This window comes from Tyto alba, unplaced genomic scaffold (genome assembly GCF_018691265.1).
Source record: "Tyto alba isolate M040663 unplaced genomic scaffold, T.alba_DEE_v4.0 Super-Scaffold_32, whole genome shotgun sequence".
Lineage (NCBI taxonomy): Eukaryota > Metazoa > Chordata > Aves > Strigiformes > Tytonidae > Tyto > Tyto alba.
Window position 1 is genome coordinate 8,607,600 of NW_024881307.1, and position 60,948 is coordinate 8,668,547.

At 56.7% G+C, this 60,948-nt stretch overlaps 1 long non-coding RNA gene across 2 annotated transcripts; it reads left to right on the top strand.

Moving 5' to 3' along the window:
• Positions 1 to 15,827: 15,827 nt before the first annotated feature.
• On the top strand, positions 15,828 to 55,324 carry LOC116962735. 2 transcript variants are annotated; one of them, XR_004407763.2, is made up of 5 exons: positions 15,828 to 16,283; positions 16,553 to 16,830; positions 20,986 to 23,183; positions 24,492 to 24,665; positions 53,151 to 55,324. It is a non-coding gene; the product is annotated as an uncharacterized LOC116962735 (long non-coding RNA). The 2 variants fall into 2 exon arrangements; XR_004407764.2 differs by lacking the exon at positions 53,151 to 55,324 and adding an exon at positions 29,057 to 30,022.
• Positions 55,325 to 60,948: the final 5,624 nt, after the last annotated feature.

Below are 60,948 nucleotides of genomic sequence, written 5' to 3' on the forward strand. Positions count from 1 at the left end.
AGTCGAGTTGTCACCGAGAAGAGCTCCGTCAGAGCGTGAAGTGGGGAACTGGGGGCAGGAGGAGAGGGGATTTTTCCTGCTTCGAGGACCGGGTTGATGCCTGCCTTGGACTCCTGCTGAAATGAGTTCATTTGCCCTGTGGAATCCTCCCGGGACTGATGCAAGCTGGCAGTCCTTTCCGTTTAAAACTATCTATTCTGAAGTCGCTTAAAAGGAAAAAAAAAATAAAAAAAAAAATTAAAAAGCTAATCGGGACCTTTCTCAGAGTGAAAATAGACATTTGGGGTTGACCTGAAATGGAGCGTTTCCTGCACTGCCGGCAGAAGCCCTGCCTGCTGCCCCTGCTGTGCTGGCTGCTGGGGGGGGCTCTGGGGCACGAGCCCCCCGCTCCCCCGGCGCTGGCTGTGGGGTCCTCGGCTCTTCCCTCCCTTCCTGCGGGCCGCTGCTCCCCAGCCCCGCCGCTGGCAGCGGGGAAATTCACGGGCGACGCTGCCGTCGGCTGCGCCGGCGCTCCTAACAGGTGGTTGGATAATTAAGTGTGCTTTATGCACACAACACTGTTTTGCTCAGTGTAATTGCAGATTCCATATAAATAATTCACATGGAATTATTATACTGAGGACATCACCCGCCTCCTCATAATTTGCTTAACTGAAATAGGCTCTTTCATCACTAGCGGTGATTTGCTTTAAGACCGTGTACACACCATCCCTTACAGGCTGACTCCGGTGAAGATTACTGTAAATTTAATTAAGTTATGCAAATTGTTTGTCCACTCTGCGGTGGAAGGGTGTAAGGCCACCGGACTGTGTAGTCTAAGGGCAGGGAATGGGGGCAGTAAGCCCGATGCCCCTGAAAGAAGCACATTATTATTAATAATGAAATAATCGTAGTGACCGACTTGGGAACTTGAACGCGGCGCCTTCTCCTGAGGGTGCTTGTCGCGCGGGGTGGGCACGCCGCGTCCTGGGCAGCGCTGGTGCTGCCACGTTCCCCAGGGTGGTACCTGGGCTGTGCCGAGGCAGCGAGCCGCGGCGCCCGCTGCTCCTGTACGGAACGGTGCACGGGCAGCGGCGGCACAGGAGAGCGGGAGCAGTACTGCCAGGCTGCTCCAGACCCTGCACCCTTCAGCTGTGTGCCCACGAGCATCCCTCCCTCCTCCGAGCATCCCTCCCTCCTCCGAGCATCCCTCCCTCCAAGCATCCCTCGCTCCAGCCCTTTCCTCCCCGTGCCGCCTGCTGATCAGCCGCAGGTGGGTAAATGGCACGGGAGAGCAATGCTCACTGCCCTGCCGCGCCTCTGAAACTGGGCCTGGGGGTCTTCCCAGTCTGGGGGCAGCACTGGGCAGCCCGTGGTGCATCACCATCCACCGGTGCTGTGGATGCCCCAGAATCAGGCTCTCCTCGCTGCCTGTGGGCAAGCGCCTGGCGTCCCCGAGGAGCCTTGAGGGGGTTTGGCCAGTGCCTGGGGCCAGGGCCATATATTGATAACAGCGGTAATTCCTGCCTTGGAGCGGGTGGAGAAGATGTGCCAGTGGCTGATGCTGGAGGGAGGGACATCTCCACGTAAGCACGAAAGGTGAGGCCGTCACACGGGGGGTTTCTGGTGAGCGCAGCTGGTGCACGGCCTCTGGCTGCCTCGATCGTCTCCCCGGGTGAGGACACGCGATGGCACCGGTGACGCCGGCATCTGCGTCCCCGTCCTTGGGGTGATGGATGGCGTGCCCGCCTCTTCCTGGGGGCTTCCTGCTGATCCGAGGCTGTTATTTATTGCCGCAGCCCTGATCCTTCCTCCCAGCCGCCGCTGCCATCGCCCAGCCGCTGCCTCACCATAAAACACTCTGCTTAGGGGCGGGCCGGGGGCTCTCTGCCCAGCAGAAGAGGTGATTTAGTGACGGTGCTCTCGCCAACGGGCACGTACAGGACGAGCGAGGGCGGGGTGAGGACAGGGGGGTGTGCAGCAAACCCTGCCCCATCCTGGGTCCCATCACGCCCTCGTCCCTTCTCCCAGTGCGTCCCAGGGGATGGTGGCCCATCCTGACGTGCTCCGCCGTGGCTCCGCGTCGGGCGGTCCGGTGCCTCTCAAATGAAACACTGACAGGCACTCGGCCCTGCCGCCCGGGGAGATGACATCACTCTATAAACATTAATTAAGAAGGAGGCTTCATAACACCCCCAGGCAGCAGATCGTCTGATTATCCCCATCTTATGATCCAGAAGCTCCGGCACGGAGAGTATAAGCGACCTCTCCAAGGTCACTCAGCGTGTCAGTGACAGAGATGGATTCAGAGCCCGGGAGGGGGCTTTAAAAGAAATCTCCTTATCTTTATTTTTTATTGCATTTAAAAATAAAACACAGTTATTAAGTATCATAATACCCATAATAGATTTTAAACTTGAACTGCATCCAGAGATGCTAAATGATAAATATAGCTATTATCAGAATAAGCACTCAGTGAAATTGATAGCTAGCATTTGTTTAATGAGTGTGTGTACACACAGGCGCGGCGGCACGCATGTGCGGAGAGCGGGGCGGTTTCGCATGCCAATTTAAGAGAGGGAACTTCTTGTGGACTAGCCGGTCCTCATCTTGCGGGGCTGAGCGTCCCAGGAAGTCATGGAGACAAAGATGTGCTTTGCAGGAGCCCTCGGCCCCCGCACCAGTGGCTCCCATTCCGCTACAGCGCCAGGACTGGGCGCGCTGGTGCCAGGGCTTCCCCGGGAGCGGGGCCGGGCGGGAATCCCACCCGCATCAGGGCTGCGCTGCAGGAGCGGCTCCGCGTGTTTGGAGGGGAAACTTCACACACGTGGGAGCATTTATGGCACGGCACCCCTCCGCGGTGAGGCTGCCCTGGGAGGGCCCCCCTCAGCACCCATGGGTGCACGCTTCGAGCGAGCTCGGAGCCTCAGCAGAGGCAGCATTAAATCCTGTCATGCGAAAGGTCACGGCGAGACCTGATAAATGCCCGGTTCAAAAAGGGGGAGAAGTGTTTTTTTCTCGGTAACCTTTTGAGCAGGTAGTTTAATTGCCTGCTAGCCATCATTCAGCGAGGGATGCCAGGAGCCGCCGGCACGCAAACGCTGGCTGCGAGGGGTTGTTAAATTTGGAGTCCCCGCTTTGCCCCCGCGCTGCCGCTGCGCCCGAGGCCGAAGGCGGTGCTGGCGCAGGGGTGTGCGGCTGGAGGAGGGGCGCAGGCAGGGCCAGGCTGGGGGGACGAGGGAGATTTTCATGGTGAGTGCGGCAGCAGCAGGACTGGTACATCCCGGGCATCACCCCCCGGGGATGGGGCAGGTCGGCCTGGGGGAAGAAGGGGCACCTGGGTCATTTAGGGATGAAAGCACCTGGAGGCGGGGACCAGCTGCCCTGCGTTATGGGGGATATTTGAATGTGCTGCTGCTCAGGGCAGCCTGCTTTCAGCTGGGGGAATGCGAGCGGGGAGCAGCCAGAGCCCTCCTGGCAGGGCTCAGCCAGGCCCCGGGGGGCAGAGAATGTGGGGTGGGGGGCACTCGCTCCCCCCCTGCTCCTCTTAGCCCTGGAGAGAGGAGTCTGCCTGCCAGGCCAAGGGGCTGCTACCAGGTACGTGCACTGGTTTCTCTCTTTTTAGCCTGGTGTGTCTGCAGCAGTCACTGCAGCTTGTTCTGCTGGTGCCACGGCTGTTGCGCATGGAAATGCTGGAGGCCCTGCCAGGGCAGATGCGCAGCTGTGGGTCCCTGTCCCCGAGCACCCCCGTGTCCGCCCGGGTCCTCCCCTGAGTGCTGGCTCGGGAGGGGTCTCTGGGAGGGGGCCTGTCTCATGGAGGGGCTTTCTCCCAGGCTGGCTCCCTAGTGTGCCCTGCCAGAGGTGCCGGGGGAAGGGGCTGGGGTCCTTTTTTGGGTGCAGGAAGGAAGAGAAAGGTTATTTCTTTCAGTTCAGCTTCTTCCCTCTTGGCTCTGTTGGTTTTGCTGAGCTGAGCAAATCACCCAGCTCTGAATGCGCTTTGCAAGTGTTTCTGCTCAGGGGGTGCCCCCTTCTCCAACCTGTAATGATCCCTCTGATGTACTACTTAAACAGGTTGTTTCCTCTCTCTGTGCGCTTTTAATCGCATCTTTTCCAAAACTGCTGTGCCTTTATCTTTCTAGGCTCTAAATATCTATTTGCATCCCCTCCATAATGTCCTGTTTCAGTTGTTGAGCACTTACAATGCAGAAATTAATGTCTCACTTAGGTTTTAATAGCTGCAGGGAAGGCGAGGTGTGAGGTCTGCTGCTGCAGTTCCCTCGGGGCTCCCTGGTGTGAGTTTTGGCCGGAGGCCCCGGGGTGCTGCAGGGCGTGGGAGCTCTGCACCCGCTGCAGAACAAGCCCTTCCCTGCCCAGGAGCGGTTTGCTCTCAGGGGATTTGTGCCCTTCCCTTGCAGGTGGTCGGCCGGGGTGGGGAGGGCTTTTAAAACAGGCATCGCGAGGAAGAGGTGTTGGCAGGAGAGCTTTTGTGTCATGGCAATCAGAAGTGTTGTGGAGGGAGGAGAGCAGGGTCCGGTTCCTGCCTGTTGCTGCAGGACCTGCCTTGGGGTGGTCAAGCGAACAAGAGCAGAGCCTCGGCTCCGTTTTCAAGGGTGCTGAGCACCCTTAGACCTGCGAGGTCGGGGGAGCTCGGGCACTGGATGAAGTGTGGGGTCTGAAGGCTTCCGAGAAGCGCATCATCCGTGGTTGAGGCTGGAGGCGGAGGGACAGGGGGAGCTGGTGGAGTCCTGCACCGCCGGCTCCGTGCTGCAGGATCTGCTGCTGAAGGGGATGCGGCTGCGTCCAGCACCGTTACGGTCCCGCTAAGCGAGCCGGACGCTCAGCGGAGGGCGGGTGGGGTTGCCGGGGACAGCAGCCTCTCCTGGGAAACCGCAGCTCCGGGGAGAGCACCGAGCGCGTTGGGGACCTCGGGCCGAGCTCGTAGGGCTGGAAGGGATGACCTGGGAGCTTCGTTGTCCTCGGGCACGGTGGGTCGTACCGCCGGCTTCCACCTCCCCATGTGGGGCCGCGAAGGCGGTGGCAGCGGGAGCAGCTCAGTGATGCGTCCCCCCGGCCCTGCCCAGCCGCGACCCTGCCCCTGCTCTAGTTATTTATGTTTTGCCAGGAACATAATATAAATAAAGCAGTGCCGTAAAAATGTCAGGAAAAGTTCAAACCTATTCATTATCCATTTCGCTCAGATTAAAATTTCCATCAAGACTGCTTGGTTTTGACTGGAGTTGCTTTCCTTTTAATGAGCGTGATATAGAAGGTAAAAGATGCTAATTCATCCTTACATCTCTATCACCTCCCAGCTTTTGCTATATAAAGCATCAAGGTCGCATTCTGGGGAAATGTCTTTTTACCAAAGGTGCCATAATAATAATGAAGAAGCAATTTGTTTCAGCAAACTGCCTACAGTAATGAAGCTTAATTATAACCGTGTTATTAATACTGCTGCTTAAGGTAATTCACTTCTGAGCAGGGCGCAGAACAGTAAACTATAATTTAAACAAGAATCGAGACCTAATTTAAATCATCAGATCTGCGGTGGAAAAAGGCAAACAGAGCGTCTGCGCTCGCCCGCGGTTGGGAGCGTTCCTTTGGCGGGACCCCGAGCCGGGACCCCCGCTGCAGCCCTCCCGGGGCTGCGCCGGCCGCAGCCTGCTCCCTCTGCCCAGGGCACGGCGGCTCCGGACCTCCGGCACGCCTCTAACATGCCAAAAAAATCCAGGTGCCCTAAAAGAAAGGCAAGAGACGTGCTCGCAGGTACATGCCTGTGCAAACCGTCCCACATGCTTCCCAGAAATCCTCCCCGGCAGGCAGCGCCTCATCTCCCGGTGTCACTGTTAGGACTGGGGTTTATTTTTTTTTTTTTTTTTTTCTCCCCTCTGCTCTGATTTTAGGGCAAGCTCCTGGAGGCTTGAGACCCTTGCAGATTCCCAGTGCTTCCTGTCATGCGTCTTCCCCCCTGCTCCTGCCCGCCCCACTTCTGCTCCTCGACTCCGGGTCTCTCTTTCCTGGGCTGAGCATCTCCACACAGGCCCCTTCCTCCCTCCTCGCCAGGGGCATGCAGCCTGTGGCACAAACTGCTTTGCTCTCAGATGCTCTTTCCTTTCTTTTTCAGGCCTTCGCTTCCCCCTTCCTCCGTAACAAGCTGCCTAAGCTACGCGCAGCCGTAAGCCCTGACACCCTCCTGCCCTGAGTCCCTCATTATTTCTGTTCCTTCTCCGTGCTCCCTCACCTCCCAGCCTCCCTTCCCTTCCCCTCCCACTCCCTCCAGCAGCATCTCTGCCTCAGCACTCCCATGGTGACCCCGGCTCTGGGAAGCCGAACGACAGGAGATGATAGTTCTGCTTTGCCAGTAATAACGTTTCCTTGCAAGCCCCGCTGCAGTGGGGAATGGAGTGAGGAACCGCAGCCTCCCCTCTCCCCCTTCCTCTTCGGGGCTCGCTGTCAAAGCTCTATTTCCAAATCTGAGCATGCAAAATTCATTCATCCGCGAAGGGTTGAGGCAGCTCGGTTTGCTCGGCGATGATGCCCCAGCTCACCCTTGTCACTGCCAGGGGCGGCTCTGCTCAACACCCTGGCAGGGAGGAGGAGGAGGAGGAGGAGGAGGTGTGGAGGAGAAGTAAATAGGTGGAGCGTTTCTTCTCGGGAAGGGGGGAAAAAAAACCTCCATTGCTGTTCCACTTGACTGCAACCTCCCGCAGGCTGTTTCATCTCATATTATCTAAGCTCCAAGGGGGTGTCCAATTTGAGGAACAATAACTATAAAGTCATTTACAGTCCCCCGCTGTGACACAGCACATGATAGCCTGTGTAAGGCAGCAAACAGCCTTGATGGCCCCGGCTGTCGAGCCGGGCTCGGGCAGCGGCGCGGCGCTGCCGGGGAAGCGGCTCCTCGGGGGCCAGACCCTCCGGCGAGGGCTCTGCCGGGGAGCCGGCTGCTCATTTCACGCCGGGCGCCGTGCAAGGGCAAGGCTCGAGCCTGCCGCGCTCGTGGGAAGGTCGTTGGGGCTGCCGCTCAGTCTCAGGCAGGGCTGAGGCACAGTTCCCCCCTGCGAGCCACGGACCACCGCAGCACCAGCCTTTTCCTTCCCGTTTTCCTTCCCGGCGCAGCTCCGTGGAGGTTGCGGCACCCGCCGTGGGCCCGTGCCAGGCGGGTGCTGCCTGCACAGCTGGATTGCAAGCAGGGAATTGGGGAAAAATGGGATTGTTTGGCGTCTCCTGCTTTCAGAAATGTGTTGGAGGGCTCCCCGCTCTGTGCTGGGGAGCGGCGTGGGGGTCCCCAGGGTGGGCTTGCTGGGGGCCTCGGTGCCGGGGGGGCGGCGGCCGTGTGAGCTGGGAGCTGTCTGGGAGCAGGGATGCAGCTCTGCGCCGGCTCCTGAACCGAACCTTCAGTCTGGCTGCAAATATCGGCCCAAGCAACGCTCTTCCTCGCCGCCTCTGCACCGCTCACTGGCTCACCTGGACATTTTCAGCCTTTTTCTCCTTGTGTGCAAGGTTTATTTAAATAACTGTTTGGGAGCGTGGCCAAGCTGAACTAGCCAAGGCTCCTAAGGAGGGGTTGTGTTGGGAGGGCTGCCAGGGCAGCAGCGTCGGCTGGCCTTGGCATTGGAGCCCTCAGCAGAGGCAGAGCAAAGCCCAGCATGAGCCTTCCTCCCCCGGGGACGAGCCCTCTGGACTCGGGTGCGGCCGGCGATGGCCCCGCTCACCTTGCCCGCCGTGGCTGCGGACGGCTCCCTGTCCCCGCGGTTATCGGCGGGGCCCTTTGTGGGAAATAACGCCTGCCTCGCGCCTGAGCCCAGCCCTGCTCCTCCCGGCACTTTCCAAAGTTCCACACGCAGACAGGGCTCGAATTCAGGGGCAGGCACTGGGCAGTTCCCTGATGCCACATGCGGGGCCTGGCAGCCGATCTCCCCCCTGTATCCCCAGGATGTTTCCCCTAGGTCGGAGTACAGCTAGCAAATCGGTTCTCCTGGGATTTTCAGCATAGTTTCCGGAACAAAATGGCTGTTCAAGTGCCCTTTGTGAGGAGGCTTTGTGCGAGCGTCGAGGGCGGGCAGCGATGCGAGCCTGGAGAAATCCGCTTTCTGCTCTCACCCGCTGCTGCGGCGGGAGCGTCTTCACTGCGGCTCCTCTCTCCTGGGAGCGGGGAGACCGGGGGCTTTTGTGTAACCCGGGACCCATCCATGGGCTCCGCTTTGCCTCTCCAGGCTTGTTTGGCTTTTCCTCACCGCTCGCTCGTTTTCAGAGGGGGCTGGGGGAGACCCCCTGCCCCCCCCTTTCAGATGGCGGAGCCCCAGCACCTCGCGCTGGCGTCGCTTGGGGATCGGCCGCGGTGCTCCGGGGGCTCCCGTGGTGCTGGCAGCTTCTGCCAGGTTTGCTCATCCCGGCCACCAGCTCCCACGGCTCACTTCAGAGCCGTGCTCCGGAGCTACAGCCTTAATCCCCGATAAGAGACTTGATCTCAGCGGGGGAGAGTCAACTGGCAAACACCATGAGTGATATAAAGCAGCCCAGCAGGACTGAATACATTACTCACGGATTATTTTCGGAAAAGCAGGGGAAGGGGAAGAACTGGGGAAAACTGGAAGTAGAACCCAGGTACTGAGTTTCCCCGTGAGTCTGCATCGCCTTGTGAGATGCCTGGGACTCCTCGCAGGAACACTTCAAATGAAAACAAAGCCCACCGTGTGCCTGGGAGGCAGCAGGGGCTGAGGGGGACAAGGCAGGGGGCTTTCCTCCCCCTTGCCGGGCGGGCAAGATTGGAGCATCAGCGAGCCCCCTCCCAGCGTGGAGGTGGGCCGAGATGACTATCGGGAGAGCAAATAATAATGGGTACGCCTGTTAAATGGGACTTAGAGAAAAGCTTTCTGTGGAAATACTCTTGCTAAGGCTGCTTAAAGAATAAATGGAGTCAAAACGAGGAACTCCATCACAATGTATATGGATGTTCTACATGATTCAATACTGAGGGAGAAGGATGAACCTATTACAGTAATTAACTTATTGCACATCAAAGCGAATGTGCTAAAGAAGCTTTTCTGTGCAGTGGTTCTATTCAGTCGAGGAAGAAAATGGAAAAAATAGGGGGAACAAAGTGTGCCCTCCCTGCTGTCCCTGCCCTCTAGTTTAAAGAGTCTCTGTAGAGGGCTTTTATGTCCGTGGACCGGCGGCAAAACCCTCTCTGGGTCTGCGGGGCCTCCCCAGAGCCTCCTCCCAGCACCTTTTGCCTCGAACGCCACGAGAGGCCCCTGCGGCTGCACCCAGGGGGGTGGGCAGAGCATCCTCCTCTGTCCGGCGCAGGTCTGGGTAGCCCGGATCTAATTTAAAGCAGAGTTTGAGAATGGAGAAAAAGTAGTCAGCAGGGACTTTGGGAAGAGCAGAAGTTTTAATTGGGTTTTATCTATTAGTTAATCAGGAAGTATTTCGGTGACAATTAGGTCAAAGCCTCTGGCATATCTGTGAAGCAGCCATCCATCATTAGCCCTACCTGGGCTTGCAAAGTGGTATTTATGAGTTTCCAACTGGTGAAAAAACCCGTCTAAGAAATTAAGGTGAGAAGCACACTCCTGACCATGGGGGGAAGGCTGTCAGCTGTGATGGATGGCTGGGAGCGGGGCAGAACAGCTGTTTATTGGGGCCGGCAAGGTTGGGAAACCTTTGGCCGTCAGCAGCAGCTGGTCCCGGCACGAGCTGGGGCGAGGGTTCGTCCCGAGGGGCTGAATTGGCGGCGCCGGGGCCGCCCGGGTGATCTGGGTGAGGGTCCGATGTGGGCACGGCGCTGCACGGCGCCGGGGGCAGCTCCTGGCCCGTGCCGGGCAGAGGGACCGCTGCGGGGGCTGCGGCATCGCCCGCGGCTTTCGCGGGGAGCAAAGCCCCGGGCACGGCCACGGCGCCGGCCATGGCACGCCAGGCTCCATCCCGCGTGCCCAGGAGCCCGTTCCCGGCCAGTGCGGAGCTCACCTCTCTCCAGGCTGCTCGAACCTCATTGCAGAGTGAGAAAATAGTATTTTTCCCCAGCTGCTGTGCAAGCGTGCTGGTTTAAATGAGTATTTTTTGCAGGGCTCTGCCCAAGCATGTTTAAGTCCTCGCAGCTCTGTTAGGTGCCCAGCGCTGTCCTCCTCGCAAAGGGGGGTACGAAGCGAGCAGCATGGGGGATCGCTCCCCTCCCTTTGGAGCTGGGGCTTGGGCAGAGCTTGGCACGGATGAGACAAATGATCCCGGTAGATCCATGTGGGACAGAACAGCAGCCTTTGAAGAAAAGCTGTTCAGGCATCCTTCAGTTAGGTTTGCCTTTGGAGCTAATGCTGGTCCATCCCAACTGAAATGATTTGTTAGAAGGGCATCGATCTAAGTGACACCTGTCTGAATGTCTGAGGAGTTATACTATCAGCTCAAAATTGTATTTTTCAATTTTCCAAGCACTATATGTTCTGGAAAGGAAGTTGATGTATTGGAAAGCAGCTACGAACCATTTTTTAAATTGTGGAGATAAAGTATTTCAGTTGGAATTATCTGGATTTTGGGGACGTTTACTGGCTCCCTTGTTTTGCATCCTTATTCGCTGCTGGTTTTCTGGATCTTGAATTTCTGGTTCTGTTTCAGATGGACTTTGTTATTTTGAATGTTTCAAGTTCTTGGCAGATGAGAGAATTATTTCCCTCCCAGCGTGAAATTTCAGGTGAATCTCCCGACTGCGGAATTCACTTGGATCAAAAAAGTCCTGGGCTGCGTGTCTGCTCCCTCGGGCTGATGCTTGCAGGGGGGGTCGGGATGTTCTCCAGGGGGCCGGGCAGAAAGCCCGTGAAGACGGGTTCGTTATTGGAGACCCTCAGAGAGGGCGAGGCAGAGGCAGGGGCATGGTGACGGGCAGCGTCCCTTCCCCGAGGGATGCTGTTGGGATGCAGGTGCGTGGCGGGGAGCAGCGGCACGGGGGGAGCGAGGTCCGGCCAGGACCCCGCTCCGGGCGGGAAGGCTCCGCAGAGGCAGAGCCAAGGGAGGAGCTGGAGTTGGCTTGCCGAGGAGGTGAGGGAAGAATCGCTCCGAAATCAGAGGTGAGGCCAGGCCAGCTTCGCTTTTGGGCACCTTGTCGGGGAGCCTGGGGACCCGGGTGTGAGTGTCGGCTACGCCGGGTCCTCCCCACCAGCCCCCGTACGGACATTTCCCGGCGAGAGGCTGGGCGGGCGGGAGCCCCGCTCGTTTAATGAGCTGCAGCCCAGGCTGTTCAGCAGTAAATGTATTGAGCTGCCGGGCGCGCTGGGTACATCCCTCCTCTAGGTTAAGCGGTAATTACACCTAATTAGGAGCAAATAAATATTTTATATGCTTTGGACTACCACAAATAACCAGCGGAAACCCAGAAGTGCTGGAGAACATCTCACCGGCTGCAAGTCCTCGCCGCTGCCACCCCGCAGGGTCCCCTCGAGGGGCACCGCAGCCGCTTCGGCTTCTGCTGCTGCCACCCCCTTGTCCCTGCACGGGGGACAGGAGAGGGCCCAGGGGTCCTGGGCAGGCCCGGGGCAGCAGCATCGCGCCGAAGCGGGTGATGTCTCACCCCGAGGTTACTCGGCCGGTGGGCCTGCTCCATTGGGGAGCTGCTGGCACCGCCAGCGTCCTGGCGCGCTGTAGGCGGGAGGATGTGCATAAATAGCTGAAGAGCCCCGAGGGATTTTGCCCAGCCATAAGGACGGCGGAGGCTGAATTGCTGTGCCGGGGTTTCACGCGAGTCGGTGGCGGTGCATCGCAAAGGAGTTCAGCCCCGGCTCCATCCCTCAGGTTTCCACACAACTCCCTTTTGCTCCGTGTATCTCCGGTTTCGGAATCCCAAAGCCCTTGGTCTCCCCTTGTTTTCAGCCCCCCTACAGCAGAAGAGCTCATCCATCCACAGGAGCCTGGGGTGCTGGAACTCCCCGTCGGGCTCCTGGCAGGAAATTTTCCCCCTGGCCCTCTGGCACCTTCTCTTTGCTGGCAAAATGGGGGCAGGAATAGCTGCCCAGCTCGCAGGGACACTGGACGGCCTCCTTGCTAACACCCCTAAATATTGTGCACGTTCCTGGGGTTCCCGCTCCTCCGCTGCCGCCCTTTTCAAGGCGTCCTGGGAGGGAGGAGGAAAAGCAGCCACAGCTTTGCCTTTTATTATGTTTCTGTTCTGTAATAAACAGCAGTGGGTATTCATTATTATTTAAACACCCCGTGCTTCTGAAGCCTTATTTAGGCGGCGTTTTTCGACAGCATATGTTGGAATTTACAGTAAGTGCAGCCGCTCTACAGTCAACATTTGGTTTCTCTCACCCACAGACTGCAGTGCTAATTAGGGGAGGTTTTCCCTTGTTATCCTGGGGAGGTCAGGCACAGCAATTAGCATTTTGCAGAGATCCAAGAATAGCAATGGGAGAGCTCAGCTGGCGGGAATGCGGAGGGATTGCTCTCGGCACGGGACAGAGGGGACTTGGGAGCCCACCAAAGTCACAGTCTCCAGCCACCGGCGCTGGCCTGGCCCTCCGAACGGATGACAAGTGAGGAGGATGGGGGGAAAGGAGCTGGAGTCTTTGTCTTGGCTGGAGAGGTGGTGGGGATCTTGCTCTTGGGCCGTTGTGCGCTGGGTGCAGGGCAGCCGTACCCACTGCTGCCTTCGGTTTCTCAGCCCTCGGCGGCAACGATGAGTGATAGCCGTGCTCCTCCAAAGTGAAACGTCCAGCTTCATGGCAAAACTTTGTAACTGCATTAAATAACAAAGGGCTGGGGTGGGTGCCCTTGGTCGCATGGCCTTGGGCATCAGCCTGCAATAAGCTTTGGGTCTGAGGGATGGGGCACTCTGTGGATGCGGCATTGGCTGGGTGGTTGCACTCAAAGAACTGGGGTCAATGTCTCGATGTCTCAGGAGAGCAGTGACGAGTGGAGTTCCCAAGGGGTCAGGGTTGGGCCTGGCACTGTTTAACATATTTGTTGGCATGTGGACAGTGGGATCGAGGCACCCTCAGCAAGTTCCCTGATGACACCGAGCTGTGTGGTGGGGGACACGCTGGTGGCAGGGATGGCATCCTGAGGGACCTGGGCAGGCTGGAGAGGGGGGACCGGGCAAACTGCAGCAGGGCCAGGGAGGGGATTCTCCCCCTCTGCTCCGCTCTGGGGAGACCCCCCTGCAGTGCTGGGGCCAGCTCGGGGGCCCCCAACGGCAGAAGGACACGGAGCTGCTCGAGCGGGGCCAGAGGAGGCCACGGAGATGCTGGGGGGGCTGGAGCAGCTCCCCTGGGGGGCCGGGCTGAGAGAGTTGGGGGGTTCAGCCTGGAGAAGAGAAGGCTCCGGGGAGCCCTTCGAGCGGCCTCCCAGGGCTTGAAGGGGGGACAGGAAAGATGGGGAGGGACTCTGGATCAGGGGGTGGGGGTAGGACAAGGGGTGATGGTTTTAAACTGCCAGAGGGCAAATTTAGGTGAGCTCTAAGGCAGAAATCCTTCCCTGTGTGGGGGGTGAGGCGCTGGCCCAGGGTGCCCAGAGCAGCTGTGGCTGCCCCCTCCCTGGAAGGGTTCCAGGCCAGGTTGGACGGGGCTGGGAGCCCCCTGGGCTGGGGGAAGGGGGCCCTGCCCGGGGCAGGGGGTGGCACTGGGGGGGCTTTAAGGTCCCTTCCAGCCTAAACCAGTCTAGGAAGCCTCCAAAACATTAAGGCTGGTCAGGGAGCCATGTAAATAAGGTCACCAGAGCCTGTCCCGGTGTGTTTGCACAGTGCACGACACAAAGCTTCCCACTCATGGGCTTTGAGATTGTAGAATCAAATTAAACTACTTCCTCCTCTGAGCTGCCTCCTAGGCGGTGATGCCAGCTCAGTGGGATGAAGAGCACCACAATCCCGGTCACCGCGGCTGCTCCGGCAATTTCGCCTTTATCCACACACACACGTGGCCAAACAAAAGCAGAACGGGTCCCTGTGGGCAGCGAAGAGTGAGGAAAGCTGCTTTAGTGATTCTGCCCGCCGAGCAGAGCCAGCCCTGCTTCCTTGCTCGAGATATTATCTGCAAGCTGCTCTCTGTAACTTTATTTAGATCCTTCTGCATTAATTGCAAGGAGAAGGGCGCAAAAGTTCGGAATGGGAGAGGGCTCTTTGATGTAGGAGGCTGTTGTCTCTGAATAAAGCTTTATATTATTATGTAAAACATAAAGGGCATTAGTTAGAAAACTGTGCTGATTAATTTAAGAACTCTGTCTTCTAGGGCTCTTCCCCCTCCTTTGTTTAGCGAGCGAGGGGGAGGTAGAATTGCTTGAGAAATGAACCTTTTTACTCCCAGGCTGGCAGTGGAGGACTTCTTGTGGAAGGAAGAGGTGACAGCACCGCCCAGCCTGGCCCGAAGGAGCTGGGAGATGTGGCGGGTGGGCAGCTCCGGGCAGCTGGAGGGGGACTGGCACCCCCTGGGACCCCCCATCTGCCCCAGGTAGGAGAGCAGCGGGGCCCCGGGAGGAGGGATGCCCGGCCAGGCTGCCGGTGACCCCTGAGCCCAGCACAGCCCCCCTTGCACCCCAGAGGCTGCCCCTCTGCCAGGGCTTCTAGCCCCAGCCCCACCGGCGCTGCTGCTGAAGGCATAATGAGAAAAGTACACCCTTCCCCCCCCCAAATCAATAGGGAGACCTGGGGGGTCACCTAATTGGATACTGCTCGCCGAGAGGCTGTTACAATAAGAAACCCAACCATACCACTTCAGACTCTCTGCGAGGTTATAAATCATATTCTGAGCCCGGCTCAGCCTGCTGCCGTCTGGATGCTTCATCGATCCGATGCCGTGGTCTGCCCTGCATGAGAGAGCAGGCGGTGGCTGCTGTGCCGAGCCGTGCCGAGCCGTGCCGCCCGGCCTTGGCCGGGGCAGCTGGTGCTCCAGGCTCCCAGGGATGCCCTTTGGTTGTTTTTCTTGGTGAGGAAAATGTTTGTTTGTTTGTTTTGTTTTGTTTTGTTTTTTTTTAATCAAGGAAATTCACTTGTGTTTGCTGCTTTATTTATTTGTTTGGGCACTGGATTTGGAAACACTCCAGGGATGTTGGCTAAATAAAGGCCAACTCACTGGTGGTGCTTGGCTTTGCCCAGCCACTGTCTGTGTGGGCTGGGGTCGGAGCCTCTGCCCCCCATCCCACTGGGGCTGCGGCCACCCTCTGCCACTTGCACCCCCCAACTCACCACGGTTCTTTATCTCCAGGACCTGAGCCCTCCTGCTTGTGCTCAGCCCGGTTTCCAGGATGGACTCAAAGCCCAATTCCCCAGGAAAAAGCTGTTCCCAGTAAAATCCCACATCTGGGTGTGTGGCCATGGTGTGCATCCCTTGCAGGAATTTATCTTAAGCAGCCTCTTCTTATCCTCCTCTAGCTGAGCAGAGCTGGGATCTGTTCCTCTGGCGTCGGGCTGGGTCTTCCCCCCAGGAACATTCCTGGTTTGGAAATGCTGCTGCTGCCTCGTAGGGCCAGACTCTGCTGCGGTCCCCCGCTGGGTCCCGCTCCTATAAATCTGAGCCCGAGTGATTCAGAACCCGCTTCCCCTTCCCTGCTTGCCTAACAGCCTGCAAGCTCTCATCCCCTAAATCACCTGCCCACAGGGAACACTTCCAGCCGCAGCTGGAGGGCGGGAGGGTGGGGAAACACAAAACTATCAGAAAAAACACCTGGGCAGAGAGAAGCTGGGAGGGAGCCTCGGCAGCTGCCCTGGGAAAGCGCGAGGTGGCTGTCCCCTGGGGATGCCTGTCCAGGATGCCCTGCAACCAGCAGCAAACCCTGCACAAAATAGATCGCGGTCCTGCTGGTTCACCTGAAATTAAAAAAAAAACTTAAACTCCTCTGTGGCTCACGCCTCTCCTGTTTCTACAGGGCCATGGGAAGAGGTGCGAGCCAGAGGTGCTTCCAGGCTTGGGGTGACCCGGGAGGAGGCTGCGTCCCCGCTGACATGCAGAGATAAGATGATGGGTCCCGGCGGCGTGTGGGGCTCCGGCCACCCCCGCCGCTGCTAAGGCACGTTCACTGTCGTGTCCTTGGAAAAATGCTCAGAACTTGCTTGAGAGCCCACACGCTCCCTTGGATAAACTCAGAAGGCTCGCTTGGAGAGGAGCAGGAATAATCACCACAGACCCAAGATAAAAAAAAAAAAAAAAAAAAAACAAAAAAAAACAATAATCAAAGACTAATCCTAAAAATTCTCCTTTAATCTTTCTGCTTCCAGACCTAGTCTGTCTTTCATCTAGGACTTTGCTATTCTTTAGTCGTTCTACCGTTACAGAAACCACAAGGCTGGAAGAGGAGAGGAAAAAAGAGAAGATTAAATTAATGAGCAGGTAAGCAGGTTTATTATTGCATCTGATCCTTCCTTCCTTCCTGCTAATGTCTCTGAGCCAATTTGGGAGGTAGAGCCCAACGTTAACTTTGCGACAGACTGTTGTAGGCATCCTCTTCCTTATGCTATTTATCCCCACGGTAGTAAGGTCCAATTTGCGTAGCTGCTTTAAGGGACAGCCCAGCGAGCACGTATCAGCCCAGCCGGGGCGTCTGACAAGAAAAGCATTTCCCTGCATAAAAATAATGAACGGGATACTCTGGGTTTCAGGTAATTATAGATGCGCTGTGCCGTAATTACGGAGTACAGCAAGAGCATCCGCAGCCAGGACAGGCGCAGCGAGCCAGCTCGGGGCTACGGCCGGAGCGGGTGACTGAGAAAAGCAGCTTGGCCTCGGGAGCAGACGCTGCGGAGCGAATCCTCACCCTCCCAAGGGAGCTGCAGAGCGGCGAAGGTCTGCTGCTGTGGATGCGCTACGGCCCTTCCTCCCCGAGCTCCAGGAAAAGCCTGCACTGCCGCTGGGACGAGCGGGTACAGCTACAACCGTGGTGAGACGCGGAGGGGGCCGGGGCAGAGTTCGGAGAGCGCAGTGGGAAGAGGGAGGCAAAATGCCTGCGTGGAAATGGATGAGCATCCTCCAGCCCGTTGCTGAAGGCTGTCTTGAGACTCGCTCGCACATTAAGGTCGGGGTAGTTACCTTGATGCACCGGGCGTGCGAGCGATGTCTCCGCAGGACTTTGAGATGTCCTGGGCAGCGCGTTGCATCCAAGCAAGGGCACAAAATAGTTTAAACTGGAAATGTGGAATGGGGTGGGAGAGGAGTGTCAGAGCGTCCGGGTGCTGAGCCCACTCTGGATCTTCCAATCTTCTTCCAAACACTGTGCTTTCTGAAACTGTCCCGAGTGGCTCTCGCCGTTCCCAGCTCCCCAGCGTGGCGTGCAGGATGCCGCTGGGAGGAGCGCGTTGCCACATCCCGGATCCCACATCTCATTGATCCAGCGGGTGAGTAGCCGAATGCGAGAGGCGATCAATAAGCCCCCGTGGAAGTGTCTTCTGCCTGGGGCTGGGCCGCTGCCGGGCGGGGAGAGGCCACCCCCCACGGGCATGAGTGCGGCGGGGGGAAACCAGTTCTCATAACTTACAGATGTTGCGCGTCCGTTACGGCCTCTGCTAAGGCACCAAAGGGAGAGGTGCTGCTCCCAGAGCCACGTGTGTCCTCCCACACCACGGGCTGGCCTCTCCCTGGCTCCGGTGGGTGCATCACCCCCCTGGGCCCCCACAACCCCTGCAGAGGCTGGGGGAGAAGCCCCAACCCGACAAACCCTTGCTGGGGATACCAGGGTTCTGCTGCAGCATCACCCCCTGCTTCTCTCCTGGGCTCAGGACGGGCCCCTCCTGCTCGCCCAGGCTCCTGTTTCCAATGACGTTTGTTCCAAAGCAGTTCTCCTGCTTCCTCTCTTTCCATCTGCCGCCTCCTTTCAATCCAATTAGTGCCTTGTTGATGGTTCCTTGAATCTCCGCGACGGTGTCGGTGTGAGCCCCGACTTTCAGGTCTGCTTCTCGCACCCCTGGAAGGCGCCAGCTGACATGTCCCTTCGTTGCATTTTCATGTGCCGGAGCTGCCTGCACTTCTCTGAGGTGTTGGTATCGTCTCCAGAGTAGGAAGCTTTTCAATTAAGCAACTTTTTTTCTTTTTAGGGCTCATTAAAAAAGAAAGAAGGAAGAGAGAGGGTTTTTTTCCTTCTTTGTGGGTAATTATTATTAATGGCCTTTCTTTTCAGCACAGGTTTGTTACACTCGTGAAGAAGGGGAATGCTGGCAGGCTCCTGCGCAGGGTTGTAACTGGAAGTGGCGGGGAATGATGTCTTTTACGTTATTTCATTAGCAGCAGAACACATCTGAGGAAATAGGTGCTGGGGATGTGGCCGGGCGTGATTCCTGCTCCCAGCAGCTGCTGTCCTGGCGTACACCGGCGCCACCGGGCCCTGCAAGCGCACCCAGGAAAGGTCCCAGTGCTTGGATTTGAAGCGCAGGCAGACGCAGGCAGCTCCTCCAGCCCGGCATCCCCCCCTCCCCTGTGCATCAAAGCATCTCCAGCCGAACGTGACCCACTTTTGCATCCAGAGCATCCGCTTCTGTCGGAAAGCTCCTAATGCTGCAGTGATCCTGGATGATCAAAGGCTCCCACATCCACCCACAGGTATAACAAAAACAACTGGGAGCCCGGAGCGGGACCGATGGGAGAGGTGCTCTGGGCAGGGACCGGTACAGCGCGTCCCTCGCTGAAGCACCGAAGGCACGCTGGCTCTGCCGCAGCAGAAAGCAGAAAATGGGACACACGTCGCCGGGAAGCGCAGGACTCCGCCCTGGCCTCGCTGGGAAATTCAAGCTGAGCAGGATGACTGCATATGCCAAACGTGGGGAACCCTGTCCCTCGAGAGAAAGAACCAAGCGAAGTGAAAAAAGGGCAGCGGTGGATCTTTGCAGAGCAGGGGAGGCGGGCTCAAGGCTACCTGGAAAGGAAAGATGTGCCATTCGCTCTTACGGTGCTTTCTCATGCTGACGCCGCCGTCTTGTTCCGCTTTGAAGAAATCCATTTCCTGAGCCAAATCTGTAAACTGAGTCGACACTGAAAGCGCTTAAAGTCCCCCCCCCCCGTGGCAATGGCTCTTCTGTAGTAACCTGCCCTTCTCACGTTGAACAGGGACCCATCGAAGCCCCCGCAGATGCCTGACGGGCCCCCCCCGCCCCAGGGCTGCTGCTCTGCTCACCTGGCAGTGCCGCTTCAGGCTCTCTGCAAATGCAGGTGGGACAGCAGCCACCCCGTTTCTGCTGCTCAGCAGGGCCGTGCAGCCAGTGACAGCCGGATAACTGCTTTATTATTTGATTTTTATGATCTTTTTAATGAAAGCTGAGGATCTGGAGAGGGATGGGGAGGCCTTCCAGCGACCCCACCTAAACCCTCGCATTACCCCTCAGGGATGAGCAAACACCCACGCCCATAAACACTTGACTAATGGACAAGTTAATAAACATTGCCTCCCAGTTCGCACTAATTGCCTCCTTGTCTCCGCTCCTTGCAGAGTGACAAATGGTTGGGGTTTAGTGGAGATCGGATTCCCCTGTCTCTCCTCAGTAATCCCTCCAAGCCAGGGGTGACTCATGTAGGCAGGACAGGGTGCCTGGGGGGAACAGCCTCCCAGGGAGACCCCTTTCCCTCTGTACCTGTAGCATCTGGAACAGCCACTCCACAACTATTTTCCCCCCAGGCATATTTTCTCAGCCAAAGCCACTTTGTTTCCTTTAGCAGGAGCAATATTTATCCTTCCCTGTGCTGCACGACCAAGAAAACACTTGATAAAAGGCGACTCAGTTAAAACTGGTGCAAGAGCAGCCGTTAGGTTATCCAGGAAGCCCATGGCTGTGGGGTCATTCTCCAGTAATAACTTGGTAAGGACTGAACGTATGACTCGGAGTTACTTTTGTGAATGGCCTGCTAGACCAGAAGCCGTCTAGACTCCCAGCGTTCAGGGGACGGATGCACGCCCAAACAGTCCCCAAATCTGCAGTGTTGTTCACGGGCTGGATTTCTGCAGGCCCGGCTCCTGAAAGTAGAAGTTAAAATAAAACAGCATCAAATCCTAAGTGGAAGGTAAGAAAAAAAAAAAAACAACCAAACCCCAACTTGTTCTGTTCTATGTGCAGCAAAGACCAGTTCTTCCTGGGTCTAGGAGGGAGCGCAGTGGCAGGATAAAGCCCTCTGTTATCTTGGGCGTTCACACAGCAGTTCAGGAGAGTTTACAGAAAACCTTCATTTACCAGAGGCCACGATACATCTCGCGGCACCTGTTACAAACTTCAGAACTACAGAAAGAGAGAAGCATAACAGATGTGTGGCAGTGAGAGCAGGAGAAAGGAAAGCATTGACCTTAGGCCCTGGGAATAGCGAGGAATTTCTTCAGCTAGAAAGAAAGAACAAAGACAGACTACTATGATTGCTGTTAATGTGATCTGAAAGAAAAATTTCTTCTCGCCCCCCGATCTGTCAATTGAAGCGTAAGCGAAGGAACGGGACGTGGCAGCGTCGCTGCGCCTCGGCTTGCCTCGCGTCCCCCTGAGACCCAGCCCCGGCGCTCGCAGGACGGCGATTAGCAATTAGTGGAGCAGCCCGAAGCCACCAACCGGGAACCCTCCGTGCGGCTCCGCTGCAGAGGCCGGCGGAGGAGCCGCGGAACGGGGCGTCGGCGCGTCCGGCGGGGCAGAATGATTGTCACTTCAGAGACTTCATTCTCCCTTGGAAAACAGAAAAGCAAGGCGATTTACCTGCCAGGTTTGCCAGGAAGGAAATCAAACAAAACCCAAACAAACCCCTCATCAAAAATTATCTTGGTGAGTTAATGATGTAAGAAGACTGCAAGATCCAGCTGGGTGAAAAAAATCTTCCAGCTGAGATTCGCTAACAGCCTCCCAGAGCTGGGAAGTTATTAAAAATCTTGCCCCAGGGAAGGACCCCCTCTCTGCGTTCCAGGCTCCCGTCGCCCAGATGATGATTCTGAGATTTTCTCAGGCGTTTTCATTTCAGTCGAGAAAACAGGTTTTTGGTTTTTTTTTTTTTTTTGGTTTTTTTTTTTTTCTTTTTTTTTTTTTTAAACCCATTTCTAACTTAGCTTCCCTGCATGATTTTCTTATTTTCTATTTTTCAGCTGCAACTGCAATAAAATAGAAGAGCAATTTCCCATGCTGAAGGAGTGCATTTGGTTTTGCGGTGCCCGGCAGACGCGTACCTGCCGGCCCTCGGCGCAGCCTCCAGCTCCTGCAAGGTGCAAAGTGGCATTTGAAGCAGCATTTTGGGCAGAGCGAGGCTGGAGGGGCCGGTCCCGGATGAGCTGTTGGGTCGGGGGGACCGTGGCACCAACCCGGACATCTCAGCTGCTCCCTCCGGCAAGGTTTAAGCCCCAAACGTGGCTGCAGCGCGCTCTTCCGCTGAGGCTGCTGCACGGGCGGAGGGGAGGCAGAGCCCTGGCACCACGTTTCGTGTAGCAGCACTTAAATCAGCAAAGCTGCGCTTAGCAGGAGCGTCCTGCACGTGCGAGGTAATTTTATTGTGCTATTTTAACAGGTGGTGTGGAGAAGATGACCTTGTCCACGCGGCGAGGACAGAGCTGCGTCCCTGGCTGAGCACGCTGGAAAAGACAACTGGTGAGGGAAGGGACCTGCCTTCCAAAACGTTACAGTATTTTAGAAAGAAGAAAATAAAAAGCACAAAAAGATGGCATTTGGCCACCCCAAGGTCACAGGGGTATGAGGAGAAGAAATGAGTTGAACTTGGTGGAAATGAGGTGGGCTGGTCAGCTGCTGGATTGCTCCTGGAGGGATGCTGGAACTGAGCACCAAGGGAGGGCAAAGACCCTCTGCAGCCAAGGGTCTCTCCAGGAGCAGCTAAAGGCCCTTTGCCCAGGGGCTGCCCCAGTGCTGGGGCAGGGGCTTGTGCCCCCCGAGGCCCCACCCAGCCCCCTGGTCCTGCGGGTGGGCACAGGATTCCTCCCTTCCTGCAGCACACCCGCCCCTGGTTTGGATTCAAGCCCCTCTTAAAAGCCATCACGTTACTACGTTATCGCCTTCTGCAAAGCAAACGTCACCGAAATTCGGGTGGGGAACAAACGGCGTGGGAGGGGGAGGATGTGCCCGTGGGACCTGCCCCATCGCTGGCCTCCTCACCCGCTCCCGTCCCAGCAGCACGGCTCCCAGCCCCCCAGGAGCAGACTGGCATCTCAATTACCTCTTTCTTTATCACGCCGCTGGAGTAATCAGGGCCCCAAGCTCCAATCTGCTAAATACCGCTTGAAGTCAGAGAGACAAACGCACGCTAATTACGGAGCGAAGGCAGCGCCGGGATCCGGAGCATCGCTCCTGCGCTGCCAGAGCTCGGCGGGCGCGCAGATCCGGCTCTGCGCTTCCCCGGGGACCCTCTTGGGCTGTTTCGGGGTGGCAGCAGGAGCTCGGCTCGGCTCAGCCCAGCCGGCCGCGGGGGGTGAGGCGCGTCAACCGGCACGGGGGGTTTGGCACCGGGGTTCCTACCCCGCGGTGGGACCCTGGGAAGAGGAGGAGTGGGATCTGGCCCCGGAGAGCGGTCGCTGCAAAAGCCTCGAGCTGCCGGGCTCTGTCCTCTGGGGCCGGGCTCTGCCCACGTGGTACCGGGGTCCGCAGCCGTGGTTTTTCCCCAAAGCCGTGGTTTTCCTCTGCAGCACTGCCCTCCTCGGGAGCTCGCCGGGCTCGGGAGGGCAGCCCCACGGCCCTTGCTCCCTCGCTGGTGGCTGCGGCTGATCCTCCTTAGAGCGTCCCACCGAACCTGTTGGGCTGTGAATCGCTTCCTGCTGAGCACCCACAGCACACAGATTGGAGGTAACTTTACTCTAGAGAGCCAATTAATGCAAATCTAGGTCTGGTAATTACAGCGTGATAAGATCCCAGCTGCTGATATCTCTGGGCAGACAAGGCACCAGGAAGCAATCTCTGAACGCGCTGGCCGTGACTATCACAGCTTCACCTCCGTCCTGCGAAGCCTCGGGAAGCTCAGCGTGGCCGTGCTGGTGCCACAGCCCCGCGGCAGGGACGGAGCCACCAGGAGCCCCGAGCACGGCCGCTGCCCCACGGCATCTCGTCTCTGCCCAGGGCCGGACACCTCCTCCTTGGCTGCCAGGGCCCGCTCTCCATCCTCCCGGTGAGGGCAAACTTCAGCGGGGAAGTGTTTATCTGCCGGGCAGTTTGCACCGTGCCTGCTGGGAACCGAAGCTGCCGGGAGAGGATGGGGATCGATTTCTGCAAGCCCGGGGAGGAGAGGTGCAGCCCAGTGCTGGGAAGACTGGAAGCCCCTTGACGTTGCCTTTCTTTCAGCCGTGGGGTGAGTTGCGAGTGCTCTGGCTTTGGGTGACGCTTCCCTCTGCCAGGCGATAAGGAGTGGAGGGTCCAGAGCAGATGTAAAATTGGGGAAAAATAGGATTTCTGTACAGGAAGGAGTGCCTGGGCAGCACTATCAGCCTTTTCCAGCCTCCCTGCTGTGCTGGATTAACTTACCTGAATGCAAGTGAAAATCGGGTTAGGCACGCGCTTTACAGGTGTTCACTTCTCTGGAGCTGATGCACTTTAGAGAATGATAACGCATCTCCCCATCTGTGAATCTCGGAGTAATTTGCAAACTGTCCCAAATTTCTCCTCTTATTCCAGCCCCCAGCAATAAAATGAGATAATTATTCCCATGTTATGAAACCCGAAACCGAGGCTCGAGCATCTCGTGTACAGATGTGCGAGGGGGCTCCAGCTCTGCTGGTTTCTGTTGGTGCAAAGCAGGATGAATTCAGAAGAAGCCAGCACGGGGATTTCTGTATTAAAAAAAAGAAACTGCACTCAAGGAATGTGTTTTCTGAATTGGATGGATAGAGGACATGGAGCAAAGCAAAGGAAGCACGAATGCCCTCCTGCAGAACGTGGCCGGGGTCCGTCACGTGTCGTGGCGAGGCCGAAGCGAAGGGCGGCGCAACGCTGCAGCCAGGGCTGCTCCGAGACTGGGCACTGGGTACTCAGTATGCCTCCAGTGTGCGGCTTGAACCAACCGGTTAGAGTAATTGTTATGAAATTAGAAGCTGTATAATACCAGGAACAGAGTAGTAAAGGATCCTAAACCTCCCTGACGGTTCTGGTTGTTAACGTCTGCCTGTAGCTTAATTACACCATCAATTCCACTAAATAGTGCAGTAACTAACTGGGATTTAATGAATACATAGAAAAGAATAAATTGGACTTTCAGTGTAACTGATATCCCTTTATGGAATCAGAAGAAACTGGAACGGAGATTCAATTTCTGCCGAGTAAAATTAGGGAAATAAATAAATAAAAATTAGCAGCTCGACCCGTAGCGGCAGCGGCTCCGAGGCCGGGTGCCTCGGTGTGGCACTGCCCGCAGGCTGTGAGCCCCACGCAGGGCACGGGCCAGAGTGGGGGCTCCCCAAAAAGGGGCACGAGCCCGGGGAGCGCGCCACGGCTACCGGCTGGAGGAAGGAGCCGACTGTCCCAGGGCTGCCGGTGTGGCCCCGATGAACTGTCCTGCAGGATCCAGCCGAGTCCTTTTCCTGCCTTTTTTTTTCCCCTCCACATTCCAGTGAAAGATGTGTTTGCTTTTTTCGCTTAAATAACTACAGACTGTTTGCTCTAGAGGTGTTGAAGCACCCGGCCGAATTTCCTCTGTGTTGACGAGGAGCAAACAGTCCAGCAGATGGGAGTTCCCGGCAAGGAGCGCTGTTTGCAGAGAAAATCCAGAGGCGTTTTGGTGCGTTCGGAGCCGTTGCTTCCTGAGAGAGACCACTGAGGCTGCTTGTTCTGCCAGGCGGTGAGTCCCGTGTGATGATCCTGAGCTGCTCGCGGTGCTGGTGTTGGCGTGAGGCTGGTGCCTCCAGTGCCAACCACGACAGGCTGACTGGGAGGCTCTGCCGGGGGGGGAAGGAGCTACGCCCGCAGCGATAGCGCCCCACAGGCTTAGTTGTTTTGCTTTACGAGGCGATGGAGGCGCGACTCGAGTTACTGGAGAGCATCCCCTCCCTTGGCAAGCGCCTTCCGCGCGCTGCCGAGTCGTCCGGTGGCCCAGTTAATTAGCAGGGAGGCTTTCAGCCCCGCTCCTGTGGTGTTCCTTGCTCGGAACCAGCCTGGGATTGCCGTGTCACCCTCCTCCCCTGGGCATCGGGCCCGCGATGTGCTGGCTGCGCGGGGCTCGGGGGGGCTGTCAGTGCGGCCTCTCCCGCCGGCGCTAGCCACCATGCTTTCAAATTCTCGGGACGCGCGAACGGAGCTCAGGCAGCAAGGTAACAAGCTGTGCTGCCGGGGAGCAGGCTCGGCTCCAAGCTTCCGTCTGCGGTGCGCCGAAAACACCGCAGGCTGAAAATTCGCCTCCTCTCCCGCTCGTTCGCAGCGGGCGTCCCCCCAGCCGCTGGCCTCTCCACAAACCGCTCCCGGGCTCCTTCTCAGCAGATGACACTGGATGGTGGTTTTCCCTTTAAACCCCGGTGAAATCATTGTTTGCCGACAGCTCGGCCTCGCGGAGACAGCCGCGTGTGCCGCGCAGGCCTGTGCAAAACTGGATGTGCTGTTCCCCTGCAGCTCCCCCCGGGGTGTGCGGGGCCGGGGGCACCCGGGGGGCTGCGGGCATGGCCCGTGGGACGCGGCTTGACAGCTCTTGCCTTTGCTGCTTGCTCGTCCCTGCCCACCTCGGGCATGTGAGCGGCAGGCAGGAGGGCGGCGTGGGCAGCAGCCTGCCCCCCCCCCCCCCCCCCCGCTGCCCGCCGATATAATATCCCTCTGCCCGCATCCGCCCATAACGAGGCGGGGACGCGGCGAGCGAGTGGCAGTGACCGATGCGAGGGGCTGATTGTCTGTATGGTGATGCTGAAAGGGGTCGCGACTCCCTAAGTGCTCGTCAGGATGAAGGATGACAGCCCCAGACAGCGAGACACTTCCCTCCTCGCCCGCTGCTAATGAGCGCTCGGGCGGCCAGGACTGCCGGTGCTTTTAGTTTATTTTCCCTCTGTTATTTCTCTCCCTATTTATTTGTTTGTTTAATTTATTTATTTTAGGCTTCTCCCTCCTTTTTTTCTTCCTCGTCCACCCTTTCCCAGCCTCCCCTCTGGCTTCTGCAGCTATTTGTGTTGGATCGTGAGCAGTTAGCGCTCTGAAAATTTAATTAGGCACTTGGATGAAACCTGAAAGCTGAGCCTCTGCTGGAATCGAGCCTACCAGAGCCCCCCAGCCCCTCTCTCCTAAGGCCACTTGGCAGTGGGGAGGGGGACACAGCAGCCAGCCCCCCAGGGCCCCGGTGGCATTGCCCTGGTCCTGGGGGGACACTCGGTCACCTCCACCACCAGCAGAAAATATCTTCTTTTCCCAGAGGAGGAACCGGGGTGAAGATGGAAGTGCGTTTGTCAGAAGCAGCCTCTCCCCAGCTGCTTTTCCCCCGGAACAATCCGCAGCGCTCGCTGGAGGGTGGGGGCATGCGATTGCGCAGCGGAATTGCTGGCGACTGGCTAAGCAGCGAAAGGCAGCGGGTTCAGCTTGGATTGCCCAGCCCCAGAGCGGGGCGGGGGGACGCTGGCCCACGCCACGGGCTCCTCGGCGGCTCTGCGGGCACAGACCTCGGGCAGAGACCTCGGCCAGGAGCCGGAGCCGCTCCAGGGCTGAGACCAGAGCCGGTGAGGCAGGTTCAGGGGAGGAGGAGGAGGAGGAGGAGGAGAGCTCTCAAACCTGGGCTGTTGCTCCTCCCTGAAGTCCTGCTTTCCTGTCTTTTTTAAATGCCTTTTGGAAATGAGCTTCACTTGCCTTTGAAGGTCTTGGCGTGGGGACAGTGCCTTTAGAAACCCCCCCCAACCTCGGTAGCATCTTTCCCTGGCCTGCGGTGACACGAACGAGTGACTCTCACGCCCCGTCGCCTTGCAGAGGCACAACGGGGGGGGGCCCCTCGGTGGCAGCACCCGGGGGGGTCCCTGACAACGTCACCCGGCTGCTCGAGCCAGCTGCCCGCATCTGCACCGCGCATGTTCTCCGCTGCCGTGAGGCACCTCGGCCTTTCCTTCTTCCCTACTGCATTTGCGAAATAATTTGGGTGTTTCAAGTCCCCCCCCCTCTCGGATTGGTTTTCTTCCTCCTCCTCCTCCTCGTTATTCAACAGGACGCAGCCTGCTTTTATTCCTTATGTGGTGTTGCACTAGAAGATCTCGACATCAGCAGGGAGCTGGCGAGAGGCTGAGGGGTCCGGGCGGGACGCGGCGGTACCTGCCAGCAGAGCCGGGCTCCGGCCCCCCTGGCATCGCCGGCGATCGCCCCCCTTCAAAGGAGCCCAGGGGAGGGGAGCGAGGAGAGCACGTCAGCCCCCTCTTCGTCTGCTGTTAAACGAGCACATGCTCCAGAGAGCGCAAGTACTGCCTTCCCCCGGCGTTACCGCGCAAAGGCTGGCGAGCGTGAGCAGGCACTAATAAATTACTCACCGAATTGACAGTTTGGATTTTTTTTTCCTTACTGTAAAACAAGTGAATAATACGCCAGGCTCTTTCTTGCCTCTCTCTCTTTTTTTTTTTTTTTTTTTTTAAAGGATCAGTTAGACACAGGGACTCCAGCGTGAATAAACTCAGATTTATGTCCCCATCAGTCAGATCCTTAAACTTCCTAAGTACTTAAAACGTACACATTTTAACTTGAAAAATTACCAGGTTTGTCTAAAGGAAAATTTCTGACATAAAACAGGAAACTCATTTGAAGGGAGAAATTCTCCAATGAAGCGAACCCAGGCAGTCATAAAAAAGTTAAACCAGGCATAAAGGGAAATGTCAGATGTGTGGGAGAGCCAGATGTCTCTCTATTTTTTTCTCTTTTTTTTATATTTTTATAACCCTGATCAGATTATAGGAGAATATATGAATGTATCAGGCAGGGAGGGGTATGCAGCAAGAGGAGGAGAATTTTGCTTCCAGCCTTTAACTTGATGTAATGCGGAGCGCTCTACAAAGAAAAACACTTTTTTATTTCTAAATAAAGCACTTTAGAGTGACACATTTATTGCTGGCAAAGAATTACTCAAATAAGAGACATTGTCAGCTATTTATTTTAAAAGCTTTTTTTTTTTTTTCAGTTTGGGAAAAAAGAAAGATCAAAGCCCCTTTCCATTCTTCTCAATATTCCCTTAAAAGCTTTAAAATAAAGAGGGTTTTCTGCTCCTAGGTTGCCTTTCTGGTGTTTCCAGGGCTCAAGGGACGCTCGTGGGGAGCTGGGCTCGCAGAATTCCCACCAGAGGGATGCGTGGGAATTTGTTTCTGGGGGAAGGGGAGTGAGGAAGGAGAGGAGAGGAGCGGGTGACGGTGCCTTTCTGGGGCGTGCGGGACGGGCGCGACGGGGCCGGTTGGGTCCGCGCCGACGTTCCGGAGCTCCAGTCCGGGCTGAGACGTTCTGGGGCCTTGGGAGCTTTTGGGAGCTGAGGGGCCCCAAGGCTGCCCCGTAGCTCGGGAAAAGGTGCTGAGGGCACCGGGGCTGGCGGCACGACCAGACCTCAGAGCGAACGGCCAGCGCAACCCGCAACGGGCGGAAAGCCGCCGCCGTTCCGACAAGGTCAGGCCGTGTGAAACACCTCATTACGCGGCTCAGACACTGAGCCCTGTCTTTAAGCAAGGCCTTTTAATGTCAGCTCCCGCGGCCGAAACAGCAGAGCGTCAGCACAGCCGCCAGGGCTGCCCGGTTAACCTCTCCTCCAAGTGCTGCTTAAGCACCTTTCTCAGCCTATGGCATGCTTCTCCTCTCTGTCTTGCAAAAAAAAAAAAAAAAAAAAAAAAGGCAGAGAAGGCAAACAGTTCTGTCCATGTCAGGCTGCAGAGAGTCTCTCTGCTTGCACGCAGGGTGGTTTTACAACACAGCAAATCTGTTTCAGCCCAGAGAACTGCATCCCTGCGGCACGGAGCCGGCGTGGCCGGGGCAGCGCTGCCGCGTGGGCTCGGGCTCAGCCCAAGGGAGAGAGCGTGGACAGGCAGGAGCCCAAGGGTGAGACCCAAACCCTTGGCCTCGGCCGCGGCTTGCCCTCCCCTCTCTAACTGCAGATACCCTGTAATTTCTCTGTACTGTTTTGTATTTGCCGTTTCATTAGCTTTTCATCTCAGCTACTTTCTTTCCCCCATAGATTATTCCATTTCGCTTGGTTCCCCCCCTCCCTCCTCTTCTGTTCCTTCTAGTCTGTAATTGGATCGTTTGCAGTTTACAGGAAGGATGAAAAACAAAAGGTATTGGCAACCCAAGCATCCAAAATTATGTGACAAGCCCAGAAAAGAAAGGAGATAAAAAGAAAATCTGGATCCTCTTTCTTTGCATTCTGATTTCTGAATCCATGGAGCTCATTAGTTTCCTGAGTTTGGGCTTTTCCCGTGTCCGTGGAAACTAGAAACCTACTTTTAAGAAGAGCTGTGGTCGGTTGACTCCAGCGGCTGGGGAGTGACGGGAACCAACGCTGTAAAAGCCTGGGGTTATTGTTCGGCCTTAAACCCATCTTGTCTTCGTTGGACGAAGCTTTGCATTCCGGCCCAAGGCTTTTCGCGCTGACCCTTGAAAAAGACGGTCAGTTATTCTCTGGAAGAAGACGAATGGGGTTTTTAATGTGGATTACTTCTCCTCGGAGCGGCTCGTCCCTCGTGGGGCAACGACTGCCTGCCAGGGCGGCTCCGCACAAAACTTCTTCCGAGCGGATCTGCGGCTGCGGTTCCCGACTTCCCGCTTCCTCCGCGGAGAAACCGAGGCGCTGCCGTTCCTGCTGATCGCGGGGTTCAGCGGCTCTCCCCAGAGCCGGACTTTCCTGGGCAGGAGCCCCCCGGCCCGGAGCCGGGGCTGAAGGCAGATCGCGCACGGAGCGGCTGCGCTCGGGACAACCCGCCAGCGTCTGACCGCGGCTCAGACCAATTACTGCTGGCGTGAGCCCAAGCCATCCATCTCCGCAAATTCCCCTCCAGGGGCCACCCCATTAGTAGCAAATAACTAATTATTGCTGTCGGCTTTAATAAAAAAACATTAGTTGAAAGATATTTTTCCCCCTGTAACTTTCCAACCCGGTATAAATTACTGGAGTCAAAACTAACTTCCAAATTGAGTAACTCCAGACATTTGTCAGACTCCAAGAAATGCTTTAATTAGCGTTGGTTAATAAAGTGTTTAGGTAATTAGGAGAACATTTGTCCTGCCTGTGCATTTTTTTTTCCTCTTGCTTACGACAACGTAAAAAAATTAATTGGAGTCCAGGCTTATATATTTACTCTTCCTTTGTAATAAAGTGTCGGGGAGACTATTAATGATTACTAGTGGAAGTCATCTCTCCTGCTCGAGTTCAGACAGTTTTTCCTCCTCTTTCTGGCTGTTTTTTCTGACGTGGGGAGCGGGAGCGGGCCGGCTCTCGGGGGCCGGCTCAGCAGCAGCCACCGCAGCCGATTCCCGGCGGGATGCCGGCAGGAACGCGCTCGGGGAGCATCTCCTGTCAGCAGCGAACGCACGCGGCGGTGTCAGCGACGCGTCTTCCCAGCGCTCCTCCGGGGCCCAGGGGCCAGCGGCCTCGCCTCGCTTCCAGCCCCGAAACCTGTCGCCGTGCCAGAAGCGGGCGTTTACGGCCCCGCCGCCGCCCGCACCCTCGCGCTGCCGCGGGCACCCGCACCGCCTCGCACCCACGTCCTGCCTGCACGCCCAACGGCCGCCCGGCTCCGGAGCAAACAGCTCTGCAGTGGGTCAAGTTTTTCATTTCCCCCCCTCTGTGCAGAGCGGCCAAATCACCCTTTTCTTTTTGCACTTTAGAGCTCTTCCATTCTGCTCCCCGGCCCCAGGTGCGAGGCCGGGCTGGGAGCAGGGGGGAAGGAGTTAAGGGCAGGTGGAGGAGCGCAGCTGTTTGCCATGAGCTGGGATTTGCAGGCAGGCTGTCGGGAATCAGTGCTGGCCATGGCTACAAAAGGGCTGGGGGTAGCGGGGCTCTGACTGCCCAGAGGGGTGTTGGTGTGCTGAGAGAGGGCGGGGGTAGCGAGCAAGGGTTATTTTCGGCAGTGCTTGCTAGCAGGCCTTCAGCAAGGGAGCTGCTAGCAGACCCGCAGGGCGGCGTCGGGACGAGGCGATGGAGACCGGAGGGCAGCGAGCAAGCCTGGGAGGTGAGCGTGGCGTCAGGCATGGGGGGGAGGCTCTTGGGCCCTCGTCGGGCTCAGGCTCCTCTCAAGGCTTCCACCTCGCACTTGTGCTGTGGAAAGCTCTTCTCTGCTCTCGAAACAGCTTCTTCTGCCTCTCTGCAGCTGGCTCTCCCGCAGCTCTTAGCAGCCAGCTTAAACCAGCTCGGCTCACAGGGCTTGGTGGAAGACAAAGGCGCTTGACAGATGCTTATGGTTCAGATTATAAAAATTTAAGGGCTGGTTAGTCTTGAAGATATCCCCCGGGAAAGGTCTTCCCTTTTTGAGTCTAAAGAAACCCACGTAGGTGTCCTTTGTGCCCTGTGAATTGTTTTTAGTGAGAGCTGAATCCCAACGCTGCGGCTCTTGGCAGGTCCCGGGGCCGTGCCCTAGCTGAATGCTTTGCATTAGTTATTGCATCTCAGCCTTTCCAATCAATACATTAAGTGAGTCTGCAATTAGTTCGCCTGTCTGGGTTCCAGGAGGGTGGGAACGACGGGAAGCAGGGGTTCCTGGCCTGCTCCGGGCTAACTGCGGGGAGGGCTCTGTCTGCGCAGCGCAGGCGGCCCGAAGCCCCTCTGGCTTCGCGGTGCCGGAGCCCTTGAGCTTGCGCAGCACCAAACCCCGGGTCGCTGTGTCTGCGGCCGCCGCCTCCTCGGAGCTCCCCCCTCCGAGGGGGATCCCCACGGAGAGGGGCTCCAAGAGGCGGGAGGGGTGTCCTGTCTCCCAGCCTCGGGTTTAGCAGCTACGGGCAACTCGAGGGATGCGTCAGACTCTGGTGCGGGAGGGCCAGGCTCAGTTCGCGGCCCCCGTACCAGCTGAGCAGCACATAAGGACCCCCATGGGAGTTAAAGCCAACACTTTCCCGTCCTTTAACCCATGGTGATATGTCACTGATCAGCACAATTGCTTCTAATAGCTCCCCAGGTAGATTTGGGAGAGCAACGAGTTGAACATAAAAATCCCTTTATTATTGCCATTTTGCTTTTATATACCCATCAAGCTTTCATATTTAATCTCCTACATCACAATAGCTGATCATTTTTAACATTTGACATTGATAAAGTGCCCGCTGCTATTATTCTGACATACTATAAAACATTACACCCATTTGCAATAGAAAAGGCAAAGAATCAATACTCAGCCCCATTTTCCAGCGTGGCAGTAAATCACGGGGAGCCTAACAAATTGTTTTAAATATAAGCACCTTCAGAACCAATAAAGAGCCCAACCGATCCCTGTCCATTGTCATACCTGTCCGACATCTTTCCTGTTAAATGGGCAAGTGGGTGTCCACCCAAAAAAGGCCAGCCCGCTGCCTCGGTCCCGCGGGAGGGCTGGGGGGGTGCTGGCTGGGGGGTGTGCAGTAAGCTCCTTCGGCGGCTGGCTTGGATGTTGAGGGGATGCCTTACGACTTACCCGGCTGAGGGTGAGGGTTCGTAAGCCCGTAAGCTGAACGAGAGGCAAGAGGTGAAGCGCTTCTCCGGGCACCACAAAGGGAATTGGTGCCCCTGATTGGCCCCAGCTCCCCAGCCGGGCTGCGAGGCCGCTCCTTTCCGCAGGCGTCGCGGAAAACGGTCCTGGATCGCTCGTGGCTTTGGCGGGGGAGCAACGAGCTGGCTGGGAGCGAGGGTGTCCGTGCTTGGCCCGGGCGGTATGACGGCTCGGGGCCCTCTCGGGGTGCCGGTGCCACCGGCGGGCCAGGGCTCAGCTCCGCGGCGGAGCAGCGCGGAGCCTGACAGTTCTTCGGTGCTGTCCCTGCCTGCCCAGCCTCAGAGCTGAGGAGTCCCTGGGTTTGCCCTCGCCACGAGTCGCGTGCGTCCCTGCGTAACCTCCGCCTATCCATCTCCTCCCCTGTATACCTCGGTGCAGTGGGCGCTTACTCACAGAAAGGCAAAACGACAGAAAAAAGTCGTATAATTTTTACATCTGAGATGATGCAAACCTTGTGTGCATAGTTTAAAAATGTTTTCGGCACGTCCGCTCTCAAATAGCTCCTAAATAATACGGTTTACCCGGGTTGACTGATTTATAGGAACCTGGCTTCCAGACCCCAAGGATGACATTTTAAACACATCTTCCTTTCATTTGTAAGGGATTAAATGAACATGTTTTGACAAGATTGATCATATGGAGGTTCAGACGATTTCTCCTTGTGGCTTCAATCTATAGCTTGTAGAATTGATAGAATATTATTGTGTCTCATTAAAATAATGCATGGCTGGCAGGCACCGCTGCACGCAGGAAAACAAATGCTCAGGGAGGTTCCTCTGCCGAGGCGGATCCCGGCTGCGGCTCCGGGCGCCTCCCGCCGAGACTTGCTTGGTCCTCTGGTAGGCGAGTATTTAACGTGAGCTCCTTGATCCTACCCTCTGAAAGCTTTGCTCTGAGCTAAATCGTGCCGTTAACATCTGCTGGGATCAGGAGGCAGATTCTAATTCCTCTGGTTCTCTGCAGGAAAGGTATTCCCTCCTCAGCTAGAATGTTCCTCTTATTCCCACCAGTAACTGAACTCCAAGAGGCGCTGCGTCCGCTGCCACATGCGGGGCCGGCGGGGCTGCCCAAGGGGTCTGGGTCTGTCTGTCAGACCCTCAACCTGCAAAAGGTTCCGCAGCTTCACGCACCGAGGCTTGATGGCAGGACTGGTTTTGCCCCTGCAGAATGAGGCTTTTTGGAATTTACGCTCCTTGTTTCAGTGTCATTAACCTTGTGGCTACTGTCGTAGGCTGGCTGCCCTCCATAGCCGTAGGGGGGAAAAAAAGCGTGTTTAAAATCAGACAAATGTCTTTAATCCCAGAAGCCTTGCAAGACCCTGACTGCCTTGTTCTGGCTGCAGACAGGTCTGAGCTTTGCAGTTCCTCTCGCAGCGGGAGCGGGGCATTGCTGCGCGGGCGGGCGCGAAGCGCTGCCTCGGGGCTGCGCCCGGAGGAGGGTGGGGGCTGGGGGGCCCCTCGGCGCTCCTGCCGTTTGCAACGTCTTGTCGGGGTGCTGCACGGAGAGGGCATTTGGGCAGCAGCACTCGGTGGCCTTGGGTGCCATGCCAGACACCTGCCCTCCAGCCCGAGCGCGACCACATGCGGCTTTTCAACCCTTTTCTGTGGAATTGCTGCCGGAACTGGCAGGACTGTTGGGAACGGAGCAGGAGAAGGGAAAGAAAAACTGTGTTTCTTCCCCAGGCTGGACGCCGAGTCCCCAGAAGGCTCGGCTGGGCAGGGCTGGTCCCGGTTCTTCGCACGCGACTTGTGTTTTCCTCTCTTGCAAAGCCGCGGCCATTCGTGATGTTGCTCTTGGGCATGTGGTCGAATGGAAGTGGGAGAGGACTTTTTTCTATTCTGTTCTGGGCTGGTAGACGTGACTTATCTCCTTCCTGGCTCAGTCCCGGCTTACGAAGCCATTACCCTCAGATGGCAGGTGAAGGCAACAATCTTCTAGGTATTCGCTGGCAATTTGCATTGCTGCATTATGCATGGGCGGAAAACACAGAAATAAAGTATAAGGAACAGGAAATCATTGTGGTGTTTTTAATCTGAAAGGTGAGATCGAACTGCTGTTTGTAGGCTGCCTTTAATGGCCCCTCAATTGGTAATTAGTGTTATATTATCACATATCTTTAATAGAATATTGATGCTGTTGGCAGAGATATAATCCCAGTGTCAAGAGTAATTCCCCTCTTTCCAGCGTGCTGCACTTATTACATACGGGCCCAGCAGAGCCGGTCGTGAGGCTCGGCTGATGCATCTCAAATCAATTAGACACAGCACTTCACCGCAGGTGACTTACGGTACGGCAGAGAAATGCATATTAATGATTTGCGTTGGGAGCGTGACCTGCCGGGGAGGAGGTGCCGGCCTGGTCCGACTCGGGGGGGGGAGCTCGGGGGAGGCCCCGGGATCCAAACCGCATCCTGGACGCACAGGAGCGGGGCGCAGAGCACGTGCCGTCCTCGGAGCAACGCCGGAGCCAGGCAGGGCTCTCCATTCATTTATCAAAGCACCTTCAGTTTCCATTTGAAAGCGGGTGAAACAATAATAAATACCAAGCGCGGAAAGTTAATCTCTATCCACAGCGTTGTAATAAATGAGAAGTTAAACAAAAATCAATGCGGCCCTGTTAATTCCGGCTGGCTCTGAGCGCTCTCCGGAGTTGAGTTTGGCCCTGGCGGGATGCTGGAGCAGCCCCTTCCCCTGGGGCGCGGGCAGCCTCTCTGGCCCCTGGGGCCTCGTGCCCACGGTGCTGGGAAGCTGCTGCTTCACGAGAGCCTCTGCCCGAGCCGTCTCATTTGGCCATGAGCATCAGGCCCTCGAAATATTTAGCTGAAGCCATTTCCCTTCCTGCACCTCGGGACTGTGAGAAGAACTGCTTAATGAATCGCATCCCATCTCTTCCTGAAGCGCACGCACACAGGCACGGATCAGAGAGATGACACAGTCCTCCAGCAATCGCCTCTCGAATGACAGCAAAGGGAAACGGGGATCAATACTTCTCCTGTCATCTCCGCCCACCGAGGACTGCGGCGTTGCCGGCTCTCCACGCGTGCTGCTCTCCCTCCTTCCCCTCAGCTGCAGAGCCAAGCGCGCCGGAGCTTCCCCCTCGCTCTCGCCAAGGTTTTCTCGGCCATTTTTCAAGGGCAGCGGCAGCCTGGGGCGGTGGAGGGCAGACGGCATCCTTCAGCCTGTCTGATGGCAGCCATGCCACCGGCCGGCGTGCTGGGGGAGGCTTTCCGCCGGCGCTGCACCGGGCTGCCGGGGACCGTTAACCCCCTGCTTCTGCCCGAGCGCCCCAAGCCCACAGATGCGCAGCGAGATCCCTGCGGCTCCTCCGCCGGGACGGCTCCTCCGGTGCCCTCTTGCCGGGGTGGCACTCGCGGCTCTGATGGATGCGTTGGTGGGAAGAGCGTCGCATCCCAGCGGAGCGTTGTTGCGCGTGTTCCCGGTACATCGTAATGTCAAATATCAATCAGGCATGATAAACACCGTTTGAAAGCAAAGGACACTCCGGAAGAATGGGGGAGAGGAATTTCAGGGCTAATTCAGACCTCGTGAGAGATCCGCTCCCCCGGAGCAGGCTGGCGCTGGAGAGGTGACCCCCAACAGTGGTTCCTGGAGGAACTGGGTTTCTGTGCAAGCTCAGCACCTTTGTTTTCACTTGGGATGGAAGAATTTGATGACTGCAGAAACCATTGTGCCGAGACAGCCATAAATAACATCCCACACTCAAGGCCTGTATAAGTATCCCCAAGCCCTGCCAAGATCTGGATTGGTAAAATCACTCCTGGGGAGCCTGTTGGGACAGGGATGGCTTCTCTTTCCACAGGACCATCCAAGTCCTCCTCTGACTCTTTGGCCTGAGTCTCCCTTGTCCCCCCGCTTCCCTCCACCAAGGGGAGCTGCAAACCCATCTCAGAAGGGAAGACGGTTCAAGCTTTGGGCTCGGGTTTGGGCTCCCGTTCTGGCACCAGCGCCGTTTGTCCCCAGGACGTGCCTGCGGCCATGGCCGCGTTGCCTCCAGCGGCCCACGCTCCAGCCTGACCCTCCCTCCGGACCCGGCATCCTCCGCTCCTTCGCCCACGAGCGGTGGGTGCCTCTCCCGACGCCAGCCTGCGTCAGGCCACCTCAACAACCTTGTGCCAGAGCACGGTCTGCTGGGGCTTTGCTGCTTCCATCTGCGTGTCTCCCTGATTTATTTCTTTTTTCCCTTTCAGTGCCTTCAGCCTCAATTAAGTAAAACAGCTTAGTATGAGCCTGCATTACAGTCGTAGTCCCATTGACATTTACGCTTGAGCATGGTTTTTTGAAGCGCTATACCGTAGAGGAGCCTTTAAATAGCCTTGTTTCCATTTTGTTGCATGTCAAGGTACAAAACTCTCCAGGAGACAGAGCGAGGAGTCCGCGCATGCACCAGCTGCAGAACCTGCTCCCCTTTCTGCAGAAACCCGCTTTCAGTAACTGGTTTGTCTCCGATGCTTCCCGCCAGACGGGGAGGGGTATCGCCCGAGCCCCGTGGATATGAAAGAGAAAGCCGACGAAAACCGATCGTAACCACCAGCTCTGAAAGCCAGCGGGCTGGGAGCGCTCGTGGGCACGTCGGCTTCTGCTGCCGGAGGGATGCGGCGCCGCATCCCGCCCCCACCGACCCCCGGCGGGGTTCAGCGCTCTTGGGAAACTCGATCCCTGGTCTTCCAACAAACCCCGGAGCTGGGGTGGTGGCGGGCAATTTCTGCTTCAAAACGCTCCCCGTGAGTTTCGGAGCCTGGCTGTATTTAACTTGCAGCAAAACACCAGCAATCAGAGATCCCTTCTTCATAGACACAAAAGTGTGTGTGGCGAGGTCTCCCGGATAATGACGGTGATGCACATTAGCATATATTTTCTTGAGAACTGAGCTGCCGTAAGACTAGCCTTGAAAGCTATTCGGAGTATTTACAGCTTTTATGAGGCCCCCCGGGAGAGAATAATCTTAAAGTACTGCAGACACTGCTTGGAAGAACTGTGAAAAACATTCAATTTAGGAACAATTTTGCCTTCATCTATCTATTTTTTGTAAGCGCTCGCTCCCACTGCCGGTTATTTCCCCACCTGGATCTCCCCTGCCATAGCAGTGGGTAGCAGCAGAAGAGACTGGTGGCACGAGCAGAGAATTAAGGGGTTTGGGTAGGGAAAGGGCAGCAGCAGGTGGAAAGCTTTGGGAAAGCAAACCATGTCTTCCTGCAAATACCTCTTTGGAAATAAGAGAGAGAGGGAGAGACATGTGAGAAGACAAAGCAGCTGAATTGGCTCTAAACAGCGTGCTTTTCGTGCTTTTCCAGGAGGCATCGGTGGATTTCTGAGTCTACCCGAATGCATGTGTCGTGTCCTATTACCCCATCCTCCGGATTCTGTAACCATGTCAACCAGAAGGGAAGGCAAGGAAAGCAAGCAAAAAAAAAAAAAAAAAAAAGGGAAATCTCAGCCTGAAACCCACTATCTTTTGGATTATGCAAAACACATGAGTACCTGATCCAGCTTTCTAAATTACAGGGTTTTACAGCTTTCTGTTTATAGTGGGCTGTCACAAGTTGTAATGATCTGCTATATCATTATGGGAGCAGATGCCAAACTTAGATCTCTGCATGTTTATAAAAAGGCTCTCGCTTGCTGTGGTGCTGCGGAGGGGTTTCAGAGCTCCTTGGCAAGCTGGGAGGACGGGGATGATGTTTGCCCAGGGGCGTGTGCATGTGCAAACACAGCTGCGAACGCGGTGGCATGTGGAGCGGCTCCCCGTGCCCGCGTGGGCACAGGCACAGGCACGGGCGCCGCCGTCCCGTCCCGTCCCTGCAGCGTCTGCTCGGGCAATGACAGCCGCACCGCCGCTGTCACGACCCGATTGTCGCTTCCCCATTACTTAAAGCCTTCAGCACGAAGCAGAAGCAATCCAATCTGGCTGTATTCCCTGTAAGTAAATGGAAAGGGCGGGTCAGGAGACTCTGAGTGGACAGCTTGGACCGAGTAGAAGGGGCAGGAAATTCCTCAAGCTATCTAGTAGATTATTTTTAAACCGTAAGAACAGCTGTGGGAATGAGTAGCAGTTTAAATGTTCTGGAGACGTACAAACTTCCCCACCGAGTAGTTTGCCATGCCTCTGCTCAAGCAGAAATGGAAGCCTGAAGCGGATGGAAAACAAGCCTTGAGTGTGGCCCTGGCTGGGCTGTCGGCTCACCCCAAGCCTTGGAAATAATCAGATTCGAGTGGGACCACCTGGGAACAATCCCAGCCCCGTGCTGCTCGGCGGGTGCCGTTGGATGTGCATCCCTTGGCAATCCCCCCCGCGCAGGGACGTGCATCCCCTTGGGAAGCAGGGGAGGAAGGGGGGCTCGGGGGACTCGTGGCGTTACTCACGGTGCGGGTGCCAGCATCCAGCACCCCAGCATCAGCCGGGCACGCGAAGGGGAAGCTTCTGAAAATAGCAGCGACCTTCTCTGCACAAAATAACCCAAGAGGAGCAACAAGCGGTGCATCTCTTTGCAGGCGTTTGCCAAAAAAAATAAGCACGTGTCTGAATAGAAAAAAAGAAATAAAAGAATTGTTGGAGCTCGTCTTTGGGGCACAGCAGTGTGAACGGCATGTTTTATTCAGCAAGGAGCAGCTGCGCTACCTGGAGCAGAAATTCAGCTTGTAGAGGCCTAATCTAGGTAGATCACTGAAGCTTTGGAGGGTCTAAACAGCCAGAGAGCAGAAGATCTCTTCTTTGTTGCAAGCAAGACGCCCCTGCAGCGGGGGCCGAGCCCCGGCCATCCCCTGGCCCAGCGTGACACCGGTGCACCGCGGAGCGTGCCCTCTGGTTTGGATTTTCACGACGCCGGGACCCTCGGGGGGTGGCTTGCGCCCGTACCCTCCACCGTCTGAGACCCCCGGCTTGCCGGTGCCGTTCCCCTCTCCTCCTCCGCCATCCCCCCGATGCCCCGACTGCGGGATGGGGGCAGGACCCCGAGGACACATCGCTGAGCCCAGCCCCTGGCTCGGCCGGCTCCTTGGCTGCTGCTCCCCCGTCCTGGGCAAAAATTAGGGTGTGCCCGCAGCCTGGCTCTGCTGCTTGGGGTCTGCCCGCCGAGCTCGGGATGTTTTGATTCTCCTTTCTTTTGCGTGCTGGGGTGCGGAAGATAAAGTTAGTAAAATTCCTCCTGCTCGGGGCAAAGAGCACAGCTTGTGAAGGCAAAAGCCTGCCAAATAAAACCCCTTTTATGCCTGGAGCAGGAAACAGCAGACGATGCGGCAGGGCAGGGCTGGGCTGGGCTGGAGGGGGACAGGCGGGACCCCCCGTACTGAGGCCGCCTGCACACCCCGCTTCCCCCCAGCAGTTATTCAAGGTCCCCGCTGCCTTCCGCTTGACTGAGTCGAAGGATTCCCCCGCCAAGAGCACGTTAGCAGAGGGATTCCCTTTCTTCCCCACCCAGCCGTGATCCCGAATCTGGTCCCTCTATTAACTCCCTCCGTACAGCTGAACAAATCCAGAGCCGAGCCCCTCTCCCCGTTCTTCCTCGAGCTTCCCAAAGCGCCAGCAGCTCCGTTCTCAGCCATATTTTCAATATTTCATGTTAAGCACAGGCCAAGCCTGGAGTTTCTCTTAAGGATTTAGACCCGACTTCCTCCATTTTTAAGCCACGGCTGTGTTGGCCGAGGGCCAGTGCACGGGGCCCGATTCTGGCCGTGCCTCCGGCTCCGTGTCAGAGCAGCTGCACTGGCGGGGATGGGCCGGAGAGGAGGGGACACGAAGCCCCCTCGTCCCACCTGGGACACCGTGTCCAACGGAGAGGGGCTGGCCAGCGCTCGCGGCCAACGGCTCCCAGCGTGAGAAATGATTTAGGGGAGATGGTTTAAAAGTCAGTATGATTAATGTATGTGGCTTCTCCGGCGTGCTGGAAAGGATGAATCAAGACGGAATGGGGAAGCGGTGCATAAATTCAGAGGGTGTCTGTGCAGGGGTGGCGTGGAGGAAGACGAGGCTCAGCCTGGGCATCCCCCGATGCCCTCACAGCGGCTGGCTGAGGCTGCTGCCGGCGAGGATGAGGAGGGTACGTGGTGACCTCTGTGCTGCTCTGCTGCTGGGGGCCCACACGCCTGTGGGGGATCCCCCCGCCCGGGGCACGGCATCACCCACCGGGTCCTCCCGAGGCATCCCGATGCAACCGCACAAGGGTCAATTATCTGCACGGGGGAGATGCAGGAGGTGTCCTGGGGCCCCATCCAGAAACCCAGGAATAATCTGGGTAGGTGAAGGAAGCAAGAGGTTTGTGTGTTTAGAAAAGGAGAGAAGCGGGGGGAAAACGGAGATTTCATTACTGAAATTTGCCCGAGAGCCTCTTTAATAATGTCATTCATCTTTCTGTCAAATACGTCACATTAGCGTAGTGAAAAGGAACTTTGAGGAGATGAATTAAGACTTAACTACATTAAAATGACTTAAGGAATATTTACAATACAATACAATTTATTTTTTGTGCTGGCTTGTTTCATGCTGAAGTCTCTCTGCCGTTTCAGAGGCCAGTACAAAGCCTGTGAAGCGTGTGTGCAGCTGAGCACGAGCAATGCCACTTCCAATAGAAACGAGACTTCAATCAGTCTTTTCTTTGGACCAGAGATAAGCTGGATGCAATTAGCTGGCACGGAACTGTCGCCAGCAGCGAAGGCAAAAGGCAAATTTCCCTGCAAAGCTCATGAGTCCCCCCTGTCGCTCGCGAGCAAGGGGGTGCTCGGAACGGGGGGATGTGCTTCGGCAGTGGCTGCTTTTAACTTCCAGCCCCTTGGGAACCTTCGCCCAACCGTTCCAGAGGCAGCTTCATCCGTGGGGCCAAGCACCCACGGGGCACATCTGCCTTTCCGCGGGAGGAACGCCGCCCTCCTCGGCTGTACGCTGGAAAGAGAAATGTAGCTCAACGTGTGGGTGCCACTGGCCCCGGGCCCACGGCTGCACCCGTCCCACCGGCCCCGGCACCCAGTCAGGGCCAGCACCGGGGAAGGGGGAGCCCCCACCACCGCCGCTGCTCTGGCACAGAGCGAGCAAATGTGAGAAAGGAGAGGAGTGTGGTGGGAAAAACAGGGGAAAAAAAAAAAAAAAAAAAAAAAAAGAAAATTGCCTGGAGCTGCTTCTTGTTCTGCAATGTTAGGACTAAAAATAGCTCGGCAGAGACTTTCTGCATGTGGGGGCCGTGTGAGGAGCAGGCGTCTGCTCCTCCGTGGTGCAGGAGGCAGAGCGGGCCCTGCTTCCAGTTATTTATTTGTTTGTCTTGCGGCAAGAGCTTTGGTTGACTTTTAGTCCGTTTTTGCTTCTCAACCCTAAGTGCTTCATCAGAGAGAAGCCACAGGAAAACGCTGAGAGTAATTCAGCTTCTAGGAAATAAGAAGTGTGTGTGTGTGGGGGGAGTGCTGAAGCACAAAATTCAGTGAATGCAGGATGCGCCACGCTGCAAAAATTGAACTTTCCCTGTCATAGAGCTCTCTTTGAAAGCATTCAATTATCTCCCCGCGCCTAGAGAAAGCGTTGGAATTGCTTCCCCAAGTCTTTAAAGGCTCTCTGTATAAAAGGCACACAGCCGCTCCGTGCCGGGGGAAATTAAAAACCCTCCACAGCGACCTGCTCGTGTCCCTTGGGCGAGGCGGGGTCCCCGGGAACGTCCCAGCCTGGGCCCACCGTCACCGTCCCGGCTCCCCTGCAGCTGCAGGGAAAGGTGGCAGAGCTCCACAGGGGTGAGGAGAGGGGGCAGAGCGCACCAATATTTGGGGAGGGGGATGAATAAAAGGAGAATCAGGTGCCTCCCGGTGGTGCCAGGGCAGGAGAGTGTGGGACCGGGGCGGGACGGAGAGCGCAGGCACATCCGTGCATCCTCACCCAGCACGTCGGCAGGGGCAGGGCTGGCGCCCGCCCGAGGTCACGGAGGCAAATGGAGCCGGGCTGGGAGAGGAGCTGCCTCATTTGCTGATCAATAATAACATTTGTAAGCGTGCATAGGAGCCAGAGGGCTAATGAGCTCGCGCGCCGGGGTTGGCGAGCTAATGGCTGCGAGGTCGGGAAGGGTTTCCCCCGCGGCTGCCTCGGTGAGCGGTCGCGGTTTCACCTCCCTCTGAGGCCGGGGACAGCGAGGTGTCAGCGCGGACGGACCCGCGCCTGCGTAACAGCCCTCGGTGTGCGGCACCCCCCCTTCGAAGCCACCTCGGGAGAGCTGGGGGGTGGCGACTGCGACCGGAGGGAGACGGGACTCTCGCAGCACCGCGCCGCAGCCGCTCCCCCCATGATGCCTGGCCGTGGGGGAAAGCAAAGCGAGGGGGGAACAGTCCTGCACTCAGCCTTGACCCGCCCTGAGAAGCGTTTCTCGGCCGTCGCCCCCGTCCCCAGCGCTCAGCCGGTGCCACAGAGCCGAAGGGAGGGCAGGGAGTTTCCCGTGCAGCAGCAGCGCGCGCGCTCTGGGTGACCTTCTCGCTGTCGGAGAGCGTATCTGTTCCGAGAGTCCTCTGGCTGCAAACATCCGCCGCCGCCGGCTTAAACGAGACAAGAGGCTTTCGCTGTATGGATAATGTCGTTAGGGCAAACTGATTTTCTAAGATCACAATTCTCCGACTATTAAACCACAGGTGCGGTAACTCCGGCTTTGTCTCCTTCGCTAGAGCCGGCTGTTACCGGGCAGCCTCATTATTATACTGTGCAGAAATCCCTCGGAGTTACTCCAACATATAATACATGTCAAAACGCAGAGAGACCCCGTTGCCACGCTGCATGCATATTTATGGAGCATCATCCCGGGGCGGGGGAGAGCTGGCGCAGGGCAAGGACTCGCAAGCAGCGCCCTTCTGCACCGTCAATCTGCCCCGCTTTCCCGCTGCCGTCTTATCTTCCGACATAGCCTCCTGCCTGAAATGCAAACTGATGAGTTAACAGATGTGACAAATAACTGCTACATAATTGGTGTAACTTGTCAGCGGCATTCTGGCGCGTTCCCCGTTGTATGTGCTGCAGTCATGCTGCATTTTAGACTCCCCTGATCTCCGACTCCTGCCTCCGCAGCATACACAAGGAGGATCTGAGCGCACGTACGCGCACAAACACGCGCAGGAAGGGAGCGAGAGCTCGCGCTTGTCTTTCCCTTCCTAATCAGGCGGCGTCATCCTCCCCCCAGCCCGAGCCGCAGGGAAATTGGGGACAACGTGACACAGCCCGCCAACGCAACGTCGCAGAGCGGCGTCCTGCGGGCTCGGCGTTTGGTGCCCGCTGTTTCCCCCAGCGCCGCCCAGCCTTTTGGGGGAAAGCTAGCAGGTTCCAGCCTACCCGAGCGCCAGTGACGTCGTGGAGTGGGAGCGGCGCGCTCTGGGGACACGCCGGGTCCGGAGGGAGCCCCGGGCCCCCCGCTCCCCTCCCCGGCCGTGCCGCCGGGCTTTCGCGGGGGGCGAGCGCGGGCAGCCCTCGCTCACTGCGGCGGCACCTTCCCCACTCTCTAGTCTCGGCCGCTCTTCTCGCTGTCTCCTCTTCCTCAGCAGAAACCCATTACTGCCCGTGATATATTTTCAGTCAGCCTCGGATAAGTTTTCCCCCTTGCCTTTGTTTTATGTCCTCTGAAGGATTTCATGAGCTTTAGAATATTTGGCTTCCTTTTCCTATGATGTGGTTTATGAGGTTTTAATTATTATTGTTTATTATTATTGTGCTTTAATCGTCTGCTTGGGTGCCTCCGAGCCCTTGAGTGAACATTTTATAAATAACGCTGTTTTTATTATTACTATTATTTGTCTAGCTCGCTCATATTCTCCACGTCTCCCCTCTCGCCCTTTCCTCTTTTACAGGCCCTGTACATTAGGTTCCTCCATCTCTTCTCGCCGATCAGGCCTCTCCGCCGAGCCCTCTCCGCTTTGTCTCCACTTGATTTTCATGCTGTTTTTTTCCTGCTTTTCAGCAAGACGCTTCGAGGCGCAGGGGATGCGGCCCCGCAGTGAGGAAGCGCCCAGCCCGAGGCGCTGCAGGCCGGGGGTCGATGAGCGCGGGGCGAGCGGTGGGGCGGGCTGGGGGGGCGAGGAACCGCTCCCTGCCCCCCAGCTGGGCTCTCCGGCCCAGGGTCTGCTGTCGGGAACGACTGCGCGGACGGCAGTTTTGAAGTCGGTGCCTGCTGGAAATAACTTTTTAGCTCGTACAGGCGAGGGGAGTTGAGCGAAGCCCCGTGCTAGGTGGGCCAGCCGTGGGAGGTGCGGCCGGGACGGAAATCCCTGCATGGGGTCGGCCACACAGTGACTGGGACACGTGGGGGAGAAAATGATAAAGTTTTGCTCCCCGACAACCGAGAAGGGAAACGGAGGGAAAAAGCACATTGTCGCTTGCTCGGTACCATTTGCCGGGCTCTGCTTTGGCTCCTTAATCAGAGGGCTGATCCAGCTGAGCACGGTGCTCCTGCAGCTCCCGTGCCGCCGGGCAGCGGCTCCATTCCCCCCCCCCCCCCCCCCCGAGCCCAGGGCTCGCGTCTGGGAGCCCTAACGAGGGTTTTAGAGCTGGATTAAATGGGTTTGGGGAAAACGTCTGGGGGATTGGAGCTACAAATGGCTTTTTGATCAAAACAAAAATGTTCATTTTGAAAACCGAAACTGTTTCATTAAACATGTTTGGGCTTTGGTTGTTTATGTCAGAAGCGATAGGTTTGCCAGGCTCTGAAAATTGGAAACTTTTAAGTCTTCTTCTATCTTGGACTTCCAGTGAAAAAGCAAACGCATTTCAAAGGTGATGTGGAAGAATAAGAACAATTAAAAATTTATTTCCTGGGAGAAAAAGGAGCGATTAGAACTATTGGAAAAAAGTTCACGTGTCTCTCTTCAGGCAAACTTCTCTCAGCTTTAAAGGTAGGAGATGGCGTCTGGTATGAATAGAATCGCACAGGGTCCTTTTGTGTCATTTGAAGCTGGAGAAGGGGCTCTGCCTCCGCCTGGGGATGCGGAGAGGCTTTGCTGACACCTGACATTTGAGGCAATCTGCCCTTTTCCAGAGGCAAACGCCTTAGAAGCATTTTCATGAGCGGTAGCGATAATCAGGCTGAAATCCCAGCTCCCCCCAAAGCAGTGGGCTCTGTTGCAGCCACCGTCACGGGGCCAGTGTCCCCCCTGGCTCTGCCGGGGATGGATTGGCAGTGCCGGCGTGGGGCAGGGCTGTCGGACGAAGGGACCGTGGCGATGCCCGGAGCTGTGCGGCCTCAGCCCTTCGGCCAGGGGCTCCCAAATCCACGGGCAGAAAATGCGAGTGAAGGAGTGGAGAGAGCGACTGGGGAGAAAAAGGAACCTGCTGAAGGGAAACAGGTGAAATGATTAAAACAAAATAATTCTGCGCTACAGAGGACTAGAAAGAATACACGGGCATGTGGAGTAGGACAAAGCAAGCAAGGCAACATCCAGGCTCGAAAAGCTAGAAGGAAAGGCAGGCCTTAGCCAAAATTGAGGAAAGGTGGAGTGAAAGGCAGCGTTGCAGCAGCGAGGCTGTTGAGGAGGCAGGGGCAGAACCTCCCCAGCGAGGAAGGATGCTGTGTGTGGGGGAAGAGCCCCGGGAAAGGGCTCAACACCACCCTTCAAACCACCCGCCACCTGGGTGTCCGTCCCAGAATTCATGCCGCTTCATTTACGCCTATTAAAAATAAAGGTAGCGTGCACGTGGAGCTGATGGGAAGGGCTCTCCCAGCACCCTCTTGCCGGCGTTGGGTTGGTCGTGCATGACCCGTCCCTGTGCTGGCGTGGGATGGCAGGTTCCCACAGCGATGCAGCCTCCCCTCGCCCCACTGCAGAGCTCTCCCGTGGCCCTTCCCTGGGGGGGGGCGGATTTTGGGCACCGTTGGTACAAACTCAGCATCTTTCATCCAGACAGGAGGTGAGCATGCTTCCGCCGGTGCGAATCGCCTTGCTGGGGCAGCGGGATCCGTGTCCCACCACGACGGGGCAGGTCCTCTGGTTTTCACCCCGATTCCAAGGAATCAAAGTCTGCAGCGGATCAGGTTGCTCTCAGCTCCAGCTCAGCGGAGAGGGACGAAGAGGAGAGGGGTGGCATGTCTGTGTGGTGCTGCGAGCCCGGCCTGGGCTGGAGCCCAGGGTGGTTTGGAGCCCGTGTGAAGCCCGCAGCTCCCGGCGGGACCAGGGAGCAGCGCTGGGATCGGGGCACCGGGCTGAGCGGTGCGGCCGGGGCCGGGACCGAGCTGGCTAACGGAAGACACCCACGTTTCAAATGATGCAAAACCGAACGGCCTTTTGCAAAGCGGGAGCAGCTGGCTTAACTAATTAAATGTTAAAAATTCCTGCTAGACGAGCGCACCAGAAAACAAACAGGCACGACAGCCAGAGAGTTGGAGAGGATCCGTGCGGCTCGGCGGATGCTGGCGCCTGCTCCCGCGCTTCAGCGAGCGTGTGTTTCCATCCCGACCTGTGCAGATCAGGCGCGGCGGGGTCCGCATCACCCCCCACCGTCCGCGTCCGCGTCCACGTAAGTACCTGGCTCCAGAGAGCCGCGGCCCTGCGCCGGGAGGCATCTCCATCGGTCTTGATTTAACGGCGTGGGGGGAGGAGGGTAAATATTTGTTAGCAGCGGTTTTGCAAATCGCCACTTTGCGGAGAGGAAATAAGAGCCATCCATTTGTGCTAGCGCTATTAAAGATTTTCTATAAAGTGCCTACATTTCCAGTACCCCTGAATGGATTTCACTGCAGAAAACTGCTAGGACAGAGCGGCACAGCAGAGGAAAATATCATATACAATGATTCACAAACACATAAAAATACCCTTCGCAGCTTGTCTATTCTTCCACCGCACAACAAACACCTTGTGACTCATTCTCGAACGTACGGTTGCATTTGAAAATGAAAGCTGGGTTTGAACATTATTCATTAAGACCTGGGATTAGTTCGCTTCTTCATTTAGCTCCTAAAAGCTAACGTGCCAAGTCAGGCTAAAACACATTTTAAGGCTGTCTTGGTCACGAGACAGCTCTAACAGCCACGGTACTTTTCTACATCAATGTTTCTGTATTCAGCTTAAAAAAAAAAAAAAAAAAGCTTAATTCCTTGCTCCTTGCATTGAATTAATCAGATATCTGAAGGTAAGTGGAGGAAAAAAATCACCGTTTTTCTTGGCAGGCACATTGAACTCAGAGGGCTGCCGCTCTTCCTCTGGACGAGAAGAGCACGACGTTCAGAAGGAAGAGAAAAGGGATGGAGGGCACCCGTGGAGCGACCGCCGTTCGTTTCACAACACGTTGCCTCCCTCCTCGGGACAGCTGCCAACGAAAAGTCGCACGGGCCGTTCCGGTGCCTCTCGCTGCCGAGCGCTGCGGCCCAGGACCGCGGCTGACGTTCCCCCGTCGCTGGGAGCACCGGAGAGGAGCGTGGCGTGGGGAGCGGCGCAGAGGACACGAGCGCCGTGGGAAAAGCGGCCCGAGGCGGGCACAGCGTGGTTCGCAGCTCCGACGTCTGAATTTTCTGGTGCTGCAGCATCCCTCCTTGCCCTGCCAGCGTGGCAAAGCGGCACAGCTGGCCTTACCGCCGCTCCTGCGCCTATTTAGCCTCACGTAACGACAGCCCGGCGCAGCCTGCTACGAACAGGGACGGCGTGACCACGTTTCCATGATTTCTCAGCGAACCGGCTGCTGTACCTACCCCTGCCGGCACTTCACGTGGCGTCGGGGATCGGGAACGACTGTCCTCGGTGAGCGGGTAGGTTTTCCATTAGCAATGCTCTGCCCGTAGGAGATGCCCTCTCAGGTTAGATCTCTCCCAGGCTATCAGCAGAAGAAATACCGTGCGAGGCAGGCACCTAATCGAAGGCAAGCAAGCGGCCAGCATTGCAATGCTCGGGGTGTCAAACGCTCGCTGCCAGCCGGCTGAACGAGCTCTAGGCCAAGGCAGCAGTTCCCCTGCATAATTTCATAGGACCAATACCTTTGTGAGAAGCACGAGCTGCTTGTGGGCAAAGAATCAAAATTCATAGAATAAATTATACGTGCTGAATTATTTGCCCAGCTTTGTTGATTATCTGCAGTTAAAAAGTTGGAGAGAGCTGAGCTCCTCCACACGTAAACACCAGACGGATACTTGTAGTCAGGAGGTGCTTGGCTTTGGCAGCAAGAAGGGGAGAAATTCCAGCCCCGGGAGGAGCGGGCTGCCCACGGACCCCTCTCCCTACTGGCAGCCCCTGAGGCTCGGGGTGGCGAACACGAAGCTGTAGCAAACAGCGTGGTGGGGTTGACTGCAGCTTTACTCAGCTAGCTGCGGTTTGATGGCGGTGCTGCTACGCGGGAGAGGGATTTACTGTTTGCTAACTGAATGAAACGAGGTTTACGATATTATCTGTACGTTACAGAGCATTTAACGGCATAAATTCAGTTCAGCGTAAGCACCGGAGCGCAGCACTCAGGTCGCTCTGCGCTGTTTTTCTAGCCCCAATCCCTAGAAATAGCGCCAGACCTGCAACGCGGGCGGCAGGAGAGGGGCGGAGACCCTCGGGAGCAAGGCAGGGATTTCAGAGGTGCTGAAGTTTGATTTACACGATTCTTCTTCAGCTCCGAAGGCGAGGATGGTCAGGCAAGATTTGGAGAAAACAGCGCTTTGTAGTTCAAATCTGCTGCTACGTAAGCGCTGCGAAGATGACCCTGACCGACCAGGCGATTCTCCAAGCTCCGCGCAGGACACCTGATGTGGCTTTAGTAGCACCAGGAGCGTGCCCTGGGTTTGCAGACCAAGCCGTGGGTGCCCTGGGGCTCAGAGACGGGGGTCCCGCTCATCGTGCGCCCGGCCAAACGCCGGCTCGCTGCGGAGAGGAGGGGGACGCGCGCGGGGGGTCAGCGTCTCGAAGGCCTGGGATTGAACCCGATGATGAATCGCAACTTGATGACTTCCTCTACATCAGTGGAGCTGAACTGGCTTGGGGAAACTGTTTGATTTAAGAAGAATAGGCCTAATTTTGGAAGTGCTTCACACCCATCAATCTCAGTGAAATTCATTTATCTGAGGCACAGCTGATACGTCTCCCATTTACATAGTATTAAGTGCCTCACAATCCTTGATATATTGGAGCTCACAGCAGGGGAAAAGGATAGCGTTGCTATCCCCAGTTTTGCAGGAGGAGAAGAGAATTTGCAGCGTAATCAAATGAGTCACCGGAGTCAAACTCACGCTCTGCCCCGGGTCCAGAAATGACATCCACCCCCCCGAGATGTGCCGCACCCCCCAAACATGCTGTGGCTCCCGGGTGAGCGTGGACGGAGCAGCCGCGGGTACGTCCAGGCGCGACGTACGCGGGGGATGGACAGGAGGAGGCTTCAGAGCATTTTCCGTCTCCAGTCTAACAGGCTTTTATGAAGTGCTTGCAGGAGTGTCTCAAAGTCAGGGTTGGAAGGCAGACTGGGAATCACAGCGGTGTCTGATGGAAGAGATATTTAGAGGGAAGAGACATATGGCATCTTAAATAAAAAGAACCTACTCGGCGGTTAATCTCCACTTGAAAAACATCCAGGCCAGCCTGGCCCATCTAGCGTTGCGCTCCCCGCCGCGCAGCCGGCTGCCCGGCGACGCAGGTGCCGCAGCCAAGGCTGTGGCTCTTCCCAGCCCCGCGATGGGCTGAGGGCCGGGCCCGGGGCGAGGGATGGGACCGGGACCGGTCGGCGCTGGCCGTGCAGCGCTGCTCCTTCGCCGCTGACGGCCCCCGAGGCCGGCCGCTCGCCGTACGCACCCGTGCGCTCTCTGCCTCCGGGCTAGCGGCGCTGCCGCGCAGCAGCGGCGAGATGGGGGGCTGTCTCCGCGTGCCCCCAGCCGAGGTTGAGGCTGGCGGTGAAGGTCTGCTCTGCAAAGACGGCGGCGGCTCGCGTGCCAGAGGAGACCCCCGGGAGCCCTCGGGCTGGAGGGTTCAAGGAGCAGGGCTGGGGCATTCGGGGGAACCGCAGCTCGCCCCCCACCTCTCTCAGCCGGGTCCTGCCTGGGCAGCCCCGAAAGCTCCAGCCCGAGCCAGCGGCCCGAGGTGGAGGGGCCGATGGGGCGAGGGCACGGGGACCCTCTGCTGCAGCCTCGCTTTGTCAGCCGCCGTTGAGGTCCCTGGAGGCCTGGAAGCAAAAGTAGGCAGGAAAAACAAGTGCCTCTCTCCCGCAACTCTCCGTGGGCATGTAGGACAATGATGAAATACTCAGGCAATCACACAATGTTTATTTAATGCCAAAACTATCCCAGCCGCTTTATAAACAAGCATGAGTAATGGGAGAGCGGGGGGCAGAAGTTTCTCTCTTCCTCTCAGATCTTCTGAGTATGCACTTCTGCCGTGATTTATCCTTGTTGCAACCTTATCGACTCACCGGGGATGTAAATCAAGCAACCCAACATTTTACCCGGAATTCCAGTTATTTATACATAGATTGAAAGGGTATAATTACAGCTGCTAAATACGGCCCGGCAGAGAGGAGAGACACAGGTGTCCATCTTCTCAGAGGTTAGGGATGGAAAAGTCCACGCTGGCTCCCTGCCCGTCTCTGCGGATCGGAGCCTTGCAGGCGCTTTTGCTGCTCCGCTGATGCGGAGGACGGGGGAGCAGGAGCCCTGGGCTGACACACTGAGCGGGGATATATTTAGACTTTGGCAATTAGTCCGCCGGTCTTTTGCAAAGGGCCTGACAGCCGCTTTCCCTTTTTTCCATCTCGTATGTCCAACCTGTTCTGGGAAGAGGTCTGGAGAGGAGAAATCGATGAATCCTTCGGGTGATTCTCTTCACGTCTCCTGCCGGAGCTGGCGTTTCTCAGAAGGGGACGTCGGGCTGTGCGCTTGCCGTCGCTGGGTGTTCGTTAACAGCCCTGGGATTTGCGGGCAGCGTCTGTGTGCGCCGCATCCCCGCTCGCAGGGGCCGAGCGGCGGGGCACAAATAGCTTTAAACAGCTTCAGAGGGTGTCCTGAGGGGCCGCCCCTGCAAGGGCCGTTTCTTTGCAGAGCCCGCGTGGGGACGGGCGGAGGGCTCGGCCCCGGGGGTCCTCGCCGTGGTGTCCCAGGGGGAGGCGTTGCTGGTGCGGGCTCGTCCCCAGCCGAGTCTCCTGTTGGCAGCCCAGGAAGGTGGTTGCATCTCTGGGCGCAGGCAGGATCCATCCCGGCTCACCTCGCCCAAATGTGGCTTCCCGCCTTGATTTTCCCCTGCACATTTCCTCCGTGGTCGGATGTGGGGAGGGGACCCGGGCACAAGCGGTGTTTTACTTCCCCGAGGAGCACCTGGGGTACCGGGGAGCAGTGGCCAGCCACACGAGGGCTCCTGAAAATCCACATGCCATCCCCTTCATTAGCTGATCCGCTCTGTACGCTGGGGAAAAGCTCCCAACAAGTGATTTAGCATCCTGGCGAATGCGCGATGCGGTGAGAGACGTCCCTGGCCGCCGGTGCCCGGCTGCCAAGCAAACTTCCCTTGCTCCTGTTCCGGGTGCTAAATGAGTCTCTCTCTGCAGAACAGCAATCTGCTGTTAATTAAAGGATAGCCAAGGAGGTGACAGCACCAGCCTGGGTGGAGAGGACAACATGCGAACGCTTTTCCCTGGTTTGTTTGTTCCATCCTGTCGGCTCATCCCCACCTCGGCCCCCCGAGATCAGAGTGTCCCCAGCCAGGGCTCGTGGTGGGGAGGCGGCAGAAAGCCGGCCTGCGGGCAGCCCACGCCCCTCCCTTCCACGTGCCGGCGGGACGGCACGTTAAAATAAAACTGTTACATGCTCGAGGGGATTTCAGCTACGGCTGGGATGGTGGGAAAGAGATTAACGGCGCTGCTTCCCCCCTGGCACAGGTTTGACTGGCAGCTTGGGTAAAGAAGAGCCCACTCTAAGTGCTCCCAGGGGTCCTGGGAGGAACTCATTACATCTAGACTGGCAGTAGCCGGCAGTTCTGCTTTGTGAGCTGTGAAACTAATGTTTATCCACCGCTCGGTTAGATTCTGCGCCATTTAGGGAGTCCGGGGTATTAAGCAGGAGGAACGAGAAGTACATCACCCGGCGTGCCACTGAGGCAGACCGGGGCGAGGAGGGCGGGAGCGGGACCCCGTCCCGAGCGGCCGACGCAAGGAGCGACGGAGGGCTCTGCGGGGTCTCCATCCCGCCCTCGCTGCAGCCAGGTTTATTCTCTGACACAGCTCCTGCACAACCCGCTGCCAAACTGGCCTCGGCTCCACGCAGCCGCGGCCCGTTTCATCGCTAAGCTGCCGTGTCCTTTAACCGCGTCTCCCTCATCCCTTCTCGGTTCTTTCCACCGCTCCCAGTCATCTCCCCGTCTCCGTCCCTCCGGCAGCCGCGGAGCCAGCAGCGGCCCCACGCCCCTGGTAAGGGCTGGGGAGCGTCACGCAGCGCCCGTGGCACCCCAGCACCCCCCAGATGCCGATTTGAACTTCTTTCCAAATGTTTTAAAGAAGGTAGTAAAACATCGGCCATCCTGGCGGCTTCTTCCCTGGGCTGGCCAACGTGGAGGGACGTGCCCGGTGCTGCCGGTGCAGGCGCTGTCGGGACGGGTCTGCCTCATCCCGTACGTCCTGCTGAAGCACAGGGGCTGCCCGGAGCTTCCCCACCAAAACACGTTCCTGCTGGAAGCCACCAGCAGCACTGCAGGCTGGCACTGGGAGGTGGCAGTGAAAAAGCCCGTGTGTGTGTTTCTGAGTCAGAAATGTCTTTTCTTTCTGTTCCACAGGAAATGCCACTGTTTACTTCTGCATTCGGCGTAAAGGGGAACAAGAACGGGTCCTGAAATGTCTGCATTTCCTACGGAAAGAAGATGCTGATTTGTCAAAAGGGAAGCGCGCAGCAGAAATAGCTGAAACCCAAGAAGAAGTCCGGGACTCTCAGAGTCCTCAGTATCTGTTTTAATTATTACTCTGGTGGGATTTTCTTAGAGATATCTCCACAGTGATAACCGTTATCGCTTTATTTTATAGCTTTGGCTATTTGCAAGCCGCGAAAGAGCAGGACCAGGGACACGAAGAGCTTCAGGGACACGTTCCACAGCGGAAAGCGCTGGCTTTCGTCTGCCCCGCGTACAAGGAGCAGGACGTTGTCCCCAGCGCTCACGGCCCGGTGCTGGCTCCCTGCGACCTCACGGCCGTCCCCGCAAAAGCGAGGGGACGAGGGTGCTCCGGAGCCGGCCGGGCGACTGCCGCGCACCTCGCCGGATCCGGCCCGTGGCAGCCGACGGAGCGAGGGAAATGGGATGCCGGGGACTGCTCGCTGCAGAGCACAGCCCGCCTCTTTCTAGTCCCATAATTTTTGTTGGGAAGTTTTATCTTTTTAATTTGTTACATATCATGCATCGTCTGATTAATTATTGCTTCTCTGCAGGGAGGACTAGAGTTTATAGAGCAATATAGCATTAGTGTTAGCTTTATACACCCTCAAAGCCCAGAGGAAGCTCAGCAGAGTACTTATGCGATGTTCTGTCGATAATAATGACTCAGCATTTGGCCGGTTCGTGGGTATATCAGAAGCGCTTTATTAAAACGCACGCAGTATATGCATCGAACATAAATACAGCCAAGAGATGCGGAGCGTGCCGTGCCGCATACATAGCAGCCGGCGCCTCTCCGGGAGAGCGGGGGCTGGAGGAGCTGCTCGCCGCCGAGCCCTGCCTGCCCCTGCCCGCTCCGCCGCGCCCCGGCCGCGCAGCCCTTCAATTGCCGCGGCGGCCTGGGCTGCATCGAGTGGCCCGGCGTGTCCTTCAGCTGCGCGAATGCAGAAGGAGCCAGGGTGAAATCCCCTTTACAGCCCCGTCTCTCTGTCGGCTGAGCGAGAGCCGTCTCCCTGAAGGAGCCTTCCCATGCGGCGGACGGTATGAAGGAGGCTGTAGGAGTGTTCGGGGAAGGTACTGCGGCAGGACTAACAGCGATGAAATGCAGTTGAACATTTCCAGCGCTGAGTAAACCATATGTCTTCATAATTTGATTGTGCCCCGGTCCCCCAGGTACCTCCCAGCCCTATTGAACACCGATGGCGTTATTTAGAATCATAAATAATATTATCAAAGAGGGTCTGCTGGGTAAACAGAGTCAGTGTATAAATTGTCGGTGCGCGGTATTGATTGTTCGGAGCTGACTAATGAATTATTCTGTTTAAGGGCCCGTGGAAATACCGCTCAGCGTTTGCAAGGCGAGGGCCCTTTGAAGAACTGCCCCCCCCCCCAGCGCTGCTGGGCTCGGTCGCCCCGGCACTGGCCCCCGCGGCGAGCGGGCACGCATCTGCCAACGGCGGGAGCTTGTCTCAGGCAACCCGGCAAACGTTGCCCTAAGCTTTGATCCCGCTAGCCTCGTCTTTTCCTCCTCGTCTCTCATCCTCCTGCTTTCCTTCCGTCCTTCTCCGCGGGGAGAAGGGCTGTGATGCGAGGTGTGGGGCTGGGGAGGGAGCCCGGCCGCTGCCCTGACCCGCCGTTTCGGCCGCCCGAGGCTTCCCGGTGCTGGCCCCAGGCGCTTCTCCCACTTGTTGGGATTTCTCAGCTTTTGGGGCTTGCATATCTTTAAATAGGGTTTCTTCCCCGGAGACGTAGTAGCTGCCTCAAGCCCTGCCCCGGCACAAGGAGAAATGAGCCGTCCTTTTTAACAGAGCTTGCTTTTTTCCTCCTCACCTGCATAATAGGTTCTGTTAAATTTATAGTTTTTCAATGCCTTTGATGTAAGGGACTCCAAACACTTCCCCACTAATCTCACGCAGCGGTGCCTGCAACGCCGAAGGCGCTGGCTGGGGATACGGCACGGAACCAGACAACAGCTATTGGCGTCTGGGGGGCCGGGGCAGCATTAAGACACAGCTAATTTTAAAAGAAATGATGCCATTAAAATGCTTTTGTTCTTTTTCCCTGCTTTCCAGGCTAGAGGCTCTGTTTGCGGGAGGAGGAAGAGGAGGGCAGCTCTGCCTGGGAACGGGCCCCTGCGCTGGGCGAAGGCACTTGCCCCCCGTGCCAGGGATGGGCCCGGGCCGGCTGGTCCCGCAGACCTCCCTCGCAAGGTGCTTCCCCTTTCCTAACCAACAGTTCGCACGCTCCAAACCTCGCTGCCATCTTACGGTTGGCATGGAATTCTCGTGAGTTCTTCGAAGGTGAAAGCAAAGAACATAGGGCTCCAATTCTGCCTGCCACCGACTGAAAGCTTTGGGGCTTTTGCTGCGGGAGGAGTGAGAAAAACGTATGGGGTGGGGGACCCCACATCTGGAAGGCACATCCGAGCTTTCCGAAGAGGCTTTGCATAGAGCGTAATTTGCCATTGAAAACCCCCAAATTACTGGAATAGCATTTTCCTGCCCGCGGCCCAGCCCGAGCCGGTGCCCAGCGCCGTGCGTCGGGCACAGCAGCCGCTTTAACCCTTTCTTTGGGAAGAGCAGCACCTTCCCTTCTGAAGGGGGACGTTCGCTGCGGCACCAGCCTGTCGCCGGGGCCCTTTCCCGGGCACGTGGCTGCGGCTGCTGTTCCGAGGGCAGAATTTGGCTCCCCGTAATTACTGCCGATTTTGCCATCATACCTTGTATTTTAGTGCATTATCTTTCCTCCTTTCCACCCGTTGAGCTGTGATTGCTACTCCACTTTATAAAGGAAGCCCTATTATTTTCCCTCACAAATAGAGCTGGGTCAATTTTCATAGCCCCTTTGCCAGCCCATTAAGCATTACTGAATTTGCCATTTCTCACCGATATGACAGTGTTTCTTTCTCTGCTCGCTTTTCCTTTCTTCCTACAGCTCAGGAAGACACTTGCTCATCACCATGGGTTCAGCATCCAAGAAACCCAAGCATTTGCTTAAAGATAAGCAAAATGTAAACATTGCCACGTCTTTATCGATGGGCAGGGTTACCCAGGGCCCTGGCTTAGTCTCCTCCCAGAAGTAAAGCGAGCTTGCTCTCTGAATGTGATTTATGTAGTTAGTGACGGACTTAGGGGCTCCTAAGGAGCGCGCAAGGACGCGAAGGAGTTAAACCGAGCCACCCCGGGACCTTTGTGTCCAGCACGATGCAGGCCATTTAATTAGTGGCCCGCGCTTGGCACGTTCGATAGTGTTTTCCCCCCGGGGAGAAGCGCACCGACTCACATATATTGCCTGTTATCTTTCAAGTACGCTGAGCAGAATGCTTTTTCAGTAACCTCATCAAAGGATAAGCCAGGATTCAGATAAGCTTTTCAAGGAGGAAGTCAGGGTTATAATTTTCAGAGACTTCTGAATGTCACCTCCAATTTTCGGCTCCGCCGTCGGAGCGGCCGTTTTTGGAAGCCACCCAGCCTCAGATATTGAAATGGGTGACCTGTGGACTCGGGCCTCCTCAGTTCCTGGTCAGCGTCAGTCTGGCAGATCCCGGAGTTGAAAGTGCTTGAGATTTCTGACTTTGTAATAACGCGGTTTCTCAGAAGTGCAAATTACAGAGGAATTGGTGCTAAACTCCCCATTAACTATAGAGCCCAAGAATCCTCAGCGTCCCAAATTACCTGTCACTTTCTCTGTAACACGGCATAATTCCGTCGCTTAAAAAAAAAAAAAAAAAAAGCCGTCATTTGACATTTCAGTGCAATTCCTAATTGAGTGCGCAGCTTGCTTTGCGAGTGCACCGTTCCCCAGCTCTCAGCCTGCGTCCGGCATGCCAACGCCGGCGCTTTCTCCCCGGGGCATTGCGATGCTCCCCCAAGCCCCGCGTGGGACCCCCCAGCGACGCTCCCCCCCCTTCTTCGGCCTCTGTAGGGTGCTGGGGACCCTCCTGCAGCGCTCAGCCTCCCGAGGGCGTGGGGAGCGGGGTATTCTCGGGGGTGCAAGCTTGCCAGAGGGCGAGGGCGGCGGGAAAGCTCCAGCCTGGGCTGATTTCAGGGTCACGGCGGCTGCTGTGCCCGCAGCGTGCCCACCTCTCACGGGAGAAATTAGCTTATGGCAAAGGATGTGAACACGAGAAGGGGGGTGGTTTTCTAGAGCGGGAGATGGAGGACAAGGTACAGTCAACAGCACCGACAGCACGTAGGGAATTAGACTGCGAACGGGTTTTCTGCGGGGGACATTTCGGTGTGAATTAGAAGTGGCTTTTGGCTGTGTTTCCAAGAGCACGTTTTCAGCTTTCATTCACGACCACGAGATTTCTCACCAAAAATTACCCAGACCGATTGAAAAGGGCCTTCTACGTAAGCGTGGAGGGGGGAAACCCGGGAAAACACAGGGACCCAAATGTTTTCTTCTTTCAGCGCTGGCGTGCAGGGCGGGACAGAGCCGGCGTTCGACCCGCGGTTCCTGCCGGCGCTGCTGGGTTTCGCCGCACGCCTTCGGGCAGGCCTGAGCCGGTGCTGGCGGTCCCGTGCCCCCGTCACCGCCCCGGGGGGACCGTCCTGGCCCCTGCGGCTTTGTGAGCAGCCACGGCCGCAGCCATCTCTCCCCCTTTGTTTTTCCGCTGCAATTCCCGTAACTTCCGAACGGCTGGTTTGGACTTATCCCAGCAGGGGAAGAGAACCGGGTCCCAGGAGTCCACTTGCAAACACGCTCCAGCGTCATCTTTCCTCCCTGTAAATGGCAGCACCGTTGCACCGCTGTGTCTGAGAGATTTCCAGCCCCGTCTAAGTGTATAAATCCAACTCCTGCCGCAGTCAGCGTCAGCACTCCCAGGCCTAATTGCTCTCTCCGGCCTTAACTTGCCATCGATTTCCTATTCTCCATCCCCTTGCCCTGCTCTCCAGAGCAGTTTCCCTGCTCGGGCCAGGAGCCCAGGTGAGTTCCACTAGCCCCGTCAGCGTGGCCACTGGCCCCAGCTGCCCCTGCTTGGCTATAAATGCCCGTGCTGGGAAAGCAGCTCCCTTGGGCTCCCCCGGGGATGGGCTCGCCCTGGTGCTGCTGCTCCTGGGGACGGCGATGGGGACCCACGGCTGGGGTGAGTCACTCAGTCCCACGTTCGCTGCGTGCCGGTGGGCTGGGAGAGGTGTTGAAGGCAGGGCCCGTCTGCGCGGGGTTGAGACCCAGGTTGCGTGCTTGGCAGCGGGCAGGGCCCCTTCGCCGCTCCCTCCTCTTCCTCGCCCGGCCCGGTGACTGGGGGGGGCCCCGGCAGCCCCTTCCCCGGGGATGGGGGGAAGCGCGGCAGCTCCGGGGCGGAGAGCTCGGCAACGGCTGGGTGCCCTTTCTTCCCCTCTGGTTCTTTCCTCTTTTTCCCTCCTGGCTGAATCAATAATTAAGCATATTCTAAGTAGTGCAGTTTTGCTTGAAATTTTCCATTTGGCTTGTGCATTAGTTGGAAATGAAATATTTAGAGGACAGAATATAGTAATAAAGCCAAGACACATTTTCTGCTAGTATATTTTATTTATTTTGTTTAATAATGAGGTTCTGTGTCTGTCTCTACCCCCTTCCATATCAGCGGCTTTCTCCTCTTCCCCTTTCCTTTGGAGGCAGAAGATAATATCCCCCTTTTAAAAAATAATAAAGTCTGGCTTGTCTAACAAATCAGGTCCTATGCTCTGATGTTGTAAGTGTTCAAAGGAGCTTCCCAGCAGGCTTAGGGAGAGGAGTAACCCGGCATCGCTGCACCGACGCTCCTGCTACCCAATGATTTGTCTGTAAGGGCAGAGCAAAAGGGATTCCGACGCTTAAAATTGTTTGCTCCCTGGTGCAAACCCCTTGATAATTCCCCGCAAAAGGGAATGGCTGCTTCCCAGCCAGGAGCACGCCCCGCACCATCCCCTCTGTGTCTCTGCATTTCCACTTGCAAAATATACTCGGAGCCGTCTGGGGCCTTTTCCTTACCTCTGTCTGCCGTGTCGAGATGCTTGCCAGAAATTGTTCCCGGGGGAATTTCAGGGATGCGCTACGGACGCTAGCGGGACGGGGAGGGCGGGCGGGCTGGTGGCCGGGGAAGTGGCCTGGGACGGCCGAGGGCCCCGAGGCAGGTCCCAGCCCTTCACGTGCCGCCGCATTTTCTGGGCTGGTCCCGGTTCCCCGGTGTCGGCGGGAAGTGGCTGCGCTGTCCTAAGGAACTCTTGGTGGCTTCAACCTTTTTTTTCCCTCCTCCCCTCTTCTGCTTTTGGGATGTAAAAGCAAATGTAAATCCCTCAAATAGAAATGACTCTAAAGAAATTCATATCATGTACAGTGAAGCGCTTCATCCCAACAGCTTCAAAATATTTCGCTGAGATTTTGATCTTTTCTTCAAAACCTGTTTACAGTTTAAAAAAAAAAAAAGTGTGTATGGATTTGAAATTGTGTATGTATTTGAAATGGAGTATTTCTCACCAGCAGCCGAGGTGTGTAGAAACTCTTCCTGCTTGAAAAGCCGGTGAGGCTTTCTAGCAAAGGAGAGTGGCCCCGAGCTTCCCCGGCTCAGGGCTGCTCCTGCCCGTGGGGTGCTGGTGTGTCCCGGCAGGGCAGGGGGGTCCCCGGTCCCCTGCGGGCTCACGCCGGTGTCCAAAGGCATTTGCTGTTGGCAACACCAACCCCCAAAGGTTCTCAGTCTTTGCTTCTGCTCCGCAAAGGTGTGATGAAATAAGCTAAAAAAAATAAATAGCAAACCGAAAAAAAAACCCTCCAACCTTCTGTTTCAGGTGTGAAGGCGCTTAAGATAACTAATTATTTGCACAGCTTGCCTCTCTAAGCTCTTCTGCACTTCAGATAAACATTTTGTATACATTTGAACTTGGAAATTAGGAAGAAAGCCGAGCTGTGTTGATCTGTTCGGGATCTCGCCGTGTTTGAGAAGTCAATCCATTCATCTTGAGCAAATTAGGGGTGCCAAAAACTGATATTTTTCTAATATTTGCTCAGGCTAGCGTCTCATGCTGTGTAGTCCCGGGAGGAAAGGCTTTCACAGGAATTTAATCACCAGCTCTTATGCCTTCCCCGGCTCGGCAGCTGTGGAGCACGTGGAACAGAGCGGACGTTAGAAGAAATTCCCAGGGCCCAATCCTGGCGTTCTCCCCGCGGGGATGCTGCTCCGCACGAGGGGCTGTGCCGGGGACCCCTGGTCGGTCTGTCCGTCCTTCTGCAGCCGCCGTGTGTCCCTCTGTGGCCCCCGGCAGCCTTTCCCCATGATTTCCTCCACTGGCCTGAATCTCGCCCCCATTTCGGGCAGCCCGGGGTGAGTTTGTTTTTCCTTTCCCAGGCTCGTACCACCGAAGCTGTCGTGTGGCCAGAGCTGCTGGCTTTAGCTCCAGTTAGGTGCGAGCGGGACGGGGGAGCAGGGCCCTCGGCTGCCGGGCGGGATGATCCCTTCCTAGTCAGCCTGTTGTAGTTAATTCTCGATAATAGTCCTCCCATTGTTAATATTGTTGTTAAACTCCTGCGCTCTCACCAAGCGAGAGCTAATTATAATAATTAACAGAGAACTCGTGAACTTGTCAAACTGGTAATTATAAACCGCAGGGACATTTATCATTAAGAGATGCCATTCGGGAGGGGGGCAGAGGGGGGGTGCGAAGCCTCTCCTGATTAGGTCTGTGCCCGTGCTGAGTCCCACCTCTGCCCAGGCGCCTTCTCCCCCCGGACCTGGATCGCAAATCCCGTC